Below are 72089 nucleotides of genomic sequence, written 5' to 3'. Positions count from 1 at the left end.
AATTTTTGTGATCAGCGGGCAAATACCCGTCGACCTTATGGTCCGGGAACGAAATGGATGCGTGGGACTTCAGGAAGAAATACGTCATCACCAGCTTCCCAGAACGGAGATGCCAAACCATGCTGCGGTGGCAAAGCCGATGGGACACTGAACTGAGTGGAAGATGGACGGCGAAACTTATTCCATCAATTGACAAATGGGTGCAAAGGAATTTCGGAGAAGTGAACTACTTCTTAACTTAGTTTCTCTCGGGCCACGGATACTTTCGAAGATACGTATATGGGCAAGGTAACCGATTTCAAGTGCATATACTGCGAAGCGTTGAGCGATGACGCTGAACACACGTTTTTTAGTTATGATAGATGGCTCGAGGTTTTCCTGCTCTGAGGGAGTAGATCGGCGACTTCGCACCGAGCAACATAAGCAGCGAAATGCTCGAACGCGAGGACAGTTGGAATGCGATAAAGAAATACATCGAGCACGTACTACGAAAAAAAAAAGATTGACCTCGACAGAGTGCAACAAAGCGAAGTCGCACAGATAGAGACACAAGAAGACGAGCCTATATCATGAAAGCTGGCTACAAATAAGGTGGACCCAGACATGGATCAATAGAAATGGTCCTTTATGGATGCCGTTCTGGACCCTCCCGAAGTATTTTAGAAAGCAGTCCGGGGTGTCTCCCCAGAAGGAGAGGAGGGATCGTTTTAGTGGCCAACCCATACGACGCACTAGACGACGGTTGCTGTAAGGGCGAAGGCATTTTGAACGCGACCTCACCCACCAAAAAAAAAAAATCGCTGTCTGTTTTGCTTTATTTATAGGAAGCGTGCGGTTCCACCAGGGAACATCTCTTTGTGGTTTTTTCGCTTTTTCTTGACAGCTTTGAGGAAAGGCAGACGTAATGTTTGAGACGAGCTTATTGGCTTACCTCTCAAGTTCAGATATAAGTAATATGTGATGCTTAGAGTAGTTAGCACTTTGTTCTAAAACAAAACGAAATACTTTCATTTCTTGGGTTTCAGTAAACTGTCATAAAATCTTCGACTTTGAGATTACGCGGGTGGCTACTCAAGTTTTCAGATACAAAACACCAGTGGAAATATGTGAAATCTGATATTTTCAGTATACAGTTTAAAATTTTGAATGATAATTGGGCTCAGAGAGCTTTTTGTGTCGTTTACAGCTGCTTGAAACTTTCATTTTCGTCAAAGAATGGGATTAAAGCGGGACATTTTCGTGCAATGATTTTCTATGCCTATTGACATGAATTAAACCAACAACAGTGAGCCAAACTACTCGATTCGGTTTTTGGATTTGAAGCGTTAACTCCATCCGGTGTTTCGCTGGTTTCCTGAATTCAATCGTAGTACCCTAAAGGAGGAATTTCGTGCAGGTCGTCCAAAATCGGTGCTTAGCCAGAAAATATCTAAGATGGGCGTGCGGTGATATTACAATAACGTTGTTGTTGTTGTAGGAGCAATACTAAGCCCTGTCAGTGTAGTGTACGTCACCGGCCATCTTCGTCTAACTCATCTAAAGGTAGGCCCAGGAAACTTGTTGTTTCGACAGGTTGCGTCCAGCGGGAGAGGGGTGTTCGATGAGTGGATTTAGTGGGGCATGTGAAAAGGTGGTTAGTGTCGTGCAGGGTGCCTTCACATGCCGGACATATGTTAAGTAGGAGTTTAATCTGCTACACTATTCACAGAACGTAAGAGTGCCAAGGTTACGCGGGTCTCGCGGGGAAACTGGAGCTCTTCATCTGCTATGGGTGGTGGTTGGATTCCGATTACGGCATTCGGTGGTCGGGTGCTTAAGAAGGTGGTAATGGTCTCCGTTGGCTCTACTTTACCGTAATGACTCGGGCTTTTCCCGACTAAGGGCTGCCGCCCTAGTAAACTAGCACTGTCAAGTGAACCTTTTATATTACAGGAACGTCATGTGGCATGATTGACTATTAGTTCCACTTACACACATTCAGTATTGCATGAACCGTATAATTTTACAATCACTCAAAAACAGGCCAAGTCGGGAGCTTCGAAAATTGACATGCCCAGATGCATTGATCTTCATAAACAAAATTTCGAAAAAAATTATTTATTTTTGATCGTAAATACTTATTTTTACTTGTTTATCTCAAGGCTTAGCAACCCCCGTACTCCCAGATATGCAGTCGGCAATTTCCATATTTAGTAAATGGCAGTCATTACTTCGGCTTTAAGTGGCTTTCAATAACGAATGAAAAATACAGTTGCTTCTTCTTTCATTCATAATTTGAGTGCTTAATGCCAGTATTAAAATATTTAAAAAGTGCACACAAAAAACAAAAACAAAGAATTACATAGTAAAATAGTAAAAGCTCACATTTACAAACACTGCATGAAAGCCTGTAAATATCGAGTGTACATTTTCATAAAACCCGCATGAAATTTTAAAAATTATTGGAAATTAATTAACATACTTTCCGCGAAACAGCGTAAAGGACGAATTTGAGCAGCGCACGCTTTGTGAATTCGAGAGCAGATATGCCCAGCATTTTCGAACGCGCCTACCCACTGTAGGTGGGTGTGTGTGTGTGTAACTACATTGCAGCGCAGCCATTTACCAAACGCCTCATTACAGCTTCATAACTCTTTGGATAATATAATAAATATTTTGCAGCCCATTATTGTATGCGCGGATTAACACCTTCGCTGTTTTGCATTTTAATTAGTTTATACGCCAAAAATGCGATGCCCGAGCGAGTGTGTGCGAGTGGTTTTGGGCGCTGCTCAAATGCACAATGGACAGCGGCAGCGATGCATTTGTGCGGAAAACATGTGACATGTGCTACGTGGCGTGCGGCATGCGGCATGCGGCCTGTGGCATGCCACACAAGTATTATGGTGCAGCAACTTGTAGTGGCGGTGAAATCTGCCGTTGGCTCAATTTGTTCGTGCGGCAATTTCTCCGCACATTTTGCGTGTCTTCAACATGAACGAGGCGTGGTCTGGTGATATTTTCACGCACCATCGACCATTATTTTAAAGGCATGTGTATTAGGGGGATCATAAAAATGGTTTTTTTTGCATAATTTTTAACTGCGAATCTAACTAAAATAACGAATTGCAGTATTTGTTATTTTTCTTTTGTTTTTATTACCTGGATCGTTGGCATTTAATTGGCACATTAAAAAATCGCAAAATTACCAAAAAATTAGAGAAATGCTAAAAATTGAGAAAAAACTAGAAAAATTTTAAGGACAACCCTAATATGTGCACATACATGTGTATATATTTTTAATATCTTGAGCCTTGGTAATGAGACTCAAACTTGTTTTAAAATTTTGACATTAAGATTTTAATTTTTTAGGGACTACACTAATACACACATACTTACATATGCATATGAATTTTTTCTTAATTTCTTAAGCCTTGGTAGTGACCCTTAAAATTTATTTAAAATTTTTAAATAGAAAATTCAAATGTAAATTTTTGAGGACGACCCTAATATGTGCACATAGATACATGTGCAGATATTTTTAATTTCTTAAAACTTTGGTGGCGAGTCTTTAAACTTTTTTAAAAATTTTGACATTAAGTTTTTATTTTTTTAGGAACCACCCTAATATACACATACTTACATATGCATATGAATTTATTTTCAATTTCTTAAACCTTGGTAGTGAGTCTTAAAACTTGTGTTAGAATTTTGAAATACAAGATTTAAATGTTAATTTTTAAGGACAGCCCTAATATGTGCACATACATGTGTAGATATTTCCAATTTTTTAAGCCTTGGTGGTGGGTCGTTAAACCCGTTTAAAAATTTTGACATTAAGATATTAATTTTTTTAGGAACCACCCTAATATGAACATACTTACATATGCATATGAATTTATTTCTCAATTTCTTAAACCTTGGTAGTGACCCTTAAAATTTATTTAAAATTTTGAAATACAAAATTTAAATGTAAATTTTTGAGGACGACCCTAATATGCGCACATACATACATGGGTAGGTATTTTTAATTTCTTAAGCCTTGGTAGTGAGTCTTTAAACTTGCTTACAAATTTTGACATTAAGATATTAATTTTTTAGGAACCACCCTAATATACACATACTTACGTATGCATATGAATTTATTTTCAATTTCTTAAACCTTGGTAGTGAGTCTTAAAACTTTTACTAGAATTTTGAAATACAATATTTAAATGTTAATTTTTAAGAACAGCCCTAATATGTGCACAGAAATGTGTAGATATTTCTTAAGCCGTGGGCCTTAAAATTTATTTTAAAATTTTTAAATACAAAATTTAAATATAAAGTTAAGATTTTGACATTAAGATTTTAATTTTTTAGGGACCCCCCTAATATAAACCTATAACCTACATTTCCATATGTATTTATTCTGAATTTCTTAAACCTTCGTAGCGCGCCTCAAAACTTATTTTAACATTTTTATATAGACTTAAAGGTTCCCTTTTAAGGACAGCCCTAATATGTGTAAACATTATTTATTTTTAACTTCTTAAAACATGGTAGTGAGTCGTAAAACTTGTTTCAAAATATTTAACTGATATGTACAATATTTATTTTTCAAGCACCACCCTAATATACATGCATACCCACATTTATACATATGGTTTGCTATGTTTTGCATGCATATTTGTTGTTGTACAAATGCATGCGCGAAAATGTTAGGTTAATTTATAAACGCCATTTTGCAGCTGTTTATTTGCATGTATTATTGCGGTTTAGTGGCCAAAATTTTATAACAACACCAAAAACAAACTAATATCCCAACTCGTACACTAACAATCGGCGCGTAGTCCTTTGTGTCATGCGCTCAATTTGAAACTAATTACATAATTTAATAGACATGACACTCGTCGTCATGCTCGCCAACTGTTTTTCAAATATCATTCGCCAAACGAGTGTAGCGCCTCAATTATGCTTATAATACTTTTAGGCGCACACACACACACACATATGAGCTCGTATAGGGCAGGTAATTGAATCGGTTGACCGGTTGTGTGCCTAGCCATGTGTCAGTGACATTGGTCCGGTGAACTGAAAATTGATATCTGCCATTGTGCAATTGAACTTGCCTATGTCAGTTTGGATTGCATAATTTTAGGTGTTTAGGTAATAAATGAATATTTGTTTCTAGAATATTTACATATTTTGAAAATAGTTAAATGTTTAATGGCTTTCAATGAGATGTGTGGAGTCTCAATAAAGCAGCTAAGGCCACGTTGATGGCTTCCGACTTAATCACAAATAGTTTCTTTTAAAGCGTAGATTTTTAAAGACTCCCCATAAAAAAGAAACATGGGCTCAAACTGTAGCTCCAAGTGGTCACTTGAAAATGAAATTATCTTGCTTTTTGCTCTGGTGTGCAACCATTCGAAACCAAATATTGCTCAACACCATTTCTTTAATTTCGGAGCGACAAGAACTCAGTAAACGATTATGGCTGAAATGGCGACTCCAGGAACATTTTATGCAGAATGGGTCCATTAGGCTACTACTACGGCACGTCGTCCGAATGGATACAAACGTGGCTGCGTTGAAAGTTTTCGATGCGATACCTGCTGGTGGTAGCAGAGGAAGGAGGCCTTCCTCTTGAAACGATCAGATAGAGAAGGACTTGACTTCATTTGATGTGTCCAAGTGGCAATGGTTAACACGAGAACGTGATTATCGCGTCACTTATGAAGAAGAAGAATGCTAATACAGGGTGCGCCAAATAAGACCTACTAATTTTAAACACAAATAACTTTTGCAATAATCATTTATTTTGGTTAATTGTTTTTATATATTGAATATATTTTATGGAAATTATGTATGAAATGTTACATTAGACAAATGTCCACCATTTTTCTCGCTACAAAGATTGGCTCTTTTTAACGCGTTTTCCATTAGACCACATAATGTTTCTGGTTGAAGGCTCAGTATTTCGTCTCGAATATTTTGCTTCAGCTGTCTAATAGTCTCTGGTTTATTAAGATACACTTTGTCTTTTAAATACCCCCATAAAAAGATGTCGCGCGCAGTCAAATCTGGCGAACGAGGTGGCCAAGGGCAATCTGCATTTTTGGAAATCAGACGTTCGCCAAAAATTTCACGCAACAGGCCCATAGTTTGCCTAGCAGCATGCGCAGTTGCTTCATCTTGTTGAAACCACAAATTAGGATACTGCTCCGCCATTGGCCGCAAAAAGTTTTCAATCAATGTTCTGTAAGAAGCTCCTGAAATCGATTTCGGCGTTTTATTCTCATTTTCGAAGAAATATGGGCCGATAACTCTAGTGGCCATAACCCCGCACCAAACAGTACATTTAGATGGGTACAACTGATGTTGGTGTGTTGCCCTTGGATTTGCAGAGCCCCACAATCTACAGTTTTGTTTGTTGACATAACCATTTAAATGGAAATGCGCTTCATCCGACATCAAAACATTATTTAAAAAATACATTTGTGTGGCTAATTGTGTAAAACGAATAGCGTATTGTAGTCGTTGTTGGTGGTCTTGCGGTAGCAGTGCTTGCACAATTTGAATTTTCTATGGGTACATCTTAAGATCCAACTTTAAAATTCTACGCAATGTCGTTCTGGAAATGCCCAACTGGATGGATCATCTGCAACACTCTGCCGCACAGTTTCCTCGTTGTCTTCAGTGTGAATATTTCGATGGGCACCTCGTCCAGGACGGTCGGCCAGTGAACCCAGTTCCTCAAAACGACCGACCAAACTATTATTATTATTATTATTATTTATTAAAATATAATTAAAATTATAGATTAATCTAAGATAAAAGCTCTAGCTACCAGGGCCATCGGCTTGAATCTGGAATCAAAATGTTGCCGATATTTACGCTGCATTAAAACAATTGATCGTTGACAAGAATAGAAGAACTCTATAACTTATATATTCTAATAAAATCCTTACCAGCACTTTTTGATGTATGTGTACTAGGGCGGGTCGATTTAAAAATCGCTCATTGCTCTGTAAAAATCGTATTCTAGGGATCAAAATAAGAAACTTTCCCGAAGGAACCATACCTCTAAAACGAATTCTGATGTCCCCCAATTTGGGTCGAACGAAAAATCCCACTTTGACCTATTTAGAGTGCTCCAATCGAGTCCGAATGTATGACCGACCCCCACTAACTTTGGACGGCCGATCCACCCATGCCAGTGGCACACACCCTGGAACTCCCCTGCGGGCGTTCCCCATACAATCATTTCAAAATATCACCATTTTTGGCCTTTACATGAGAAAAGAAACTAAAAAGTTCGATCCAAATTGGGGGACATCAGAATTCGTTTTAGAGGTATGGTTCCTTCGGCAAAATTTCTTATTTTGATCTCTAGAATATGATTTTCACAGAGCAATGGGCGAAATTTTTGCCACCCCACAAATCGACCCGGCCTAATGTGTACATATTTGACTTTCCGCTCAGATATGCATTTTAACAGTGCTTTAATTTTTTTCATGTTTTCTAAAAACACTCAGCTATATAATTTTAAGGTTATCAGGCTAAAAAATAAACCAAATTGGTCTTTATACTGAATTGCAACCTCTCTCTTTCTCTTAGCTTCACTGTCTGTGGTGGACCATTGCTTCATCAACAATCCTTCTTCAATTCTGTCTCTCCATTGTCTCATCTCTTTAATTACGAACGTTCATCTTTTTTAAGTCTGATTCGACGTCATCAAGCCATCTCTTTCTTGGTCGGTCTGTCTTTCTTCCTCCAATTGGACGCAAAGTAAACACCCTTTTTTGGATTCTTTCGTTGGGCATTCTTATAATGTGGCCAATCCATCTAATCCGCTGCCCTTTAGTAAAACGTATTACATTTTCACTTACTTTACTGAATTGGAACCATTTCATTCTTATTTGGTAAATGCACGATTCTTCAATTAGATCGATAGATTACTTCGAGGCTTGCACTTCGACCTCGTGGTATTTTGAGCCCTCTGCTCATTACAGTACCTCATCTAGACCCAGTTCCTTTATGAAACTCAGGATAGAGCTGGGTTGGATTGAGCGTATGTGTCTTTCTTGTGACTGTAGTTTGCCCAGGTGTCTCAACCTTCTCCGCGCTATAGCGCTATATTCAAGGAGAAGATGCATTGGAGTCTCCTGAGATTGTTTGCAGAAATGACACGTATCCGTAGACAAAATCCCGATCATGTGTAGATGACTACGCAGTCCGCAGTAGACTGCAAGAATGCCCGTGAGCATTCCCAGCTTATCCTTGGGGAGGGTTATGAGGTTACGAGTTTTTGTAACGTCTTTTGGTTGTATAATTCCAATAACGATCTCGCCTGGCGTGGCTCCATTTGGTTGGCAGGAAATGTGATAGGGATATGTGGCTACAGGCGCATATAAACCGGTTTGCACCCGGCAATAAAGTTTGTGCCGGTGAATAGAAAAAAACATTCTGAATTTAGAAGTAAAATTAAATCGTAAGTGCAAGAATAGTTTTGAAAAAGATAAGAATACTTCATATCTAAAAAAAAGGATAAGAATATTTCCTGTGCCAGCTAACCCCCCTTAGTCTTAGCTCTTCACTCCTAAGCTTATCCTTAGGGTGTGCTGTTCCATAGTAAGGAAGGACTCTGGGCTATTAGAGGCGGGGCCACAGCCTCTCTTGTCAATGTGTCCGCTACTTTGTTTCCAGTTATACCCAAATTAACAGGACGCGATTGTACGTTCCTAGTAGATTAAGTTTCTCGATACACTCAAGAACCAGTAAGGACTTAATCTCAATGGATGATAGAGTCTTAAGTGCCTCCTGAGTGTCGCTCAGAAGGGCAATTCGCTCATTCTGGAAATTTTTGCCTAAGTTTAGCTTTGAAAATAGACAGATGGTATACATTTCGGCTTGAGAGGCACTTGAAAAACAACCCGTTGGCACAGAATGCTTGGTTTATATATATATATAATTGGCGCGTACACCCTTTTTGGGCGTTTGACCGAGCTCCTCCTGCTATTTGTGGTGTGCGTCTTGATGTTGTTCCACAAATGAAGAGACAGTTTTAAGCCAACTCCGAACGGCAGATATTTTTATGAGGAGCTTTTTCATGGCAGAAACACACTCGGAGGTTTGCCATTGCCTGCCAAGGAGCGACCACTATTAGAAAAATCTATTTCTTAATTTTGGTGTTTCACCGAGATTCGAATCGACGTTCTCTCTGTGAATTCCGAATGCTAGGTTTGGGTGCCATTTATTCCAGCGCCTATGCGTTCTGGTGTTTTCGCGCCATCTTTGTACCAGGACAGGGTACACTCCTGGAGTTTCTTTTAAAATGCAAGTCTACCCCAGTTTTACTCAATTCTGAACTTCAGTTAAAAAATCCTTTAAAATTAATTTTCTTTCGAAAATCCGTTTACTAAAAATGGGCCTTTCATTTTATAAGGATTTTTGCTTGGTGTTCTTTTGTTTCCTTACAAAGCGACCCACTCTAATGTATAGGCACTCATATATAAATGCTTCTATTTCACATTGTTTTTGTATTATTTTCTATTACACGCACATTTATAATTTTATTTAAAAGACACTAAAAAAACATTTTAAATATAGATGCTTCGCTGCCACTCGGCAAATCAGCTACGCGTTAAAATTTTAAATTTTTAATTAGTTTTTGCGCAAATAACCGCAAAGAGATTTTTCACGCCAATTTTAATTTGTGAAATTGAAAATCATCTGAAATTTCCAAATGTTATACAACTGTTTAACGGTCATTGGCAGTCTGCGCCAAACTCCAGCGAGCGAGCGACCAGCACTGCACGCATAGGTTTGTACGCGTGGCTGTGTGTGCGTGTGCGTGTTAGTTGGGGTGCACAGGAAATGAATATAGCGCCGAAATTAGTGGACTGAGGGGAGCTTACAATTTACTAACGGAAATTACAATTGCATATTTTAACGATTTCAGGCCAAATATTTGGCGGGTGTAGCTAGCGCCAACGTATGTTGATTTTTAGTGATTGGTTACTAGCGGGGATGGCCGGTGGAGATGGGCACCACGGAGAGGGCTGGGTCTATTCGGCGTGACTGCGGCGGAAATGTTGATTAATTAATGGCTTTGAATAGTATTTGTGTTTGTATTTAAATGAATGCATTTCATGATTTTATATGCCTTGCAAAGAGTTTGGATTTTGAAGGTTTGTACGCGCATCGACTGAAAGTTAAACATGAATTTGAAATATTGTTTTTGAGGCAATAAAGTTTATTAATGTGTTATTTTGAAAATCAGTTTGAAAATAAATATTTAAAAGTTAAAAGTAAATACGAGGGTTGATATTTACAAATGTGATTTTGGGACTATAGTAGAAATGCGCTGGCGCAGAACGAAACTAGTAAGCCCCTGTAAGGAGGAGGTGAAATCACACCCAAGAGTGCAGGTAACATTTCTCTAATCTGGGTTCCAGGCCATAGGAATGTAGAGAGAAATGAAATTTGCTGATGAGTTTGCCAGGAAGGGGACTGAATTAGCCGCAGAGACCTCCTACCCGGGCATCCGGCACGAATTATTTCTCAGGAAAGCACAGAATAGGTGGAACTCCATTTCTTCATGTGCTATTTTGGAAACTCTTTGGCCCCACACGGCGATCGGCATACACGGGGAAAAGCTAGGGTTACCATTCAACCCCCCTTGCAGAAGTTGTGGAGACATTTCAGAGAAGGAGAACAGAGAGACAGAGCTTAAGTCTCTGTAAATGTTCGGATTTGGCAGCTAGACGACTAAGATCACGGGGCGCTCCTTTCGTCGACAGCAGTGGGGCAGTGCGCCAACCTAAATCCAATCGATCTCCTCCCTTATATCAACAACTCTGGCTGGCTGTAGATATCTGCCTGTTGGAGGTCTCTTAATGGTATCAAAACGGTGCTTGAGGAGTGCCAGACTGGTATTTTAACCATTTCACCTACCTACCTGGAAATGCGCAGCTAATCAGGGAAGCGATGAGTTTTTGGCAACTGTAACAACTTCCATTTCTGTTACACAATGCCAAGAGGTGCATGTAATTTATAATTAGAAGAAAAGCTCGGTCCGCTAATCAAAACACCAGCGAAGACTTTGTTGAGATGTGCTCCTTTAGACTACCAGACCAGTTTAGCGTCTTCCAAGCCGAGATCTATGTTATAGACAAAGCCGCAAAAACGATGAGACTAATGGACTTACTTCCGACAAACCTTACCGTTTTTGTTGACAGTCAAGCAGTCATCAAGGCACTGGCCTCAGCTCGCCCCAACTTAAGATGTGCTACGGAATACAGGAAGTCGCTCTCGCTTATCTAAACACACAACACCACACTTTGCTGGGTCCGCGGCCACTCTGGAGTGGCGGGAAATGAAAGAGCGGATGAGTGGAAAGGAAAAGCTCTGAACTGGACCTTCAGCGAATGGTTCATTCAGTATTCCTCTAAACTATGAATGACTTGAGCGTAATCGCGGAAACCAGTAGAAGTTAGCCTCTGATTCCAATTTGTAGGGTCTCCAAGCGTTCCAAAACTTAATCTTAAAAGGACAAAAAGTCTGCTTGGATTGAACAGATCAACTACCAGAGTCCTAATAGGTGTCATAACGAGTCATTGCATTATTGGCACATCAGACAGTAGAAGTGGGAGCCCATCACAGTGAATTCTGCAGGAGTTGTGGAAATGAAAAAGAAATTGAGTGGGTAAAACCCGTCCTCTGTGAATGTTCTGCACTTCAAAGAAGCCACGCCAAATATCTTCGCGATTATTTCTTTGAAGACCATGGAAATTTGCAAAATGTGGTTTAAGCAACTTAGTTAGGGGATGAAAATCAAATGCAGGTATCACAAAGGGCTTTAGTGTCTTGTCTTAGAACAGCAACCTGGTTAATTTAACTTAACCTTGTTGGGATTTTAAAATTGTTATATGGATTGCATGCGTGAAGAAGTAGACCTTAATTGGACCTTGATGGATAACTCAAAAATTTTAAATTTTTAAAGTTTTTGATCGCACTTACCTTATTCTGTTGGAGCTCTTTTTCATCACTAACTGTTAGTAAAAACCTTCACCTAGAAGTCTGCCTAGGATTCTATCCCTAGAACTGCTCTTTTTAATTATTAATTCATGTAAAGAGGGCCAAAGAGACCCACCAGGTAGGAATTAGAAGCTTAAAATCCTCCATCAAAAATTGACGACCAAATTTCATTGTTGATCTCTGAAGAAGTAGTACCATTTGAGCTCGATTTATGGTAATCATTCAAGTAAATAAAAGGCGTTTTTTAGGAAATGAAAATTCGTTTAAATTAAACATTCCCGTTACTTTCTGATCATAGGTGTCAGAACAACGACCGAGTTTAAGAGCGTAAGATTTCGTGTGTTGAGTGTACTGCCCGCACGAGCAAGCTTTGCCGACCTCTAGTGAAAAAAGGAAGAACTTTAAACAAAAATTTAGGAGTATGAGTGTCTAAGAACGTCGAGCTATTACGCCGCATAAAATTTAAGATAGAGTAAGAATTCGAAATAAAAAAAATTAAAAAAAGTTAAAGGCGTTGTAATGTTGTTGAATGTTTGTATTATTGCTTAACTGATCCTGATATTTTTAGAGTCGGTTATCCGTAACATTCCAAGTCGATCCCAGGTAACGGAAACAATTTTGTTATTTCAAACTACAAATATGAATTCATGCGTTTACTTGGCTGAGGGGACATTTCTGTGTTCCCAAAAAAAAAGTAAGGATTTTTATATAACGCAGACCTTCTCTTATCAGTAATCAGAGGCCCGAACAAAAGATGATTTTCTATAATTTTTTGTTTGCTAGTCAATTGCTTTCATTTACAAAAATAAAAACATAGCATTAATACATCATGTTTCGACTTGACTTCAGCAAAATTTCAACAAAAAAAAAAAAAAAATGAGTCCCAGAAGTCCCTTGTGGTGATCATCACAAGTCCTTGGAGATCCGTCTAAAATCAATCGGACAGAGAAATTAATTTTATTAATAGATAATCTTGTGCCTGATCGAAGATTTTTTTTTCAAAATTAACGATATGTCGGCCTCAGAAAATATTTATCAGATTTTCGAGGGAAAAAACCGATATTTAATTGTTAAAAAAAAAAATGGAAATTTTTGAAAAGAAAAATCCTTCGATCAGGCACAAGTTTTTTATGTTTTTCAAAGCAGTATAAATTTTACACCTACCAGGCGATTTTTAAGTTACAGTGATCACCAGTTCAAAAAACATAGTTTTGAGAAAAACACATTTAAACTTTTGCTACTTTGCTACTCTGGAGAGCCCGATCGCTTTTTGTTAATTGTTAAATAACTCAAAAAGCATTTGTCGGATTCACTTCAAATTTCCACACAATATTTCTAAGGTGGTTATACTTGAAGAAAATGCAAAGCCAAAAAACCAATTTTTTTAAAACTCTGACTACCCTTAACCCCTTAAGGCAGACGATCTCAATTATACAGCATCAGGTTAAAGAAGTCACACGACAACGAGTCACCCCGTCGAGAAGGCGAAGTAACCCAGTTTGGCACCCGCAACGTAAAACACGAACAAAGCCTCGGGCATCGAGCTATATTGCTCTATATAAAATCCAAGATCAAGTGAGAAGTAGATACAAAAAAGTTAATATGCTTATTGAATCAAAAGTGGCGGTCAAATATCACATTTAGATCTTTGAGTTCATGAACAGATTCAAGTAAAATATTAGCAATATTATAAGATGATTGAAAAACATTTTGAGTTTTGGCGAAAGTAACATGAAAACATTTATTTACTGCTAGAGAGATACCAGAGTTACTGCACCAGCGAACCAGCGCATTAATATCCGATTGTAACAATAAATAATAATGAAAATGCTGGGTGTTTCGCTGAGTAGTTTCTATTTTTTGTGGGGTGTGACTTGATGTTTTTCCGCAAATGTAGTGATTTACCATTTCAGGTCACCTCCGAGCGGTGGATGACTTTTAATGAGTACCTCTTTCATGCCAGAAATATACTCGCAGGGTAGCCATTTCCTGCTTTACCAAATATATATAATAATATTACAATAATATTTATATTATGAGCCTACATATTGAGTAGTCGAAAAAGTCTTTTCGTATTTCTAATCAAACTTCAACTCATTTTTTTTTATATTTATAATGAACTTTATTAAACCAAATATGTACCATTTTGGTCGACCACCTTTTTGCCATTTTTTTTCTAGAGACATTATTCCATCAGTGTAAAACTTTTGTGGTTTCTCGGGGAAAAACTGCGACAAGTAATTTTCACAGGCTTCTCTTGAAGCCAACTTTACTCCATTAAGGGAGTTCTGCATTGACCGAAACAAATGGTAGTCCGATGGTTCAAGGTCAGGGCTATATGGTAGATGCATCAAAACTTCCCAGCCAAGCTCTCCCAGTTTTTGCCGAGCCATCAAAGATGTGTGTGGCCTAGCGTTGTCCTGATGGAAGACACGCCCTTTCTGCTGATCAGTTCTGGCCGTTTTTTTTTCGATTGCTTGCTTCAATCTCATCAGTTGTTGACAGTAAAGTTTAGAATCAATCGTTCGAGCAGGCTGGAGCAGCTCATAGTGGATGATTCCTTTCCTATCCCACCAAACACACAGCATAACCTTTCGAGGCGTCAATCCTGGCTTTGCGACCATTTGTTGAGCTTCACCACCCTTGCACCATGATCTTTTTCGCACATTATTGTCGTATTTGATCCACTTTTCGTCTCCTGTTACAATTCGCTTCAGAAATGGTTCGATTTCATTTCGTGTGGTACCCAAACATCGAGCTTCTTTTTGTAACCAGCCTTTTTTAATGGTTCAAAACCGTTTGATGATGAATGTTTAGTGCCTTGGCGATGTCATGGCAGCTTATGTGATGGTCCTGGTCAATCTCTTCCATAATTTCATCGACTTTTTCAACGATAGGTCGACCGGAGCGAGGTGCATCTTTCACATCGAAATTTCCAGAACGGAAGCGCGCGAACCATTGTTGTGCTACACGAACTGATACAGCATCGTCTCCGTAAACTTCACAAATTTCATTGGTGGCTTGCGTGGCATTCTTCCCTTTTTTATACAAAAATTTCAAAATATAACGAATTTCTTCATTATTTTTACTCATTTTTGAACAGCTATAACTTTTTTTCACCTTTCTATATTAACACCATATGATATAACACAATGTGATTGGTAGCACTGGAGATAGATGACTCCAACGACATCTATTCACAAAATACGAAATCACTTTTTCGACTACCCAATATTACCTTACCCCAAGTGTACTTACGCGTACTCTTCAAATTTTCACTCCAAAAAAAAAACTCTCAAACATTTTGGCATAATTTTCTTTTTATTGTTTTTTCGCTTCATTTTTGCCAGTTTAATATATGCAGCTGCTGGTTTTTAAAATTTTTAATCCTCTTACTTCGGACATGTCCTCCTTGTTTTATTAAACAAATTTCGCTTTAAACCATCAATCGGTTCTATTTATAACAGTTTTCGCGCGCACATATAACTTCACTCGACTTCCTTCCTTATTTCATAGATTTCATTTTATGTTCTTAACTATAATTTATGAAATAAATACCAACTTATTAATAATTAATTAACTCGTACCTGGTAACTCAATTCTATGCCCATAATTTATGCATTGCCAATTTTTTACAAGTGTCCAGTAATTAATGGCATATTAATTACGTTCCTTCAATTAAATAATTATTTATTCGCAAATATATTTCAATATTTTTTTTTTACATTAATTCAAATATATTTACGTTATGATGCATTTAGTTATGAAATTAATCAACACACACTTAAAGTTTCAATTTTATTGACTTGCTTCAATGGTTTTTGTTTTTTTCTTTTTGGTTTTCATTTAAACTCTTCAAATATTTAACACATTTGCATACACCAACTAACGTCTGCAGCCTTTCATCTAAATTCTAAGCCTTATAATTACCAGCTAATTTTAATGTTTTCCAAGCAAATTCTTCTGCTTTACCAAATTTCATTGATTCCTACTGATAAGTGACTTTTGATAGCAACTTCTCTTCTTCAAGTATGTAGTTGAGAGTTTTTATATATAAATTTAATTAGCTGCATAAATAATAAATGTGTACAGTGGCTTGGATTTATTTAGCACTTAATAAATACTCTAAGTAGCAGCAAAGTAGTTAAAAATAAAAAAAACCTTGACATTCACTCTCATAATGCGAAAGTATTTTTTAATTTTATTCTATGGGTGCTTCAGCGAGGGAAAAGGCAATCAAGAGGTATGACATTTAATATGCTGCCATATGCTTTAACCCTCCATTCCTCCACAGTGCAAAAATATTCTAAAACCACTTTATGAACAAAAACTTGTATTTGTTTTCCTATAAAATGCAATCGATGCAAAGTTTGTTGCCTCTTGAGGTGGTTTCCAACTTCGGCATGGTAGGCCAACTCTTCGAAAGGGTTACCTTAGAGGACATGGAGGGGGAATACTGCGATCTCTCTACTATGGAGGATGAGGAGTCTCTCCTCTCTACATCCGATGAAGAGAACGCAGACCAAACCGTGGTTGGCTGCCCTTCAATAACGTACAAATGCGATGGTGAGGATTGTACAAATCAATCTTCACCACAGTAAGGCGGCCTCAGCCGCACTCATCCTCCGTCTCGCAGAAAGGGAAGAGGATATCGTGCTCATCCAAGAACCATGGGTCGTAGAAGATCGGGTTTGCGGTTTGAGCAACAGAGAGTACAAATTGGTTTATGTCACTGACAAAGGTAAACCCAGGTCGTGCATACTAGCAAAGAAATGTATTAATGTATATTTACTAATACAATTTAGCGATGCGGATAACGTAATCACGGCAGTGGAGTCCTGCTGAAGGACGATATGGCTTGCCTCATCTTATATGGCACACGACGCGGAGCAACCACCTCCATCACAACTCATAAGAGACGCAGTTCATGAAGCATCGAGATGTGGCACCCCATTCATATTGGGAGCAGATGCTAATGCACATCATCATGTCTGGGGCAGTTCAGACACAAACGCACGTGGTGAGTACATCTTTGAATTCATTATGTGTAACAGTCTTTATATTAGTAACATAGGTGATACCCCTACTTTTGTAAAAACTACGAGAAGTGAAGTTCTAGACATCACGTGTGTCAATGAACGAGGGTCCCAAATTTTAAAGGACTGGAAAGTGTCTACAGACAACTCCTTCTCAGATCATGGGTACTTAATGTACACCATCTCATTGCCAACTAAACAGTTCAAGCCGGTTATAAACCGCAGACGCACAAACTGGGGGATGTTTGAAACCACGCTATCCAGCAATCTCCAAGCAGCGACATACACAATTAACTCCGAGCCACAGCTCGACTCAGTGGTTGATGAGCTGACTCCAGCATTTCAACAAGCTGCGAAAGCAGCATGTCCTCAGAGAACAAGAAGAGGAAAACCGAAACCTCCATGGTGGTCCACTGATATAGCAAACCTCAGAAGAGAATGCAGAACTATGTATAACGAAGCGAGGAGAACCAACTCGTGGGACATATAAAGAATGCCAGCGTAGATTTAAGTATGCCATAAGGGCAGCAAAAACGGCGTCTTAGAGAGATTTCTGTCAAAAGATAGAAAGTGTTTCGGAGACCAGTAGACTCCGGAGAGTAGTATCAACAAATCCCAGTAACCCTAGCTACCTCATAAAAGAGAATGGCAATTGGACAACCAGCAGTGAAGAAACACTAGAATTACTAATGCAGACGCACTTTCCTAGGAGGGAAACCACTAAGAGTAATAGAAAGGGCAAAATATCTAGGACTTATACTAGATAGGAAGCTAAATTGGGGGCTCACAGTCGCAGACAGAGCACGAAAAGCTATGACCGTAATGTACTCCTGCGGAAGGCTTATTGGGAAGAAATGGGGATTGGAACCCAGAATGATACATTGGCTCTACAAAGCAGTGGTTAGGCCAATTCTCTACTACGGTATAGTAATATGGTGGGATGCCCTTCAGAAGGGTGTGAACATCAAGAAACTTGACAAGGTGCAAAGATTAGCATCTGTTCTGATAACCGGCGCCATGTCAACCACACCATCGAAAGCATTATATGCGACACTAAACTTCCTTCCGGTAGATCTGCAGACAATATATAACGCACGCAGTGCGGCAATAACGCTGAACACTCTAAACAAGTGGTCAAACACGGATTATGGCCACGGTAAAATCCTGACTGGCACTTTGGGGCTTCCCAGACTGGTGGACTATGCACTCCCGCCTATACTTGCCATTACATCGTTTACGACCCTCCTACCCTCAAGGGAAGAGTGGGAACGGGACGACGTGAGACAGGGCGAGTCCATCCATGTTTACACAGATGGCTCAAAGCTCGAGGGCAGGGTGGGCGGAGGTGTATATTCTGAACATCTGGGGATCTCCTTCAGTTTTCGGCTCCCCGACTACTGTAGTGTCTTTCAGGCTGAACTGATGGCAATAATAAAAGCCGCGACACTGATACAGTGTGATGCGATATCCGGAAATGATATCTACATTTTCACTGATAGCCAGGCGGCGATAAAATCCCTCACAAAACAGTCAACAACCTCCAAGGTAGCCATGAAATGCCGCACATCTCTTAACGAGATGGCTGAGTCATTTCACCTAAAGGTAACATGGGTTCCTGGCCATCGTGACATTTGAGGGTAACTGTAGAGCCGATGAACTAGCAAGACTCGGCACTAAATTGTCTGACGAGCACATAGATAATGACATAGGGATACCCTTACAAACAGAAGAAAGCAAACGAAAGATGGCGAAATGAAGCAACCTGCTTCGCCCGTCAACTATGGCCGACTCTAAATGCTAAACGCACATAATCTCTGCTAAGCCAAAATAAACATAGTTTTAGCACATTGATCTCAGTCATAACGGGGCACTGCCTAATAGGTAAACACGCCCAAAGGATGGGTGTGCAAGCACATGACTTCTGTAGAAGTTGTCTAGATGAGGACGAGGAAGAGACAATCTCGCACCTACTGTGCCACTGCCCTGCTCTATCCAGACGCAGGTTTACTATTCTGGGTAGACAAATTTTTAATGAGTTAGAAGACCTCAGTTCAATAGAAATCAGAGATATTTTTAAAATTTTTGAAAAACACACACTGGTTTTAGAAGAGATAGGGACAAGCTCCCCACGCGGCATCACAATGGGCTATGAGCCTGTGTGTGTCCCACAGGACAGCCCCTTCAACCTAACCTAACCTAACCTTGTTGCCTCTGAAAAAACCGACCCGCTTGGACAATGCGCTTTACAAAAAATGGTTTTTGGAATTGACTCATCCTGAACAAATTTCACGCACAGTGGAGTGGTAAATAAAAAAAATTTTCGGTTCTGGCGCACTGAGAACCTTCGTACCCTGCCACTTTTTGGTGTCATGTGCGCGCTACGAACAATATCGGGCTATTCATTTTCGAAGATGCCGAAGGCTGTATCGGAACTGTCGATGGTAGTTAACCTAACCTAACCTAAATGACATGCAGTTGATTGTGAAGCCTCACCGCCCATTTAGAATAGGGCAAAATGAAGAAGAAGTTGCTTGGGCTATTAAATATTTTCGCACTTTAAAAATGAACAAAAAAAAAAAAATATGAATCGCTTGAAATGATTCGCTGGCTGTCTAGCTAAATACTATAATACACATATACATCTACATCGATATGCAAGCTATTTGTTGTAGTAAACGAGTCGTAGTTATGATGTTATGACGCTATGACGATATTTGTAGTAATCATTTGAGGTTTAACAAGTGAATACAATTATTGAATATAAGATTAGACCATAACTTCTGCTTATTGGAGGATTTCGATAGTTAGTTTATTTTTATTTTTATTTTTATTTTTAAATTATTTTTTTATTTATGGTATTTCACTATAAGTAGTTTGCTTGCATAGTATAAGTACATATTTACGATGTCCATTATTTTTTATTTTGCTAGTTATTTTGTAGTTATTGTCCGCCCATACAGTATGCATATGAATATTTTTTGTTTGTTTTTGTTTTTCTTTTTCTTTTTTGCTTGTATGTGTAATGAGTTCTCCTCTGCTATATGCTCGTAATTATAGTTAAACTGTCTGTCTGTATGCCGTAAGTGCATACAAGTGACTTAAGCAAATACTTATAGTTTGTGGTAATTAATAGTTATTGCAGCTATACTCGTGTTCCGTTAGTGCTCATTTATTATTTCACATTATTATATAAGTATATGTGTTTGCATGTATGTGTGTGTGTTTGTATATGTACAACATATCATATGAAGCTTATAGAGTTGGCTATGCGTCAATATATGTGCCTGCTGCTGCAACATGCATTTGTTGCATATGTAAGCGCGTGTTTCGTGTGTGTGTGTGTATTTCGTTAATTATTGTTTTTGGTTGGGCACAGTATTGCCAAACTGAATTGAATTGCATTTTAATTTAATCACAAGAGCAGCGAATATATAAATAGAGTATGCAAATGTGTCGCACATACGCGTACATACACACACACACACACAAGTATATTCGCATACATACACATATGAGCCGTTTTCTTTGAAAGTGATGTAAGTCGATTTTTATAAAAAATGAGTTAATGCTAAAAATGAATACAATTTAGTATAAAGTTTTTATTTCCAAAAAAATCTGTTCATTTTTTATCATTAAAAATTGTCATTACAAATATTCATGTTGTTGTTGGCGTTGTAGTAGTAACTTTACCCTGCCAGTATAGTGCAAATCACTGGTCGTCTCCGTCTAGCTCCTCTAACGGTAGACCCAGGAAACGTGCTGTTTCGACAGGTTGGGTCCAGAGAGAGAGAGGGGTGTTAGATGAGTGCATTTTATGAAGCATGTGAAACGGAAATTAGATTCGGATGCTGGACATATGTTTAGTATGTTGGGGTCAATTCTGGATAGGTAGGAGTTGAACCTGCTACAGTATCCAGAACGTAATTGTGCCAAGGTTACGCGGGACTCTCGGGGAAGTTGGAGCTCTTCGTCTGCAATGGTAGGTGGCTGCACTCCGATGACGGCATTCAGGGGTCGGGAGCTTAAGAAGGTGGTAAGAGTCTCCCGATATATATATATATATATATATATATATAATTGGCCCTTTTTGGGTATTTGGCCGATCTCCTCCTCCTATTTGTGGCGTGCGTCTTGATGTTGTTCCACAAATAGAGGGACCTACAGTTTCAAACCGACTCCGAACGGCAGACATTTTTTAGGAGGAGGTTTTTCATGGCAGAAATACAGTCGGAGGTTAGCCATTGCCTGTCGAGGGGCGACCGCTATTAGGAAAATGTTTTTCTTAATTTTGGTGTTTCACCGAGATTAGAACGAACGTTCTCTCTGTGAATTCCGAATGGTAATCACCACCAACCCATTCGGCTACGGCTCCCGATGAATGTCGTTAATTGTTTGTCTGTACACTGTCCGATCCAGTAATTGTCGGTCTGTTTTGTCCTGGATCTCGTCCGCGCAATTGAGAAGTTGCCTCCTGATGTGCCTGGGAGGTGCCTCCGGATCAAGCTATTTATTGTGTTCCTTTACAGGGAGCATATGTGCCTCGTCGTGTAGATCTTGAAGCGGGAATATCAAGAGATGTCCTGTCGCAGTCCTAATGGCAGTCCTAATGGCAGTGTTTTAGCTTCGTACACTGCGAATCACTGGTTCCAAGCGACCAGACAGGCACAGCATAGTTTAAAACCGTTGGCAGCCGGTTGTACGTTACCGGTATGACTCGGGTGTTCCCGTCCCAGTAAATTAGCCCTGTCTAGGGTACCGTACCTTACAAATATTTTTCTTCTTTTTGATTGGCGTGATAACCGCATACGCGATTTTGGCCGAGTGGATGGTTCCATATGTAGAAGTCCAAGCAAGTGGGGAAAGTAACTTATTGTCATTCATTTAGGAGTATCCAGGACGATTCTTCTGCATATGGTCCAAGCAACTCACAACTTTCTGGCTTAGCCCAAGTATCCTCTGGAAAATTGTGTTTATGGTGCCGATGATGTGACAGCAAATTACGGGAAATTGGAATCGGAAATTTGGTTTCGTCGATTCCGTTCAGGCATTTTTGATGTTAAAGATGTACATCCCACAGGCAAGCCCGTCGTCGAAAATGTTGATAGAGTCACAGAAATCATCGAAGCTGACCCGTATGTTAGTAGTCATAGCATCACCCAAGATGTCAAGATCGACTATAGAACAGTTTTAAATCAATCGCGTAAAGCTTGATGCAAAGAGAAGCAGGATGATTGAGTGCCGCAACAATTAACACAAAAAAGTCGAATGGATCGAATTTCCATCTGCGTACGCTTGGACAAACGGAATGAAACCAAGCCAGATTTTAAACGGATGGTGATTGAGGATGATAAATGGGCCACAGACGACCACTATAGGGCGAAAATGATCGTGGGCAAAGCGTGATGAAGCAGCTCAAACGATGGCCAAACCAGGACTAACGGCCAGAAAGTAAAGTATCGATCATTCCCACGATAATATGTTCTATGTAACTGTAACAACCCAGGCTTATATCCGGCCAAGGACTGCAGCAGCACTCCCCGTACATGTATTGGGCATATTTTGCTGATACAAAAATAACAACAGCAACCAGGAACTTTCTACTGTGTATTTGGTGGGACTCGAAAGGAATCATTTAATATGAGTTTTTTTGTATAGCTAAACATTAAATTAAGATCTCTACTGTCCACGACTGGACCGTTTGAGGCTAGCGATTGACCAGAAACGGCCAGAATTGGTGAACAGACTTGTGTTCCATCAGCACAACGAAAGGCCTCACACGTCTGTAGTGACTCGCCAAAAACTATGTGAGCTTGGTTGGCAGGTTCCAATACATCCACCATATAGTCTGGACCTGACACCAAGCGATTACCAACTTTTTCTCTCATTGCTAAACCACCTGAGTGATAAGAGATTAGTATCTAGACATGATTGTGAAAACCGAGTGAGATCACTCGCTTAGAGTGACCGTGGAACAGTTGGTCGAATGGCGTACACCGCTATTTGGAAAGCTATCGTTTGCAAAGGTGCATCTGATAAAATCATCAATCCGACAAAAGAACTGTACACAGACGCCAGCTGTTGAGTTAGGCATGAAAAAATCGTGACCAGCGGTATCCAAGTGCATACAGGAGTAAGGCAAGGATGTGTGCTGTCCCGCACTTGTTTCACCTGGTCTAGGACTTAACTATGCGAGAAGCCTTCGCTAAGAGAAAGGGCATTTCCTGGCGCTTAGGCGGCAGTTTAGAAGATCTCGACTATGTGGACGCTATTCTCGCACAAATACACGAGACGATGATGCGCCAAAATGAAGATGATGTGCATCAATGACACAGGAGCTCAACCTTTGCAAATATGCGGTAGAAACAACGAAGAAGTAGACAAATTTATTATCGCTGGAGTTTCATCAATAAGGAAGGCTGATATATGTAGCCGAATATCAAGATGACTTGCAGTACTTGGCATGTTGGACAAGGTGTGAAGGTCAACGCACGAAACTCAGAATATTCGACTCCAATGGCAAGTCAGAGCCGAGTAACGACTGGCGCGCTTTGTTAAACTCCGCCAAAATCCCGTAAGTGTTTATTGCATCAATCAAGAAGAAGAAAAATGTTAAGTCAGTTGTCTTTTACAGATGCGAGACTTGAAACACGTGACATACATCACCTGCAAGTTTTTATCAATCGTATCCTTCGTAGGATCATGCGCATTTGGCCTAACACTGTCTCCAACAAAAGTCCCTGGGTTATGACAAAAAAAAACGCCTGCTCATCGTGAAACTTCGGAAATGGAAATGGATTGGTCTGAGGAAATCCTATGGAGATATTAGCAAAGCGGCTTGAGACTAGAACCCGCAAGGAAGTCGCTGATGTGGCAGACCATAGAACACGTGGAGTAGACTAGTCGAAGCAGGTGCGCTACAAGCAGGCCGCTCTTGGCGGCAGGGGAAATTTCTAGCTTCAAGCAAATCTAATTTTAAATTGTTTATGCAGGCTCTATGTTCCGCCTAGGAAGGACGGGAAAATATATTATGTACATACATTTGTTCAGTCCCCTAAGAACCTCGTAGAAATTATCTCCTATAAATGTTTGTATACTCGGCACTTTTATCTTATCTAATATACCTATTTTGGAAGTATAGAGACTACTGTAAGAAAAAAGATTTACGTATGTCCCTAAAGGTTATTATATTATCATAAAACAATGCCTAAAAATATAAAAAGTTTATTTCGATGTAGATTAAAAAATATCATTTTGTTTATATAGAACGCTTAGAAGATGCGATTCTTAGAAGGCGAAAAATATCAGTGGTGAAGAAGTAGATTGGTTGAATATATGCTGGAAAATGATTTGAAAAAGCGAGCCATATGCAATATTCAATAAAACTTCATTTAGTAAGAATTTTTTTTTGCTTTCACCGCGAAGAGCACAAATTTTTGGAAGTATAGTGCACCCTCCACATCTATATCATCATTCTAGACCCATCAAAATCGAAAAATTTACAGATATGATTGACTTATTATTATACCTATGTATATCCCTCCAATATAACATGACTATTTTCGAAAATTGGATCATAACGAAGACATATAAAATATATTGAAAGTAAGAGCATAAATAATTTTGGTTAAATAGTAAATATTGAAATAAAGTCTTTTTCTTTTATTTTGTTTTAGTTTTTGTTGCGAAGTATTTTAAAAAATTCATAAAAAAATGGTTTATTTCAATTGAGATCCAGCAGTAAATATTTTGCAAATGTAAGATTTTTACGCTTTGCTGACTTTGAAAGTGAGATAAGTCTTTTAGCAGTCACTAAAACTATAAATTTTTGTTAGTCACATTAAAAAAATGATTCCTTTATATATTTACATCAATTATTTTTTTTATTTAATTCTAAAATATACAAAACTAATGTAATCACATATGCATTTCCATATTTTCCAAATTATTCAAATGCGAAACCTTAAATATCTCCATATAAAGTAAAATACAATAAAATACACTTACACCACTTCCAAAGCAAACGGCTCATATTTATCTGTATGTGTCTCATATGCAACTGTACACTCATCGAAAATTATAATGAGAAATTGTGTGAAATTAAGCAACGAAAAGAGGAGAAGTGTTGGCATGAGTGTGAGTGAATCGCACGCTCATTTCCACGCTTGTAAAATTGGTAGCAACAGTTGCGTTTGCTGCGATAGCACAAAATTACCAACTTCATTGCTGTGCCGCTCTGTCTGATTTTCATAATAATGAATTCGATTATTATGGCGTACATTTATTATCGTACGAAAATTACCGACGCTCACCGCGTCAGCACTGGAGCATGTTGTTGTTAGTTTTGTTATTGTATTGTTGTTACAATTAAATTTGTCACTTGCTTTGCTATGGTTACACTCGTTACTGCTGTTGCTGTTGTTGTAGCATTTGTGGGCACGACCGCTGTGTTCGTAATTATTTTGCTTGTTGTTGCTGTCATTTGTGTTGCTGTTACTGCTACTGTCGTGAGTGTTACTGTTCGCGTCGTTGTTGTCGCTGCTACTATTGCTATTCCTGCTGCCGTTGTACAAATAATTGCTGTTGAAGTTATCGAAAATGTAGTTATTCCTGCCACTATTACTATTACCAGTACAATCACTATCGTTATGATGATTATTATTATTATTATTACGTGTATTATTATCATTTATTTGCATATGTCCTCTGTTGGGTCAACGAATCAATAAGCCAGTATCTGGTGACCAACGATTCGCTCTATAATACATATCCTTGTACATGGTCGGACATGAATTTTGATTCTGCAAAAACAAAACAAAAATGTGGTGAGCGAGTTTGGTAATTTAGTAATTACGTTATTTGCGATTTTTAAAAAAGGAAGTTGTGCGTTTTGCTGAAAATATTTCATAGTCAAAATTTGTCTTCAGAAGAAGTACTACAAATATATGCAGTCCTAGCACTGAATCCCACGTGGCACAATTTTCGTAGATCCTACGATGATAGCATCACTGAGTTCGAATGACTATCTCGTAAGTTCGAAATTCGTAGAGTGAAATTCGTAAAACTGAGTTCATTCGCAGCGCCATTTTGTAGATTTCTCAAAGAATTTTTTACGACGTAGTTTAATAGTTCGAGATAAAGTACGGGAGGAATAACCACTTTTATTTTCCCAATTTATAAAAATATGGTTAATTAGTAAAATCTTAGTATTAAATTAAGAAAAGAAAATAAATTGCAAGGAAATATGCTTGTAAGTGATTGCAGTCCGTGTGGAGTTGCCTGATGTCCCATCGGGCGCGTCCCAGGTGGTGGATAGTGAAGCCCTAGCCTCACAGTAGTGGCCTTCCCAGTTGGGTTAGGTTCCAACACTCGTGTGATGACTCAAAGTTGGCATTAAATCAGGGTGCCATTTGCAAACCAAACTGGGAGGAGTCCCGAACAAAAACCGATAAAGGTAATGGAAAACGAAGGATTGATTACTCCAGGTGGTACTCACCCAGGTGGCAATCCACTCGCTTCGGCGGCAGGGGCATGGAGTCTGGAGGCCCCAACTATTACCCAAGTCTCTCGCTTTTATGAGCGAGAGCGCTTACTAGAGGAGTAGGGGGCTGTAATTGAAATTGAAATTTGAAAAGGTCGGGCCAAGGAGCACCAGGAGATTTGAGCTCTGGAAAGAGGGTAGATGATCAAGGAGGGAAGGAGAAAAGTATCAGAGAAAGAGATAGGAAAGAATAGAGACAGAGATAAAGGTAGTTAGTCCCGTGAGAATTTTCGGGATTCTTTAGCAAATCTGTAAATATCCTCTAGCAAAAGCAGGACACTCACAGAGAAAGTGCTCAGTGCTATCCGCCTCCTCTAAGAACGAGTCGGAGGTTGCAATCGCAATCTCCGCTCTTTCAGAGACGCAGAATCGTTCCCCGTTTTCGGAGGGCTTGCGTTGAGAAGTCACTGCGGTGGCGGGACGACCTCCTAAGAAAGCTGGAAAAATGAAGAGTAAGGCGAGGAGGGAAAGGAGAATGCGACTGGCGAAGCTCAAGCGTGAGAAATCTTCACGTGGCTCTGCCGGCCCTTCTGCATCTATGTCTCACATCTGTGTGCCACGACCCTCCAAGGTACGAGCGTCATCTTGGCGCCAGCCAATGTGGCGGGTGATGGTTCCGCCAAGCCACGGTCTAACACTGCCGCCTCGACAAAAACTCTAACTTAGTTGTCTGCACGGCGAAAATTACGTCAGTGGAGGATGACGAGCTGGACCTTTGCTCGAGCACATTCAAAGGGGTGGCCAAGCCATCCTATAGCGAGAGGGCTGCTGGCCCACGACCTGTGACTGTGGTCGGAAAACTGTGGCCTGACCATCTGCTGACTGATGCAGAAATCAAATACTTCAAAAGCTGGTTGATGCGTCAGGTTGTTGCTCCGATCCTCATGCCAACGCGAAGGGCTATGAGACAAAGGAGTCACCATAAAGGTGACGTACGCGTCTCTGGCCAACTTCAAGTTGATCAGGACTGCGGTCAATAATGTTCCCCCCTCAGGAAGGCCATCTGCTGGATTCCGGATCCCGATCTGTCTACAGAGGATGTCTGGTTCTGCCTGCGTGCCCAGAACCCGGGCATCAACACGAGGCTTCGGCGAATCCTCTCGCACACCAAGGGTGGCAACCGGGAAGGAAAGGCAGGGGTTTCTCTTGTGGTGTGAATGGATGAGGCCAGTGTTGATGACGTGGGCTCTCGGTACAAGAACCGTCTGAGTCTCTTCTTTGGGACTGTCACCTTCCATGTCTATCCCAAATGAGTGGCTCAGACTGTGCTTCTTGTAGTTACCGTCCCTTGATGGTGACACAGATTAACTTGCAGCATTTCAAAGCCGCTACTGTGCTCCTAAGTAGACGGCTTGCCCAGCTGCACACATTACCCCACATAACAACAGTACAAGAGCCCTGGGTCTTTAGGGGCCGCCTCTGTGGCTTTAGCGCGTTGAAAGGGGCCATGGTATTATATGACAGGAGTTCGAATAGACCTATGACCGGTCTTGTAGTATCATCCCATCTCACTGTGACGGGTCTTGAACAATTCTGTTGCCCAGACCTGGTAGCCGCTCAGGCGTGTTATAAGGTAGAAGAGGATGGCTGAGGTTTGTGATTGCATTTGCTTATTTTCCTTACGATGCGCTGGAAGCGCCACCGCCCGGGAAGGCCACCAGTCTCGTGAGATTCTGTAAGCGGCATAATCTGGGCCTTGTTCTCTGCTGCGATGCTAATTCCCAGCATACAATCTGGGGCAGCAGCAAATGCAATAAGCGGAGCTCTCGGCTATCCGAGTTTATCGCTTTCTCTTGCCTAAATATACCCAACAAGGGCAGACATCCTACGTTTGTTACTGCTAGAAGGCAGGAGGTGATTGATCTCATCTTATCAAACTCAAAACTTGGGTGGTCAATCAGGAACTGGAGAGTCCTTGCCGAAGATTCGTGCTCAGACAACAGGTATATTGTGTTTCAGTGTGGCGAGTGTGGCAAAAGCCATTGCCCTCTAGAAACCTTAGAAAAACAGACTGACAGAGGATTAGGGGGGCGTTGCGGGGCTTTGAAGTGATGATAGTCTTGCAACACTTGGGTTTTCCTTTTATTTAAGCAACCTCCACTTAAATTCATACTCGTCTGGAAGTATGCAGTGAATTGCGTTTTTGCTTATCATTTCATTTACCGGGCAATTTGTTTACATTAGGCTCTTCCAATATGAGCGACTGAGTCATCCAGCCTCAAAGCTTTATAAATTTATCGCAAGCTGTTTAGCTGTACCACACTGAGGTACACAACAAACCTTATAAAGCTGAAATACGTAATCACGTAAAGGAGCTCACCCAGAAGCTGAGGCATCATTTCCACTCTCCTCGTCTCACCTACTCCCCCTAAGCTAGTCAATCTGTAATTTGAATCTTGAAAAATGTTATAATATCTATTTTTTCAATAGGTATGTGAATGCAATTTCAGCAACATAATATAGTGCAAAGGAATATTTTGACTTTTTGAATAAATTCACCCATATTTGGCCTATAAGACTCAGTTGAATAATAGTGCAAAAGTAGCTAAGCTGCTTCTATATTTACACTCTATATTTATGTTTGGGAGGATCTATTGATTCAGTTTAAAATGCGACCCAAAGTTGTCTGAGTTGTGTGACACGACACTCATCTGAGTGACACGACACTCTTCCAGTGTATAATATCACAATTGTTATTGTTTTTTTTCACTCACCTTATTACGCTTAAAGTCTATGTTTGTCCTTACAGTTCTATGATGGAGTCCTTGCACGGGACGCGCATTATTACCTAATGGAGCTTTCGGTGTACTCTCGGAGCCTTGCATCAGTCGTCGGAGTTGATATAACTGTCGAAAAATTATAAAGCAAAATATGCAAAAAATTTAATTGTAACGAATTCTAGGTCACTGAATATTGGTTTCGTTTTTAATAAAATTTTTAATTATTAAATAGTAATAATGAGACCAGAGAATCGAGGGTTAGAATAGAAGCACAACTTAAGAACTCTTATCTACCCGTTTCACTGTATGAACTCACCCTTGTTTTAGTTTAGCATAGGCTGATTCAAGGATAATGCAGATCTTTGACTGATATAATTTATGACATGTTAATTATACATTTCTTTAGACAACTGATACAGATACTACAGGTTTTAATAAAATCAGTCTTAGAGCGATGCAGTTAAATGACGCGTTGAAAATGAAAAAGGGAGGAGGTATGCACTTCGACCTTAAGATCCCTTGTGCCCTCTACTCATCACAGTACGGCATCCAAACCCAGCTCTCTCGATATACCTTAGAAGGCGTTGGTTGGATGTAACTGGCCACGATAGTATACAGGGTTGAAAATAATCAATTAAAAAGGCCATAAATTTAGTTTGGAACATTTTTTTTATTCAATTCAAAGTAAAAAATGTGTGAAAATAATATAAAATTATGAATCAATTTACGTTTGCTCGATATGACCACCTTTTGCCTTGGCTATGGCCTTGAGACGGTCCAGAAACGAATGACAAGCTGCTCGAATATGACTTGCAGGTATTTTGGCCCATTTACGCACAATGGCTTTTTTCAACGCCTCGAGACTGGGGAATCTTTTAGTTCGGACTTTGCTCTCCAAAATGGCCCAAAGAGAATAATCCATCGGATTCGCGTCTGGTGAATTTGAGAGCCATTATGTGGACGTTATGAAGTTCGGAACGTTGTTTCTTAGCAATTCTTGGTTCACTCGAGCTTTGTGAGAAGGTACCAAGTGCGGTTGAAACGTCCATGGTTTGACACTGAAATGTTTGGCTTCCCACGGCTTCAAAGCAACCTCCAGAATACTTTCCCGAAAATATTTCGCATTTACTTTGACGCCCGACTCGATAAAAACGATTGGAGAGTGCCCATCTGCGTTTAAACAATCCCAACCTATTACCTGTGGCGGATGCTGCCATCTGGTGGCCAATCGATGACTAAAATTCTCGTCTGAACGGTCGGTCAAATAAACTCTAACGTTTTGTTAGTTTACGAATTGTTCAATTTGAAAATTTTTTTAGGTTCAGAAATTGACTGCTTTCGACCGAGCAAAGCAACTCCTTCACTCTCTCAAGTTTGACTTGTTGCTGCTTTGGTTTGAGATCATGCGCCCTTTGGATATTTTAAGGTTTGACTTTGAGATCATTTTGCAGTATGCGACGGAGGCTACGCTCAGATATTTTCAGTTCTTTCGCCATTTGATTGGCACTTCGTCGGGGATTTCGCTCAAGTTGCTTCTTCACTTTCTGAACCATTTCATGTGACGTTGCAGTATTTTGATGACCACCTCGATGACTCTGGACTGTCATTTAGTCAACTAACTGACAGCTGATGCCCGTGCATGAGATGCGAGGGCGGTCTGAATATGCTTACACTTCATGTGCCGGACCTTGTGCTACTTAATATATTCTTACTTCTCGCGATGCTATCTTATTCGAGAAGAAGTTGTGTTGAAGTAAACATTGCGTTACAATCTTAATATTTTATGAAAATGGTCGCTATGCAAGGAATGCATTTTGCGCTGTGGGGGATGAGGCAGATTTTCATATTAACGTATAAATGAATAAACTACCTTTGCCTTTGGGGAGGCTAAAGTTTACATGTCATTCAAAAAAAAAAAAAAACGTCGCATCAACATTGAGTCACTGTTTGGTGTGATTTTAGTAGGTACTAGCGGACTTAGAACTTCTTCTCAAGTGATGCCCGTACGATGCTGTTACGATTAACAATGGACATTATCGTGACATTATAGCAAACTTTTTATGTCATGAGCTTGAAGAGGTTTCAACAAAGCGGTGGCACTTGTCGCACATAGTAGAAAAAATGGATCTTGTGCGAACAAAGTTCCTGGGATGCATTATCTTACGAAGCAACGACTTCGAATGTCGTTGCGATCTTATGACTTGACACCACTGGTCTCCTCTTGCTCAGATGATGCCAAAGAATGAAATCTTATGCATTCTGAATGATATTCACCCCGAACAATGCCAAAAAGTAATCGAGAATTTGGATAAGCCCCCTTAGCAGGGGATTCGTGATGGGCATTTCATGTATACTGCTTATGTCTACAACGGGTTTGTAGCTTGATTCCTTGTGCGCAAAAAATAAATCGTGTAGCGAACCAGTGAAATCAACCACTCAGCGAAGTGAAAAGTCAAAGAGATGGCACTACTGGCGCGTATCGCCGATATGTTTAGTTTAGTAGCATCTTTTGAAATAACCAACATTAGCCCCTTGCGGTGCCATTTAGCTCGACGAAACTCGGGCTCAAGTATTACGCGTCAACGCGTGGTAAACAGATCAGAATAATATAAACTACTTTGTGACAGCAGTTATGAGACTTGTGGGTAACTCTGGTGGCGTACAGATAGAAACTAACGTTCAAGCACAACCCAGGCTCCTGATGTTTGTGTTTGATCCGACTATCTGTATACGACCTCGGCTCGTGATATTTACGTTTGGCTCGTCGATCTATTCACGATCTTGGCTTGTAATATTCATGTTTGGACTAAAATTTTAATCACGAGCCAGACTCGTTAAAGCACGGCGAGGGGTTAAATTTAAGCAAGATCTGTCTATAACTTTGTGCTTGGCATTCGTTTGAATCGATGGAGTCCAGTTATTTCCCTTTTCCAACTCACGCCTCAGCAGTTGTGGCCGCAAAATTACTACTCTCCAGACTTGGCTTCCTCGGACGACTATTTGTTCCCCAACTTTGAGGAATTGGCCGCCGGGGGAAAGATGTTATTCAACCGAAGAGATTGCAGAAACGCATGGCTATATTTCTGACTTGGCTCAATCTTATTATTCGGAAGGGACTAGTAAACTAAAATAGCGTTGAACAAAAGGTTTAAATAAAAAATTGAGTAATTTTACAGACGTTACAAATGACTCTCGTTCATGCTCGTATGTTACGTTCGTTTGAAAATCCATTGAAGTGTCGCACAATGGGGATCTTCCGACAAATTTTATTCAGAAATCCTAGAGAAGGTAATTTTTTACCGATTTTAATAATGTTTTTCCTAAAGTGAATATTCTGTATATATATTTTCCGGAGAATACTCTTTCTTTGCTTTGAACTGACATTCAATGTGGACTCAGGCACATTTTCAACTCAGTGGATTCATCAATAAGCAGAATTGCCACATTTGGGCGAATGATAATCCAAGAGTGATTGCCGAACAACCAATGCACCCACAAAGAGTGGCTGTTTGGTGCGGTTTATGGGCCGGCGGCATCATTGGGCGTATTTTTTCCAAAATGAGGCCGGTCAGGCAGTTACTGTGAATAGTACTTTTATGGCCCGAATTGAAAGATATGGATGTGGACGATATGTGGTTTCAACAGGACGGAGCCACTTGTCACATAGCTAACGAAACAATGGCTCTTTTCCGCGAACAATTTGGTGGCCGAATAATCTCACGTCGCGGCGATGTCAATTGGTCGCCAAGATCATATGATTTGACACCGTTGGACTTCTTTCTTTGGGGTTGTTTGAAAGAAAAGGTGTACGTCGATAAGCCAGCAACAATTCAAGAGCTAAAGGATGATATAATTCGGCACATTAACGGCATAGAACCTCAATTATGCCTCAGCGTTGAGCGATGATAGGTCACACATTGAGGAAACCACCAGGTAGTATCACGAGAATGGCACTGCACTGGAACCCGCAAGAGAACAGAGGTCGCGGTCGACCAAAAACCACTTGGAGAAGAGCGAGCTGGTAGATGCCGACATCTCATGAGACGATGCAAAAACAACAGCACAGAACCGTGTGCGATGGAAGAGTCTTGCCGAGGCCCTATACTCTTGAGAGAAGTGAACAAGGGGGGGGGGGGGGGGGGGAAAGGGGATAATTTCACCTCTTAAGGTCGTTGGAAATTTGCGTACTTGACGGGATGTGTTAGCATTAATTAGAACTTCAATAAAATATTGCCAAACCGAATTTGAATACACACAATTTTTACTTTTTGAAGTTTTTCTGAATTTTTCATAGGTAGGGTTTGTTTTGATATAATAAAAAAAAAAATTGAGATTCGACCTAGATAACCACTTCCAAAATCATTAACGAGCATTAAAAAAAATTATTAAAATTGGTCAAAATTCTATCCTCAAGCCATTTTTGAACAAAATGTGTCAAAAAGTAGCCACTGTTGATTTTTTAGCGGTTTTACCCCACTGAATTTTTTTACTGGTTTAATGTACGTTTTTGAATATAACTCGAAAAGTTGTGGGAATCCCCATATGAAACTTTCAGAGTCTCTGAGGTGGGATGTTTTTTCAAAAATTACACAAAACTGTTTACTTCCAAAAGGTTTAATCAAAAAACTAAAAAAAAATTTTCCAACAAAAATTTTTTAAAAAGTGTATTGTATCCAAAAATATAAAAAAGTCAATAAAATAATTATAAAAATATTAAAAATAACCGCAGATATTACACGTTAAAGAAATCTATACCAAAATTTGTATCATTAAATTTAATCAGATAAAATTATAAATTTTTTTTCAAAATTTCTTCAGTTCACTTTTTATTGCATGCAATCCGACAAATACTTGATTTTCAGAAAAATTCACGCCAATGCCAAAATACTTGGATAATTTAAATTCATGTAGATTTTTTACTTTACTCGTACATGTAAATGTGTATGTGTATGCACGTACTGCCCTTTTTGTTTTTGCTGATTGCAAACATTAATAAAACTGTAATTGCTGTGAATGCATGGGAAAATCGTCCATAAAATGCTTTAAACAAATTACAACCACTTAACACGTAATTACGTTTAAATTAAGCTCGAGCGCAAGCAAGGCAGAAGTGCCACTAGACAGACGCTCTCTCAACTCTGCCACTTAGTTACTTGGAAATGACCGCCACTGTTCGATTTATTGTATTTACATATTTTATTCATGACAAATTGCCGCAATGGCGCTGTTTACGCATAGTGAAAGAAACCAGTTGGTTAAAAAGTTTTATCAAATTTGCTTTTATTTTATTTTATTTCTTGTCAACGAATGCATTTGATTTGCATGTAAAATTTTTTCCCACTCCTGGTTATTAGCGAAATGGAGTGTCCAGGGAATAAAACACACGAGCGTCTCGTTTAAGCAAATTTATTTGAAAGAACAGAATATTTTAAATGGCAACTAACAATAGGAATACTTAGAGAGAATATTTGAAAAGTAGTTGCGTAGTAATATGAGTAATATAGAGTAATAAGTGATTATGTTCCAACACTCGTAAAATGCAGTTAGAGTAATAAAATGGGGTCAAAATCATATGAAATTTATATCTCACGTATTAGAGCACCAACAAGGGTAATAATAATATAATATTATGGTGAAGGGTCGTGCCAATGTGGCGAGAGCCTCTAAGTTTTATGTTTCGTCGTACGTCAGATGGCTTTAGGAGCATCTCATTTATAACAGAACTCTTCTCTCAGGTATGCCTTTGAATAAGGCTGGATACAAAAACAAGCTCTATTTCCGCCGCAAGAGCGAACGAAAAACAAATCATATAATTGAGCGAAATTTCTTCTGCCAAATGCTGCTGAATCTCAACAAAATTGATGCATGTCTGAAGCGAAGGCTAACTGGTGTGGCAAAGTGGGTGACTTCCAATAATGTAAAGTAAATGTGGTGGAGAAGCGGTGAACTGACAAAGTGGCAAAGTTAGAATTGAGCATCAGAAAAACTTTGCTGTATGTTTGATGTGATTACCAGGGAATCATTTACTATCATCTACTATGAGCTGTGGCCCTAAGGACAAATTTCAGCCATACCAAAGCGCTTCGTGGTCAGAGGTCGTGCGAGGATTGAAAAAAGCGTTAGAAAAATATTTTTTCTGTTATTTGGGTTGATTTTATCTGAGCCGAATCACTTTGAAGGGGACAAAATATATATCAACGAATAAAATTGTTTTTTCGAGAAAAGTAAAAAGTCAACCTACTTTTTGGTCCTACTTCGTTTTTTTTTTGTCGGGACAACTAGCAAGTACATCACTCAGAGATTAATTAAGTCCATTGTAATACACTTGGATTCCCTTTTAATTTTCTTTAAATCTATTCGACATCCGAAGAAATCTGAGTACATCGTGTGCTGCCAACGATCCAAGGTGGTCGCTTCTTAATACATCAGTGCCAAATACATCAAACCTGATTCGAGCGAAGGCGGGGCAAACGCACAGGAAGTCGTCCGCCGTCTCATTGCCCTCTTCACAAGCTGGACAGAGTACACTGTCTGAGATGCCCACCCTTTCCATTACAGAATGTGGCCCGTCATCAGTCCAACCAGCCGTCTGCACTCCCCTCTGCTCAATGACAGAAGGGTTTGCGACAGTCGATCGGACATGACAAGTAACATCAGTTTAGTCCATCTGCAGCCTCTCTCACCCTGCCAAGCTCGCTTGTGGATTGTAGTAACCCATTTTTTAACCGTGGCTTTGATGGCCGCAAAAGGGAGCGGCAAAACGGGCTCCGGGCCAAAGAAATTGGCCTCAGAGCCCATCTTAGCTCATTTTCAGAGGCCACGACTGAGCCTTTGGTAGCACTACACTGTATCTCTTTTCAATATCTTTTTTCAAATATACTGTATCTCAGTATCTCTTGATGACATGGAGTCAAGGGACTGGGGCCGTACCAGTTCCCATTGTGTTTCAGCCTGCAGATGACCTTCAAGGCCTCTCCTTGGATGAAAACATCAAGTGGTGGCAAACCAATCAGAGCATCCAATGCCGGGCCTGAAGTAGTCGGAAAAGCTCCGGAGCAACAGATGGCCACAGTGCGTTGTAATCTCGATAAGGTCGTCCTGACTCCCACGAGAGAGTGTCTACTCATCCAGACCACTGATGCATAGGTGATAATAGGTCTTATGATAGTCGTATAGATCCATAGGACCTTGCTAGGAGAAAAACCCCACGTTTCCCCAAAGACACCTTTGCACTGTCAGAAAGCTGTCAGGGCTTTGGATGTCTTTGTTTCAACGTGTGACTTCCCTAGAAGTTTACTATCGAGTTTTACTCGAAGATATTTAATTTCTTTGGATAGTTGGATTGTGACTCCTTTTAGCTTAGGCAGAATGAGTCCATCAAGTTTCCTCCTTGTGGTAAAGAGGATAATACCAGTTTTGGTGGGGTTTGCCGATTTTCTGTACTTTTCTACAAATATTCATAAGCGAAGGGCCCGTTATCAAACAGGTAACGCCGTCCGCATATGCTTGTGTGTAGACTCCAGCAACATTTAAGGTGGTGAATAGAGGATTGATTACCATGCACCAGAGCAATGGAGACAGCACACCACCTTGGAGGCAGCCTCTATTAACCCTGGACGACACCAGCAGATTTCTGCGGTCGATTTTCGGACCTTTGCACCTTGCCTCAGCGAGCATAGCAGGCGATGGAACAATGAGCTGTTTGAGATTTGCTACGACATAGGCATAGTGCAGGGAGTAAAGATGCAGCTCGTTAGTTCAAGTCATTCAAATAGATACGAACGCTCCAACTCTGAAATTATTCGATGGGGTACCAGCTGGTGGTAGCAGAGAAAGAGGAAGATCTTCTTTGCATTAGAAATATTAGGGACGTTGCGTTGGAACGATCAGGTGGAGAAGACCTTGGATGACGACAACATCCGATGAAGCGTCACATGGATTGTTTGAGAGGAAAATTCCGCTGACGATTTTTGGACCTTTGCATCTTGCCTCGACGAGTTTTGCAAGGAATGCAGCATAACAGGGACATAGGAATAGTGCAGCAAATAAGGGGCCAGCCACTCCGTTGGCTAGCCCATGTCATTCGAGGGAATGCAAACGCTCCGGCTCTGAAAGTATTCAATGCGGGACCAGCTGGTAGTAGCATAGAAAGAAGACGGTCTCGTTTTCCTTGGAAAGATTAGGTGAAGGCAGGAGATAAATTCTGCGAACGGTTTCTAGACCTACGATTTACGACTTTAAGTAACGCATAGGATAGATTATAGCAATGACATAGGACTAGGTATCCATTGACTAGGTCACGTCATTCGAATCGATACAAACGCTCCGACACTGAAAATATTCTATGCGATACGAGCTGGTGGTAGCAGATGAAGAGGAACGTCTCCTTTGCGTTTGAAAAATCAGATGGAAAAGGACTTGGCTTCGCTTGGTGTGTCCAACTAGAGCAGGTAAACATGGGAAACTCAGCTTAAAACTCTTAAATGGTTATCGCCCCAAAAGGAATAATGTGTTTTATTTACTTATATATGACACTTATACCCTCTTTGGGTATTTGGCAGAGTTCTTCCTCCTTTTTGTGGCGTGCGTCTTGATGTTGTTCCACAAATGGAGGGACTTACAGTTTTAAGCCGAACGGCAGATATTTGATTTTTATGATTATATTTTCTCTGGCAGAAATACTCGTACACTCGGAGGTTTGCTATTCCTGCCGAAGGCAGACGCTATTTAGAAACACTTTTTCTATCATTTGGTGTTTCGTGTCCGGCGTGTCAAGCCCGAGCACTTCCGAATGTTAGTCACGCGTCACGCATTAACCCATTCCGCCATGGCGGCCGCCGAGGATGAATGTAAGTGCAAATTAAATGCTAATAGTTTACAAATTAGATGTCAAAAGAAGCCCCGTGAAGGAACGTATTTATCTCCTAAATATCACCTATTAAATTTTACTGCTTTGTTTTCAAAATATTTATACAAAAATAATTGGCGTCGAGATCGTAAAAATCATTAATCAAATCGTTGACGATTTTAAGTGAACAAAATTTAATCTGATTTTTATTATATACTTGAAAAGGCACAAATGACTTCAACTGTTGCATTCAATATAAGAATATTTCGCACAAAAAATATAAACGCACAAATATTACTAGTCGAGTCCATTCAATTTACTAGTCCCATCAAATACGAAATGTAGTAATTGAATTTATTTCATTAACACCACCGCCAGTTGGTCAGCGCTTGTGCTTGCGTTTGTGTTCGTGTTTACGCTTACATTTAATTTTATTTGCCAATTGAAAATAATACGCAATATTCAATTTGTAATTTTTCCAACAAATAAACAAATTTGCTGGCGCGGTTAATTGCGTTCAATTAGCCAGTAATCAGGCGCTTAAAGTTTTTTCCGCCGTTTGAAAATATTTTTGTTTGTTTTTTCTCTCTACTTTACGATTTTTTTGGCTTCGCTCAGTCTTTGATGTAATTGAACCAACTGATTGTGGCTTAAACAATTCATTTAAGCAATTACTAATTAAAGTCTGTATTGGCAAAGTAATTGAAAGCTAAAGGCTCACCTCTTGTTTTGTAATATAAATGGGTTTATTTATAATAATCCAGACGGTGCTCTCCCAGCAGCCGGGATGCGTTGTCGATCCTTCGTAGGTGATGTAGTGATCCGTATTTGGCAACAGTGAACGCACTGATATGTGCCGTATGGGCGTGGAGAAACCTAGGAAATAAAAAAAAATTAAAATAATATTACAAATACGGGTGCAATAGACAAGAATAATAGAATACAAAGATTGGGACGATCGGCGTAAAATTTTATTCCGTTCTGCACATCTACTCATCCACATCTCATATATAATATTAATACAAGCTGTGTTATGTGGCTCTAACTTCCCGAAACCATTATTTTTCTCTTTGCTCCTTTTCAGATAAGACAGGAAGGACTACAACTTAACTCAAGAAATGCAGACTCGAGAAATGAAGAAAGCGACGATAAGCTATATTTGCAAATCACACCGATTTAGGAATGTCTAATTTTTTAACCAGTTAACTGTGTCGCTCCGTTTACTAAGTGCGCATAAATTTGTGTCGTGAAAATCGAACGTTGACGAGTTGTTGTGAAGTGGTATTCTCTGATTCTTTCCTGATCTTACGTTTATTATAACACAAGGAACACCTTCGCGTGGGGTTGCTTGTACTCGAAGTCCTGAGTATATAATTCGGAAAATTGTTCTCGAGTAATTGGGTTACTTGACGTGTAGGTCGCCGAATTGTTTGTGTAGAATTTTCTCGTTGTATTGGAACCGACGCAATAGTGTTCTTAATAAATTCCATCAAAAAGTTTAGTCGCAATAGTGATTTATTATTATTTTTATTAAAAATATGAACGGATTGAAAGAAATTATATCTACTAAATGAAGAAAGATTTTTTAAGTACTTCTTGAGCCGTTTTCATGTAAAGTCAATCATTACTTCTGGTTTTCTTGTGATTGTTTTTCTTTTTTCTATTTACATCACGCTGTCTTTATGTACGGTACTTGCGAGTAAACGTCCCTCTCATCTTTCTATTCCACAAGCATGATTTTTTGTTGAAACCTAAAAACATACAGTGACCGACAGAAGTCTACATACACCCCGCATTTCCATTGGATTGTAAGTTCAAAAACTTTATTGAAAAATGTGTTTACACAGTTTTATTTTAAAGCTTTTTCTAATCATTATAAACTTAAAGAAATCCATACATTAACATAAAATAGCAAAGCTACGTTGACAAAAGCCTACATACAGTACAGAGTTGTTAATATTCGACGGACCCATCTGGCAGCCCTGTATCTTTTGACAGAGACGTCAGATCGCTTAATGACATACCGAGTTGGAAGCGTCAGTCCAAGCAGATTTTTACCATGGAACAGTACACGCCACGCGAGCGCTCCCAAATTGTTGAAATTTACATTCAACAAAAGAAGTCAATTGTGAAAACTCAACGTGCGTACAAAAAATTAAATAATGTGAAAAGTGCGCCTTCTAAGAACACCATTAAACGTTTGTACGAAAGGTTTTCGACTGGTGATGCTCTTTCTAATTCAAAGAGGCGATCGAATGAGAATATTGCTCTTGTACGGGCCAGTGTTGAGACGTCGCCAAGGACATCCCAAAATCGCCGTTCTCAGCAGTTGGGCATTGCTCGGACCACTTTACAACGAATTATCCGCATTGATTTGCATTCATTCCCATATAAGATTCAATCGACGCAAGGATTGTTGCCTGCGGACAAGCCTCGTCGATAGGAATCTGTCAAAAGATACAGGGTTGCAGGATGGGTCCGTCGAATATGGGCAACCCTGTACACAAATATCTTACTCCAGTGTGAAAAACTTCACTTAACCCTAAGTTCTTAGTATTTAGCTGGTCCACCATTAGCATCAATTACAGCTTAAAGCCGTCGTGGCACCGAGGTGACTAAATTTGTTAACTCTGCAGAAGTTATATTGTTCCAAGCTTCTATTAGTCATTCTTTGAGTACTGAAGCACTTGAAATCGGATTTTTTCTAATTTTTCGATCTAAAATTTCCCAGACATGTTCAATAATATTCAAATCTGGGCTTTGGGGTGGTGTATTTAATTGCCTTGGAGCATGGTAAAGCAGCTTCACAATGGATGGACCAATATGGACCGGGCTCCAAATCATCGACCGAAGATTTCAGATTGACTTCCAATAGTGATTTGTATTTATAACGATCCATATTACCTTCAATAAATACTAATCTTCCAACTCCCGATGCAGCAACAGCTCCCCAAACCATTCCATTGCCACCACCATGTTTCACTGTTGATACCAAATTCTTCGGACTCACGTATTACTGTATTACTGCACGTATTTATGTATTTTCCTCCACACCTTTGCTCTTCCATCGCTAGCGAATATTTAAACTTCGACTCATCTGTAAACAAAACTTTTTCCCAAAAATCCATCCCCTTTTTCCTGCGTGCTTTGGCGAACTCCAGGCGAAGTTTACGGTTTCTTTTTCAGAAATAAGAGACTTTTTTCGTGGTGTTTTACTATGAAAGCTGTTTTTGTTCAGAGCTCTTTGAATTGTTCTTGGATGAACACTCTTGTTGGATGAGCTTGCTATATTCTGGGTCAATTTCAGAGCAGAAACTTTTGGATTTTTGTCCACTTCTTTTAGAATTAAGCTGACGTCTCTGCGAGATAGTTTGCTCGGGCGGTCACTGCGCGGCTTATTTTCAGTGGAACCACTATTTTTAAAGTTTTTTGCAAGTTAAGTTTAAGATTTTTGAAATTTCGCCAAGTGATTTTTTTCTTTCCTGTGCTGAATAACTAAATTTCTAACGTCGACTGATATTTCTTTTCACAATCAATTGCAACTAAAATCAATATTAGCAAAGCAACAAATGGGATGTACCTATGTAGACTTCTGTTGGCCACTGTATTCGCCTTTTCTAATAAACATTTTTGTTATATCTGAAGCAATGCCAGTCCTATTCTTTGAATATTTCCAACCACATCCGTCTTAAGCTCGCACGATTTTTTTTATCAATGGAATGCTAGTATACCAATAGTCCATGTGTAGTCTATGTCTAAGATCTAAAAGATCGCTACATAACTGAAGCACAATGCATGCAGAAATTAGAAATTCTAAATAATGCCGGTCATAATCAAAATCTTCGCCGTATATATGTAAAAATTCCATGCGTATCCTGACACACTCCCTCATAAACCAAAAAGTTTCATACCGAACGGACTTCATTTGGACGGAATATATTGCTTCCAGGATAACCGTCTTTTCCACAATAGCAGTGACTCATCTATCAAGTTCCGAAATATAACGGGTGATTTTTTAGCTATTATCTTTTTAAACAGTTGGTTTAAACAGCTGACGCACGTTTCGTGTTTTGTTTCACTGTCAAACATCTTCAGTTTGGTCTATAATTTAACCATGAATCGTCTGATAAACGAGCAACGCTTGCAAATCATTGAATTTTATTATAAAAATGTTAAGAAAGTTTATTGCGCGCTTCTTCCATTTTATGGTTAGTTTAATCCACCCACTGAAGCGGCTATTCGAGTTATTGTGACCAAATTTAGAACCAAATTTACATTATTGGACATCAAACCACCAACACGCTTACGTAGACTGCGAACTGAAGAAAATATCGCAGCTGTAGCGGCCAGTGTTAATGATGACCATCAATTATCGATTCATCGCGAAAGGATTTAGGTGTGAAGCCTTTCAAAATACAGCTGGTGCAAGAATTGAAGCCGAACGACCTACCGCAACGCAGAATTTTCGGTGAATGGGCTCTGGAAAGTTGGCCGGATACCCACTTTTTTATCGAAAAATTGTGTACAGCGATGAAGCTCATTTTTGAATCAATGGGTACGTAAATAAGCAGAATTGTCGATTTTGGAGTGAAGATCAGCCCGAAGAATTGGTAGCTCTTGCAATGTATCCAGAAAAGGTCACAGTTTGGTGCGGTTTATGGGCTGGAGGTATCATTGGACCGTCGTAATTCTTCAAAGATGCTGCGAATCGTAACGTAACTGTGAATGGTGAGCGCTACCATGAAATGATATCCAACTTTTTTTTGCCCAAAATGCAAGAGCTTGACTTGCATGCCATGTGGGGTCAGCAAGACGGTGCCACATGCCACAGAGCACGCGTAACAATGGACTTGTTGAGAGGCGAGTTCGGTGAAGATTTTATTTCACGTTCGGGACCTGTCAATTGGCCACCAAGACCGTGCGATATAACGCCTTTAGATTATTTTTTGTGGGGCTATGTTAAAGTTCATGTCTATTCAGACAAGCCTGCTTCAATTAACGCATTGAAAGACAACATTAAAGCAATTATATGTGAGATACCGGCTGAAACATTGGAAAGAGCATGCCAAAATTGGACTAAGCGGATGGACCATTTGAAGCGCAGTCGCGGTCAACATTTGCATGAAATAATCTTCAAACATTAAATTATTTGGACTGTAGTATCGATTTAAATAAATTTGTTTTTGAATTTTACGCCAGTTTTTTGAAAAACTTTCCTATAGCTCTTAAAAAATCATCCTTTAGTATTCTTCGACGTGCAAAGAACCAGTTCAATCAGTTTCAACGGAACGCTAAGGTTTTGATTTGCTTTCTATCCAGACTATCAAACGCTTGTTTAAAATCAATAAATAGGCAGAATACATCAATGTTATGCTCGAAAAAATTTTCAAAAATTTGTTTTACCAGGAAACCTTGATCAATTGCTGATCGATTGCTTCTAAAGCCACAGTGGTATTCATCTAGTTATTACTTCATCAGCATAAACTTTGATACGCGCGTAAACAATATTTTGTGAACACTTTGTAATCAACGTTCAATAGCGATATTCCTCGATGATTTCGACATTCAGTCTTATGGCCCTTCTTATGTAATGGCGCTATTACACTTGCTAGCCATTCATTTGGTGATTTATTATTTTCCCAAATGGTTTTTACAAGATAGTGTATTTGCTTGTGCAGGGCTTGCCCTCCATATTTTGTGAGCTCTGCCAGGATCATCACCTGTTTTATTGTTTTTTAATTTATTTATTGCTGTGGTAACGTCAATTATGCTAGGTCCGTCAATCAATATTTCAGCTCAATTTTAGAATCACTCCAATGAATTATCAAAAATACGTTGCCACCTTACATAAAACGATTTTGCATCACAGCTGGCTACAAAGTCATTCATTCGCGACATTTAATTTAGTCTTTAAATATTTTAGAAACTAATTAAAAAAATTGTGGATTATTTAAGAAATTTGCGTTGGATAATTTTACGATTTCCTTTGCTCATTTAATTTTCTCCATTCGCCTTGCATTAGTACGTCACTTTAAGCCTCGTAAAAAATATTTCTTCCTTGCAATTGCAAAATGTAATCGACCTACCAAGCGCAATTCAGGCAACTGAAGTACAGCTAAATTATTGTTGCCGTCATTTGTTGCAAAGGTGGCGGTAAACTGCTGAATAACGGCGCTTAGGCAGCCGTCGTGCGCTCGGACTATTCCTTCGCTACTTCCTTTTTTCCTATAATATTCTCATTTTTTTTCTTCAACCCACTTCTTTTATTATTCTTCCTTTTATTATTTTCCATTTACTTATTTACCTTTCAACTTTTTTGTTTACTTTTTTGCTGGAAATCTTTAGGCGTTGAATTTTTCTTGGCACAATTTGCCGGCTACTGTTACTCCGGCCACATGTTAGCAAGCGGTCAATGCAGGTTGTTATGGCGCAACTTAACTGCCACTTTTACTGTTTGCATTTCTGCCGTGCAACAGCACACAACAGCTGCGCGACTCTGTTGATTGGCTTTCGCGTGCTTCAATTTATTACGGACACTGTGACGGAACGGTGGCGGTTCAAATGACATGCGGCGCTGTGCCGTCGTTGCCCGCAGTTGACTTTGGTGCGGCATTTGAGCAGCAAAAGTGGAAAAGTCGGAAGGAAGTGTAGCAACTGTAAGTGTTGCTGCCATGTTATTATATTATGAGCGGGCGTTTTTATTGCATTTGGTAGCGCATAATTTTGCGACGTCCAAAGGTGGCCATCGGGCAATAAAATGCGGCATTGTTGCTCTTGTAGTTGCTGTCCGCGCCGCTGCTGGCACCGAAAGTAATTGTGGACGAGAAATGTTCGTAACAAATCTACAGTCACTTCCACCGTATGTTGTGTTGTATGGCCGCTTTTCTTGTTGTACACTTTGAACTATTAAAATGTAAGCACAAAAAAGAACAAAAAAAACACTGATTTCTAGCTTCGCTTTGGTCTTTTCGCTTTCTAATTTTGATTTCGCATTTCAGGTTGCTGCAACTGCGCTTAGTTGGCTGTGGCCATAATGATTACTGCTTGTGCCGGAAAAACTCGCCTAGAACACAATTTTTAACTTTGGTTATGTACGAAAAGTAAATGGCACTAAAACCACTTTGGTCGGCCTCTATTCTACGCTCACCTCCACCAGCCCATCTTGCGCTCATCTTTCAGCACAAATTCGAAATTCGCAGGCAAATGCTTGCACTCGTTTGTATTTGAATTGAGCTTTTGCACTTTGTTGACCGGAAATAACTTCCATGCCTTGTTAATTTCTCTTTTTGACACGCACGCACACATTCGGCCGCATTTGAAACGCAAGTCGTTGACATTTGAAATTCACATAAACTTCCCCTTCATATCTCTCTCTCTCTCTCTCTCTCTCTCTCTCTCTCTCTCTCTCTCTCTTTCTTCCACTCTCTGTCTTTGTCACCTGTGAGGATTGTGCATTTGGTACGCAAACTTACCTCTGTACAAAACCTTATTAAATGTGGTGGTAATAATTCGTAGCTCGGGATTTGGTGTATCACCAATTTGCACCATCAGCGAGAGGCCCACAATACCTTGCGATTTGTGTTGCGCCTCAGACATGTTGTGGTAGAGTTCTTTGTTGAAGCCGTAAATTTGTATCTGTGAATGGCAGTTGCAAAGAAGGTGAAACGTGTTTGGATTAGTGGAAAAGTGAAAAATGCTTGTTAAATCAACAATGTGCAGTTGTCTCATTTATATGTACGTCTGTGTATAGCACACACTTACCTCACCGGGGAAACTGTAACCCTGTATGTAGTGTTCTGACCCCCGACTGTTCTCCGTGCCGTAGTGTATGTAAATCTCTTCGAATTGATAGCGATAGGCGAGCGGGCCGCCAGTGATATTCACCGGTTGCTTTGTGTCCTTGTCGACGCGGAAGACAAGCGATTGACCTGTGTTGTGTAGTGTACCGGAAACCTGGGCGATAACAGCCAGTCAACGAACCAAGAACACAAGCAGGCAGTTAGCCAAACAAGCAGCCAGTTAGCCAAACAAGCAGTCAAACAGCCAACAAAGTTAAGCATTCAAACAATCAGCCATTCGGGCGTGCAGCGCAGACAGCAAACGATGTGACGAAAATTGAAAAGAAAAGAGAAAACAAATGACTTTGAGCTATTGATTGTTTGCTTTTTTAGACAAAAAGAAAAGAAAAATTGGAACATACGAACTGAAGTTGCCTTTTAAGGAGCAAACTTCATTTAAAGCGCCATTACTGGCTGAAATGGAGACACGTTTTAGTTCGTACTGGCGAAGAATTTGTGCGTGAAAAGATTTTAAGTTTTTTCTTAATGCCAATGAGTACTCAATGCTGGGTTTTGTGGGCTGTGCTAGAGCTATCTTTCCGAGTAGGCAAGATTGGAAAGAGGGGAGAGTCGGCACAGATACAGGCGCCTCTGTTTTCACTGACGGATCCAAGATGGAATCTGGAGTAGGAGCGGGGCTTTCTCTAAATCAGCTAATTTTTCGGTCTCCTTTAAACTGCCGGAAATGAACAGCGCTTTTCAAGCAGAGGTCTATGTGCAAGGTCTACCTGCAAGCATGCAAAATGGTTAGGGATCGCTGTTGGGAGGGAGACATTAATATTTTTTCCGAAAGTCAAGCTGCGTTCAAGAACCTGTCATCGCCGTATTGCAGCTCTCTTTTCGTAAACTCCTATAAGGAGGAACGCAATGATCTGGAACGTGCAGGAAACATTTCCCTTATCTGGGTTTCTGGGCACAGGAATATAGAGAGAAAAGAAATTGCAGATGAGCTTGCCAGGAAGCGGTCGACAGAACCGGTTTCAGTTGTCCCCTTCTCAGACATCGGTGTCCCCTTGACCGTTGTTAAAGGGAAACTACACAATTTCTTTCTAAAAATAGCGCAAGACCGATGAAGGTCTGTCTCATCGTGTGCTATTTCGAAAACACTATGGCCTCAATCCGATAAAAACAGAATGCTTAAGGTGATGGGAATCCCCCGCCATTCAATTTCCAAACTCATTGCAGTGTTCACTGGTCACTGGGTGATCGGTACTCATGCGGAGAAGCTTGGAATTCTGTTTCCTATGCAGAAGCTGTGGGGATCCTGCAGAGAAAGAGACTGTTGATCACTTTATTTGCATATGTCCAGGTCTGGCAGTTAGGTGCTTGATGTTCCTTAGTGTGCCTTTCGGGGATAACCTGATGCAGTTCTCCAGCCTAGATGCCTTTTCTCTCCTCCACTTCATCAACAGCACTGGATGGCTGTAGGCGGTTTTCTCTTTCGTAATTTTTGTTTTTTTTTTCGCAGGTAGTCGCCACTTTATGGTATCAAAACTGCACATGAGTGCTACAAGTAAGGTAGACCACGTTTCTTCAAAATCAGAATAAAAAAAATTACAGCATTTAATAAATAAATAATTGGCGCGCACACTCTTTTTGGGTGTTTAGCCAAGCTCCTCCTCCCATTTGTTGTGTGCGTCTTAATGTTGTTCCACAAATGGAGAGACCTACAGTTTTAAGCCACCTCCGAGCGCCAAATGTTTTTATGAGGAGCTTCTTCATGGCAGAAATACACTCGAAGGCTTGCCATTGCCTGCTGAGGGCGCCCGGAATTAGAAAAAAACGTTTTCTATCATTTGATGCTCTCGCACGGAGATTCAAACCTACGCACTCCCGAATGGTAGTCACGCACCAATTATTCGGCTACACCGGCCACATTGCAGCCAAGTAAAACTCGTTTTATGAGTTTTGTTCAAAACAAAAGGTGACTATTCAACAGAAGTGAAAGAACCAAACAATTAGAAAATGGAGGAAGGGGCTTTGGATTAGCGGATGACGACCAACAGTGGCTAATTGAAGTGCATTGGTATTAACTGATTCAAGCTACTGATGAATTTCCCCAGGTGTGTGATATTTAAGCCTATCCCTGGCAGGTGTAGCAGAAAAGTGAGAACCCAGAAGTATAAATCTTTGCCCGGCGAGAGCAGGGCAGCTGAGAAGAAGTTGTTAAAATGATTTCAACTCATCCGCCACACAGGAGAACTTGAAGCTATCCCACGTGTCGTCGCGTGGACACCTACCGAACAATGTCCAATAAGGACACCTACCAAATTCGAGAGCTTCGGCTTTGTTAGCCTTAGAAGTCCCCTCGAGCGCACCCGTCCTACCCGTTTCCAGAAGGATCTCGCGACTTTGCACGTTTGCGCACTAGCCCAGCGCTCGCTGAGTTGACGCGAGGCCCATCTTTCCAAGAGTAGACCACAGGTTCTCAAGGGAACCTCAATACTCTCGTTTTGTGATGAAATCGCCTCTAGCGAGTTTTTTGCTGTGTTTTTATTTCCTCTTTAACAGTAGGTATTTTGAGATCCCCATGATTTTGGGCGTTGGAGACATACAACGGAAAATTTATAAACTTCCTGAGTACTTTAGACTCAATTCTCTGTAGGATTTCAATATTTGAGTTCGCTGCAGTACTCCATAGCTGGGCACCGTATGTCCAAGTTGGGTTTGCGACTGGTCTTATACAAGAGGATCTTTTTATGTAGTGACAATTGGGATTTTTTGCTTAGTAACGAGTAGAGAGAAGTAAGTGTTAAACCCAAAGCTTTACTTTTGTTGAAGACATGAGTTTTCCAAATGAGTTTTCAGGCCATATGAATGCCTAAATACTTGGTTCGTTTGATGGTGGGATCTCGATGCCTTTGAGCTTTACTGGAGTGAAGTGTTCACATCGGGTTCTAAATGTTACTTGAGCCGATTAAGTCTCGTTCGCTTTGATACGCCAATTTTGTAGCTCTTGGGTAAAATTATCGAGACATGTTTGCTGTTTTAGAGATGCTTTATTCGCGACTTCATCTAAAGCTAGATCATGCGCGAATAACAGGTATAATTTGGGATCTAGGACAGAACCTTGAGGTACACCAGCTTTAGTTTGTGGTGATTGGTTACTTCATCGCCTTGTTTGACAAAAAAGTACCTTTCGGGAAGATACGAGTTTATAAAGTTATATAAATTTATTTGAATGTTCGAAAAGAATGTTGGCAAAAGAATCTGCATTTTTTTACCAAAGCAATATCTTAATTATAGCACAGAAATCATATTAACCGAACTTAAACCCCTGAGACTTTTACCTGCCTTCAAAAGTGAAAAGACCCACGGAAGTATGGAGAATTGTCACGTTTGAGGAGGTTAAGACTCCATCACCAGAAGAGCTCATCGACATAATGAAGATTTTTTTTTTTTTTCAAACTCTATTCCATACAATCTGTCATAACAATAACAATAAGTACTATTTTTATCTACAATTTAAATAAGAATAGCTGAATGAAGAAGTGCCTTAAGAATTGGAGAAAAATGCTGACACAAGTAAGAGTTTTACATAAATCTGTGTCCTTGGCCCCCTTCAAATGGATTTTTATGAATAAATAAATACATATTTTTTGGGAATAATAAAAAGTCACCTTTTGTTTTCAATAAACTTCATGTACTGCTTTAGGGAGAATGACTAGTTGCTGACTTCAGATTTTTCACCGACTACTTCATCGGTCTTTACGGACTGAATTCACATTTATGCCAGATGGTTCTACCTACTGGGACAGGATTTCCGCGATGAGAGGTCGGCTACTTTATGTGAATTTGCAGATTTAAAAAAAGTTGTAGCTGATTTTAACTCAGTTGAGACTGTTTTTAGTTTTATCAAGGGAGTCAAGGGAGTGGGTACCTATCCACCGTGCGTAATAGGCACATGATGGAATACAAAATGTCTTCTATGTCATAATGTCCCACTGTTTCGGGTAAAATCAATATTTTATCTGAGAGTCTACACAATTCGCGCTTGTACTAAGATCGGAACAGAAATATGACTCTCCAAAAGATTCTAAAAATTATTACAAATCTATAAAAGTATGCGATAAAATGAATAGAATAAAAACTAAAGGAGAATAAGACTGAAATTTAAAAATGTTTTTCATATACGCGTACAATTACAGAAACTTTTTGAGAAATGTTAAAATATGCCATACAGTGCACTCGCGATAATATTAACACCCTAATAAATGAACACCCCAAAATATGAACACATTTTCGCTTCCATTGAGTACTCTAAAATATGAACATTATTGATTTTCAAATTTCTATCGAATGTCATGAGCCTAATAAATCGGGGAATTCCCTGGTTAATAAAATTTAAAATGAACAAAACCGTCGCTGAGAAATGCTTACGTTCACTCACATACACATTTACATGCTTTGCCTTCTCCCATGTTCAGTCGTCAATACAAAATTCCAACGTCGTAAGTCGGTCATTTCATGCGAGCATAATTGGTACTTCATTTTCTTGCAAAAAAATTTTATATTAATCAGTTTAAAAAATGCACACAAAAAAGCATAAGTTGTTGACCTTAAGAAAATAATCAGATATTGTAGAGCATTTACGAAAGGGTCAAAGTGTAACTAACTTATCGCGTAAATATGAAGTGACAAAGTCTATAATATGCGGAATTAATAAAAATCAAAATCCTATCTCTAAATGTGTCAACAATACTTTTATCGGTCCTGGAAAGAGGAAAACTTTACGGCATTCAGAGTGCCCAAATATGGAAAAATCTCTGTATCGATGGTTTTTGAATATCAGAGACAAAAAGTTCCAGGCTTATGTTAAAAGAAAAACAAAAGATATTTTAAAATTAAAGAAAATTGCCTTGAATTCAATGCCTGTGATTGATGGCTTTAAAATTTTAAAAAGAGATATGACATTCGGTTGCTCTAAGTTTCTGGAGAAAAACTATCTTCACAGCCCCAGTTAGTTGACCCATTCAAAAAGGCGTTAAAGATGAAAATGGAGGAGCTTGGATTAAGTCGTGAGCAACTATACAACGCCGATGAATCCGGTTTATACTGGAAACTTTTGACACAAAAGACGTATGTGTCATTGTTAGAAAAAACTGCCCCAGGTGCAAAGATGGAAAAGCAAAGAGTAACTTTCTGGTGTTGTTCAAATGCGTCAGGATCTCATCAACTCAAGCTTCTTGTAGTCGGACTGCCCAGTGTATTATCGACATTCGAAATCCGCATGGACGACTGTTGCTATTTTTAAAGATTGGTTCCACCGTTCATTCATACCTGAGGTAGGCTTTCATATTTTAATCTCAGTAGGTTAGAACTCATAAAATTTGTTTAAGTTACAAAGTTTTTGATGGAAAAGGGATCACCAATAAAAGCTCTGCTTTCAATTGATAACGCTCCATCGCATCCACCTGAGAATGAACTAATAACTGAAGACGGCTGCATATTAGAAATGTTTTACCAAATGTCACCCCTCTTATACAACCTATGGATCAAAATGCCATCAGGATTACCAATCTTTACTATAGAAACAGTCTTTTGGCTTCTGTTGCTGCAAAGGGGTTTGATTTGCTTGAGGCTCTAAAGCAAATTACGTTTAAGGAAGCGATTGTTACCTTAGAATCTGCATGGAGTAACGCTAATGATGTTGTGCTATCCAAATGTTGGAGCAATGTTTAAGTATGGTAGAAAATCAAGAGGATTCTGAAGATGACGTTCCTTTGAGTTCCTTTGTCACACTTGGGAACTGAGTTTTGTGTTTTAGAATCGTTAGTCAAAGAAGTTTGTTTTTTATTTTTTTTAAATTTCACTTTAGGTTGAATTCACTGCTTTCAATGCTAGAGAATGGAACGATGACGCTATTGAATACATTGACAATGAAATACAGGAAATTTCCGACGATGATGATACTGTTCTGTGAAGCCGGAAAAGACGACTACATCAAAGGAAGCTATTGACATGCTTAATAAAACTTTGGAATGGACTGAGATTGAAATGGTTGATAAATGGGATTTAAATGTGTTGAAGAAGCTAAGAGAAAAGGCAGTTTTTAATTTTTTTTTTTAATTAAACAAAGTATGAATTTAAGTATGAAAAACTTTTTGACTGTAACTAATCCTTTATTTGTTAAATGTGAAAAAATGAATACACAACGTTTTTCTTTGCGGTTTTAAATAAAACAAAAATCTCTTAAAACTAATTAAATATAATATTTTTTAATTTAGTTGCCTTTCGTAAATATGAACAATCTCGCAAAACTGAACAAGCCTGGTTTTAAGTAGTTCATATTATCGCGAGTGCATTGTATATGGACATTTTTTTCTTACAAAGTAGAAGGGATGCTCTTTATACATAATTTTCATACCAATAATTTGCGAAAAATCAATTTATAATATAAATTTACTGTTTGAATCAAATTTATCAATACTTAAAATATAAGTTTCTTTAGAGTATAAATAATCTCATTACTTCTCATCGCTTACCTTGTGCTTATCGATGTGCAACGGCCGCAGGTATGGGTCGAAGAGTAATTTGTCTGGCACTACGTCTATCGGTGACTGACGCCGCCCTTTATTACACATATTCCATTGTGGATTGATAAGGCCCCAAAAGCTTGGTCCTATAAGAAATAGAAGATATAGCGTCAGCCTCAAGAATTTCAATACAGAATTCAAGTGAGTTGCTGGTTAATGTTCGTCTGATGGCACTTTTAACACATGCTTAATTTACATTAAGAATTAATATAATTATCTTTGCGTCAGCTAATATATTTTTAAGACTTTTAAATTAAAATTTGCACTTTTAAAAAATTCTAGGAAGTTTGCACATAATTGTATGTGATATTAAAAGAAAATGTGTCTAGAATTGCGTTTAATGAAAGGCATTAAAAACTATTCAGTTTGATTTTCAACCGGGATGACTTGATTTGTTGGTGGTAAAATTTACAAGAAATACATCTTTTCGTCGTAAAATATTTTTCAAGGGGTTTATCAACGCTGCTGTGCACTAATAGATTGCCATATAGTCGTAAAGCCGACACAAATTTTATTCTAATAAAGGGTGATCAATTTAAAGATATCGGATTTTAAACTGAAATAAATCAACGAAAATGTAAATTGATTAGACAATCTTGGTAAATACCTAGGATATAAGACTTTCAGCTATTAGTCCATAGATGTCGCTAGGAGTATTTTTAAACCTTCCCAAATGTCTTGTTTTTTCGTCTGTCATCTGTCAATAATATTCAGTTCATTGTTTGTTACGTTTCATGCAACAATGCATTTTTGTCGCTCTTAAAAATGTCGAATTTCGTGCCTTCAAAATACGATTTGCGGACATCGTTGATTTTCTGTTATCAATTGAGGAAAACCCGTTCTCAAGCTCATCAAATGCTTATATATAGAAGCTTATGGCGGACATGCTCTAAGTCGAGCACAGTGCTTCAGGTGGTTTGAAAAATTCCGAAGTGGTGAAATTAGCGTGGAGAACGAGCAGCGTGGCCGGCCACCGAAAAAGTTTGAGGACGATGATGGTCAAACGCAAGAAATGGTGGCAGAGCAGTTGGGAGTGGCCCAAAAAACCATTTACAAACGTTTGAAAGACATGGGCATGATGTTAAAGGTCGGAAGATAGGTGCCGCATGAACTGACTTGATGACAATGCACCGCCACATCGAACAAGAGCGACCCGGGAATTGGTGGAGACGTACGATTGGGAATCGCTGGTGTATGCGGCTTACTCACCAGACTTGGCGCCTTCCGATTATCATTTGTTTGCATCGATGGGCCACGCACTTTCCGAGCAGCCCTTCAATTCTCACGAAAAGCCAAAAAATGGCTCGATGATTAGTTTGCGGCCAAAGACGGCCAATTTTTTTGGCGCGGCATCCACAAATGAATGAGAGATGGGAGAAATGTGTCGCTAGCGATGGCTATTTTGAAGATTAAATTTCTAACCATTTTTTGTTAATAATTTTTTGAAATTGAAAAAAGTCTCATTTTATAGGTATCTACCGGTAATTATTGTTGAGTAGAGCCATTCATGACATTTATTTTTTAAAGATAATCCCTTTCAAATGTTGGGTTCAACTGCGCCGTGATTCGGCCATTCGTAAACACCAATCTTGAATGACTCGCGGGGGGATTTCGGTCGGTATCTCGTGAATAATTTTAGTAAAGTTGGCTTCCAATGTCTCAATCGAAGTTGATTTATTTGCAAAGCATTTAGACTTTATATACCCTCACAAAAAAAGTCCAAAGGTGTGATATCAAATGACTTTGGTGGCCAACCCACTTTTCCGAGACGAGAGATAAATCGCTCACCGAAACGACGACACAGCTGTTTCATGGCTGTTTGGCAAGTAGAGCCGCCTTGCTGGAACCAAATATTGTGGATTGTTTGGCCTAGCTAGTGCCTTCCTATTTGTGGTATGTGCCTTGATTTTGTTCCATAAACGAATAGACCTACAGTCTACAGTCTCGGACTCCAAATATTAGGTGCGCAACTAGGTTCACAATGTTTTTTGATGAAAATACAACTTTATCCAGAAATAAGAGGCCAAACGTTGTCATGTTGTAGAATCACTTTTTCATGCCTCCCCGCATATAGCGGCCGCTTCTCGCGCAGTGCTCGGCTCAATCGCATGAATTGAAGTCGATACCGATCCCAAGTGATGGTTTCACTTGGTTTTAACAGTTTATAATAAATAACACCAACTTGGCCCCACCAAATACATAGCATACCTTCGCAGCGTGAATATTCGGCCGAGGCGACGACGTAGAAGTATGACCGGGCAGTCACCATGACTTTCTTTTCTTTAAATTGCTGTAGTGAATCCATTTTTCATCACCCGTCACGATGTGTTGAAGGAAACCCTTCCTTTTTTGCCGCTGGAGCAGTAGCTCACAGGCGAAAAAACGACGTTCAACATCCCTTGGTTTTAACTCACAAGGAACCCAAGTCCCCTGTGTTTGAATCATTTCCAAAGCATGCAATCGCTTAGAAATGGATTGGCGGGTAACTCCTAATACTGAAGCAATCTCTTCTTGCTTTTGATACGGATCCTCATTGAGCAGTGCCTCCATTTCAGCGTCTTCGAAGGTTTCCTTCACGCGGACGGTCGTCAACATTAAAATTACCGTCTTAGAAGCGACGGAACCAATCTCGGCACGTTGTTTCTCTTAAAGCAGCATGAGGATAACATGAGGATAACGCGTCATTGCTTCGACCCCAAAAGGTGCTGGATTATTGGACCAAGCATCAAGTAAATACCATCGTGCAAGCATCGTATTCACTTGATATGGCCCCGTGCGACTTCCTTTTGTTTTCCAAGTTGAAGTTACCACTTCGTGGAATAAGATTTTAGTGGATAGAGGAGATCAAAGAGAATGCGACGAAGGAGCTGAAGGCCATTCCTTCGTCGGCCTACCATGGATGCATGGAGGACTGGGTTAAACGTTGGCACATGTGTGTTGCTTCTGGCGGGTCATATTTTGAAGGAGATAAAATAAATTTGCCTGAAATTTGCAACTTAATTTGCCTGTAATGCAGCATCTTCGGTACCGTTTGCAGTATAAGTTAACAAACTCGACATAGCAACTTAGCTTTCTACGGTATAAACAGGGGCATGGCGAGTGGGGGAGTACTGATGTGACAGGAGTGGCTCTGTCATCAAATGATGTAAACAGTGGGTGGTTACAAGCAGATGGTACGTTCGACGAATTGCATAAGAACAGAAACAGACTTAGAGTCTAGTACTCAAACCGCCTGGCGACGACTTACTTAACGGCAGCACCGGGGGATCGGTACTTTGACGGTAGGAGATTTATTTCGGGTGAAAGTCCCACACTGACGAGGTTAGGTAAACGCCAAAAAAACTGGGTCCAAAAAACGCCCCAAACAGTAGGCACCAAGGAAATATATTTCCTACAAGTTTGCACCAACAAACAAGCGCCAAGAAGTTGGCAGTGGTATTTCTCACTAGAAATTAGTAACCACAAGCAAAACTCTGGAAAAATAGCCTAAAGTGTATCTAAGATATAATATATATGAGGTATAGCTCTCTCTGTCTCTCCTTTTCCTCTACGTTATATCTTTTTTCTCTCTCGCGGAACGAAAATGTCCAAAACATTGCATGGCCTTGAAATTTTACTCTCCATTTTCGCTCGCCCATCGACGCCTAAGAAGTTTCACTTCAAAAACCATTTGATCGTCATCCTACTTCAATCCACAGCCCCTTGTTTCTTTTTTCCCCCTGTTTTTCCTCTATATAGCATTACAATCCAAGAATTTAATTTTTTTTCCAAGTGGGCTCTTACACAACCAGCCATTTCCCCTAACCTAACCTAACCTAGCCAGTCATTGAACTACTTAAATTTGCTAAGTTATAAATTTAAACATTTTTTATTGCAGTCAGTTAAAATTCAATGCTCGCCCTTCAAATACTTTTGCCACTTTTAATTACTCCCACTTTAAATGCCGTCAATGGCAAATGGCAAGCGAATCGTCATGGTGCTGTCGCCAATGTGAAAGTCAGCCAGTGTGCGGAAGTTTATCCAATGCCAGTTGATGGATTTGCTGGCCGCGAATAGTTGCTTGCCAACTACACCGCAAACTCCAACAATTGCAGCGACAACAACAACTCACAATCTCACTGAGGTGAATGAAAGCGCGCTGCCATTTATTATCCTTTCCCATCAAAGTGAATGCGCGTATAAATAAAATGTCATGCAAGTATATTTTGTAAATATTGCATGCCGATGCTTGTGCAGTTATTGTGTGTACAAACATGTACGTATTTGTTGTTGCACATAGCGGAAATATTAAATTTTTATTCATTGCACGCATATCCAGCTGTCATTCCTATCCAATCCAACAGCCGTTTGTCGCTTCGGCTCGTGTGTTTGTTCGTCATTCACTCCTTTCAAATGACCAGCTGTCTGTGAGTTCGTACGTTGAGATTTCAGTCATTGTGTAGTTTGTATACACATGTAAATATGTGCATGTGTAGGTACGTACGCCGCTCTGTGATTGCGCTTACATGCGAACTTTTCGACAGGTCACATGTCATTCATGTCAACTCATTGCGGCTGAGCTCACTTCTGGTAAATGGTAAATGCAGTTACGCACATACATACACACACACACACACACACTTGATATACTTTCACGATATGTAACGGGTGTTTTGTTGTTGTTTGTGGTAAACTATTTTTTTGTAAGCAAATACAAAACGTTAATATTTTCGCTTTACTGGCTTTTAAATTTAAGGACATTCAGTGTTTATGACTATTTTTGATGTGAGAACGTCTTATAATTCGATTTAACAGGCTGCACGCACGAAAAAATGTGTCGTTACCTTGCTCATTAGTGTTACCTTGCTCATATGTCGTCACCTTGCTCATTAGAGTTACCTTGCTCATATGTCGTTACCTTGCTCATTGCCGTTACCTTGCTCATTGCATTGAATGAACTGCAAGCGAAAGCGCGGAACGAACGACAAAGCAAACAAAGCAAACGAACGGCAACGTTCGACATCTTGCTCTCTCCTACTTAAGTGAGAATATATATGTATGTATATGCGCATATGTACATATATAAATTCACGTATTTGTATTTGCATATGCCTTCTTATTGATTATTATTAATTTGATTCACTTGAAGAATTTAAAATAAAACCAAGTTTGTTAATAATACCTGTTGTTTTAATATTATTATTATTATTTTTTTTATTATATTGTATATGAAGGAAAAAATGTATGGTAATATTTACCACATACCTTATAAGATATTTTGTATACTATTATATGTACATATATAAATATGCATATACATATACAATTTCGCGCAATTTTCAAAAAGAACAAATCTATATGTAAAGATGCATACACATCATATGGACATATCAAATATACGAATCTATTCCGTACGCAAGCAAATGTAAGCTAATGTGCTTGAACTGCAAGCGAAAGCGCGGAACGAACGACAAAGAACACAATCGGCCCCGTGTTCGGCAACGTTCGACATCTGGCTCTGTCCTTCTTGAGTGAGCATATACATGTATGTATATGCGCATTTGTATATAAATTCACATACTTGTATTTGCATATGCCTTCTTCCTGTGTGCATGGTAATGAACCATTTCTCTGTTGAGAGTAGGACGATGATAGAACAAGTAGGAAATGAAAGGGAGTGTTTCGAGTGTAAAGTGTTTTGAAAAAGGCAAATCGATGATGGTGCCTCTTAGTGTTGTTGGCTTATTAACGTCTGATGCACAATCGAAATTGAAGATATCTTTCATGAATTTGATAAATGTTTCGTCATTTTTCACGTTTGTGTAAATGTAACTTGATCTATTCCATTGCAATTCCATTTACCTCCTTCTCTATATCCATACAAAATATCTATCAAACAAATAAAATTAAAATTTTGTTTTGAAAATTGCAACCATTCCATCAATATTTTCTTATGACGTTGTCACGTTAAACTATCGACAATAAACGGACTTTACAGACAACCTCTTTTTGTCAAATGGCTGCCTTTCGCATATAAAGGCCCTCTTTGAAGGCCATCCCGTCGAATAGTTTTTATCATCATCAGGTAGCGATTACAGCTCAGGGTGGGCTTTAGCTTCGTCCAGAATCCTCTTCCAATCTGCACTGTTCATAGCAACAGATCTCCAGCTCCTAACTCGTAGCTTTTTCAGGTCGGCTATAGCTTGGTTAAGCCAGGTTAAACTTGGACGTCCTTGGAATCAAGTCATGAGACAATTCGTTCATAAAAATGACTTTTGGGGGCGGCTGTCTTCCATGCGCACAGTGTGCCCTAACCATCGAAGCCTTTGGGATTTAATGTATTTCCCGACGTCTTCTCCCTGGCATAAGTTTAGCAACTCATCGTTGTAGCGTATTCGGTGCGTTTCATCGTTGCAGCGTGTGAGGCCAAACACCCTTCGGAGTACTTTTCTTTCGAATAGTTTTTATAGTAATACTAATATTTCCGGTAAAATAACGCTAATAACCCACCCGAGATGGACTTATAACTAATTTGTCAGATAGGTGACCTAAAGGACTAACGCCTTTTTATTCAAAGTTTTTTAATACTTTTAGAGCTTGCAAATATGGTTATTATAGTGTCAAATTGGCGCCTAAGTTCTTCGCACCTAAGGGCGATCTTATGCTCATAGTTTCATTTCGAAGGTAAATTGATATCATTGGAGAAATCGAGAGCGCATCCAAAGAAATTTCACGGATATTGACTTTATCTATAGGTTCAGGAATGAAATAGGTTCTGGAGCCGGATGGTACATAAACTATAAACTACAGGAGGAATGGTAACTGTTTCTGCCATTCTGAAAGTAACAGAATGAATAATTGAGAGTAGATGGAACGGGAAACAGATTGGAGTCTTTAATGACAGTCAGGCTGCCTTGCAGGCCTTGAAGAACGCTAGACAAACCTCAAGTATTGTTCAAGAATGTAAGAAGAAGCTTAATTCAGTGGGAAGACAGAATAAGCTTGTACAGGGTGGGCCATATAGCGTTTGCTTTTTGAACCACCTATTTTTTTGAGAATGGTAACACAGAAGGCCTGTCAAATGTGTTCATAATTTACTTAAAGGTTTGACATTTACGAAATGGGACGCCATACGCTTGAACAAAATTGGGAAATATTGAAAACCTATTTCCAAAGTAGTGACACTTCTTCTTCTCACTTGATCGAATGGCCTACTGTAAAGCCAGTCGTGGCAGTCATTTTAACAATATTATTTTTCATTCACACATGACAATGTTCAATCTTCAAAATAAAAAAAAGTTTGGAAAAGTACTAATTAGTTTTTTTTTTTATAGCCGATTCAAAAAGCAAATTTTACATGGCCCACCCTATACTTATAGAGGTTTCAAGACTCAGCGGTGTTCATGGAAACGGAATTAGCGAAGAATTGGCCAACTGGAGATCAGCGGTTACTCAACAGGGATCAGAGCCAATAATCGAAATCCCTTCTGCGGGAATCACGAATTGGATCAGCAATTATGCATGCAATTTACATTAGGAGCGATGGTCCGGTCTAGAGCGCTGCAGAACTGCTAAGTGTTTTGTGACAAATCCGAACAGAAAATTGTCGAATTTTCTTCTAAAACCTGGTCGAAAAGACGTTTGGTTGATGGTCGGTATTTTTACAGGCCTGAGTACATAGGGTCATGACCACCATGGGCTTCATTGAGGACCCGATTTGCCTAACTGGCTTAGAGGAGGCGGATAGCACTGAGCATTTGCTCTGTGAGTGACTCTCCTTTGCTAGAGCAAGGCTACGTATTGTACGATGAGTCAAATTTGTTCTCTAAAACTGGAGGTTATCTTCAGATTTACCAAACCATTTGGAAAATTATCAATGGTCTAGCTATCTCTGCCTCCATATCTATTATATCCTTTCTCTTTCTCTCTGCCGTTTCTCTCTTTTACTCCTTGACTATCTACCTTTTTACATTCCACAGCGTTGAATATAATGGAATGTTTAGCCTGAGAATTTTAGGAGTTGACAGTCTCTCGGTGCTTCTTGGCTCGTCTTTTCAAATAAAATAACGTGTGTCAAATTCAAGCTTTAATTTCATATAAATTGAAGTTTCTAACTAGACTTTTTATGAGAAAAGGAGGGATAGAAAAACTAGCTTAGAAGCTAGTAAACTAAAAACTAGTTTTACTGAGTTTCTACACCCAATTTTCGCTAACCATGAAATGAAGTGCACTTTTGGGCACCAGAAACGTTTTCAGCGTGAAAAGAAAATCGTAAACCAGTTTTAATTAAAAAACAAAACAAAAAAATAAAAAAATCGAAAACAAAAACGATCTAATACAGGTCTATCGTACTCAATACACTGAAGATCGATTTTTATTTTTTACCGCATTTACTTACTGCAAAGTGTCTATGCAAAGACACTATCCACACTCAGTGGAGAACCTTGACGTTAATGTAACACATGAATATTTCACAGTCCGTAGCCATCTGAGAATTTATGAAATTACGGCTTAGCTGCGTACCCGTCTAATAGTCACGAACTGCGAGTAGCCTATTAAGGGACGAACTAAATGGAGTATTTAATTTGGCCAGAGAAAACTTACGATCTTTCTCTGGGGTGTTGTTGGTTCCGCCATGACCCTGGGTAAACTAATATTTCTCATAGTTGGCTACTTAGATTTTGTAAACTCTAAATTACTTGAAATATGGATTAAAAAAGCCTGAGAGAGTGGTAAAATTTATTAAATACCTCCATATATAGGGAGAATGCTATGCGTCATGGATAATGTTTGAGGTTGCAGAGTACAGAGGTAGTGTACCGGATACATTTTTAAGAGCTTAAGAAATTAAAATGATAATACCAAACACAAATATTACTGGAATCAATTTTTTATTTTCAAGTTTCAAGGGCGGGTGTTGATTTTGAATAAAATACAATTTTTTTAAGAAATTATTATCATTTCTCCTTATTATAATAATATTGGTATGGATCAATTACGCATGAAACAAATATCGGCCAAATGGCCGCCGCGGCCTCAGCGGCACACATCCATCCGATGGTCCAAATTTTCGATGACGCTGAGGCTTAATTGAGGTTCTATGCCGTTAATGTGCCGAATTATCTCGTCCTTTAGCTCTTGAATTGTTGCTGGCTTATCGACGTATACCTTTTCTTTCAAATAACCCCAAAATAAGAAGTCCAACGGTGTCAAATCACATGATCTTGGCCGGCCCATAAACCGCACCAAACAGTCGCTCTTTGTGGGTGCATTGGTTTTTCGGCAATTACTCTTGGATTATCATTCGCCCAAATGCGGCAATTCTGCTTATTGACGAATCCACTGAGGTGAAAATGTGCCTCATCACTGAAGATGATTTTCTTCGTCGGCTTCTTTGGATACAAAAAAGTCGTCCAAGTGAATACAAAAGCTCCGGCTCTGAAAGTAGCAGAGGAAGAGGAAGTTTGCCTTTACGTTGGAAAGATCAGCTGAAGGACTTGGCTTCACTTGGTGTGTTCTGTGATGCCGGCTAGCACGAGAAAGAAACGGCTGGCGCGCTTTGTTAAACTCGGCCAAAATCGTTATCGCACCAATCATGAAGAAGAAGAAGCTTTGACGTTCTACCGATACGCCAGCACAAATTTCTGTATTTCAAATTAAGTTCAGCAAACTTTGGTTTTGGCTTGGTTCAGCACTTATGCTTCGCGTCTAACTTCATGCCCAAGTACTTTGTAGTACAAGCATGAGAAATGTTTACAGAAAATATACGAACGGGTTTGAATACAATTTTTTTCTTTTTAAAATTTACGTTTCCCTATTTAGTTTCATTGAGACTTACTTTCTGCGTTTTAGTCCAAATTATTGTATCGTTAATCGAAGCGCTCTCGTTTTCCCCAACAGCGGGTACACTAGTATCATCTGCAAATGTCGCTATTCTGGAAGTGAATAGGCCCGGTTGCTATTTTTCTGTAGAGCTTCTTCTATCGTATGTACTATCGTAGAATGTTTTTCTTTGAACCCAAACTGATGTGCTGATATTAATTTTGTTATTCCTTGTTCACTTTACTCGGGAGTAGAGTAGTAGCTGGTATTAATAGTTGATATTAATTATTTTCGCGATGTCAATTCTTTTAGGTTAGATTAGGTTAGCCTGGTTGGCAACAAGCCACGCATAGACCTTTTGGTCCCTAGCTATACCAGATGAAGACCGACCTCTATGAATACTGAAAGTAGACATCATGTAGGATGTCAGCGCTTTTGGCGAATCTAAGCAGAGCTGGGAGATCCTCTTTTGAGACGTCCTTCAGACCCTAAAACAATGGGGCTCCCAGGCATTTTAAACGCGTTTTTAATAATGCCGGACAAACGCACAGAAGGTGTTCTAAAGTTTCCTCAACTCCCTTCCTGCATTTCCTGCATTTGTCCGTGTTACCAATTCCTATCTTGGACGCATGTGCAGACAATAGATTATGACCTGTTACCATACCTATGACAGTTCTGCAGCCCTTTCGCGAGAGCGTAAGTACAAATTGAGTCAGTTTTTTGTCATTAGTTCACATGCCTTTTGTTGTTTTGCATGTGGTCAGATTAGTCCACCTAGCTTCCACTCGCTTTTTCATGTGGTCGTTCACTTCATTGTACATTGTATTTAGAGGTTTTGGTATGTCGTTTTCTTGTTCAAAAGGCAGTCTAATAGCACGCTTTGCTATCTCATCTACTATTTTGTTCTCCATAATACCTTTGTGTCCAGGTACCATACAGCAATATCGGTCTAACTACAGCCGTGTAGCATCAATGCATCAGAGAGGGTGATAAGCCCGAAGTAACGCCTAGCATTCTTTTACATGCGTACAACGCATTACTATCCTTTCCTCAGCATTGTGCTTCCACAACAATTTACTGTCTAGTATTACTCCGAGGTACCTTGCATGATCTTTCAGAAGTAGTTCGTTGTTGCCTAGTTTCGGGAGATTCCACGTCAGGACCTTGTACTTCCTGGTAAAAAGTACCATGTCCGTTTTTCCGGCGTTTATCCCTAGCCCTGCGCGAGATGCCCATTCGTGTACAATTTTAAGTGTGTTGTTCATCACATTACTGATGGTGTCCAGGTACTTTCCCTTAACTACTATAGCTATGTCATCAGCATATGCCACTAGTTTTGGTGCCCTTCCGTCACATTTCTTGAGCAATTTATTTGCTACAAGTAACCATAATAGCGGCGATAGTACCCCACCTTGCGGAGGGCCTCGGCATACATATTTGGTGACGCTCGTATCGTTCCATTCCGCTCTTATTTTCGTGCTAGCTAAAACTGCCTTAACCATAGATAAATCGCGGGTTGCACATTAAGTGACTCTATGCTATTTAAAATAGCATCTAACGTAAGGCAAATAGTTTCGCAAAACTAGTTTCTCACAGCAGTGAGAGTAGTGAGATTGGGCGATAAGGCTGCTTTATTAACACTTTTCTCTAGTTTAGGAATCATAATTTCAGAAATTTTCCATTGCGGTGGGATATATCTTAAACTGATGCGTGCATTCATAATCGTTGTTAGTCTGATTAATGTCTTAAATGTTAGGTTTTTAAGAATATCAGCTGTTATTAAGTTGAAACCGGCACTCCATTGTTTTCAATTTAGATTTGAACTGCCATTTTCTCGGGTGTAATTGGTTCACTTTCGCAGAACTCTTGAACTCTTGAAGGTGATGTGAAACTCTTTTAATCGCAACTGTTAACAAGAGTACAGAAACTTTGCATGTACCTATAAGTCGCTAATCAGGTAATTTTTTAAGTAAGATTACGAGGTATGGACCTTAAAGCATCAGACATAACACAAATGTTATCCACTCTGCATGGCAGATCTCGCATATCGAGTAAGAAATAAAGAAGAGCAAGGAAATCTTATATATAGTTAGAAAGAGAAAATGCAGTAAGATATATGAAGAGTCAATGAATAAGAAAACCGGGTCAGAATGCCAAAAAATACAGCTACTAGCATAACGTAATTCAGATCATCGGTGGAAAAAAGCAGCAGAGAAGGACCACGAAAAGGGAGGTTGGACTCTGTCGTGATCTAAGGACAATAAGCGACGCCAATCGGAAGGAGGTGACTAATGATCGAGTTACTGAGGAATGTAGCTGCGGAAGCTATAGTTTGCCAAAGACTGTGACGTCAATGATGATGCTAATGGTGGTGGTGGTGTGCAGCTGACGGCGATGATGATTGATGAGAATATTTATTATTTTTACTAGTGCCAAAATATAGCGCAGGGGGAAATACACAAATCCTTTTTTATTTTATTTCATGTTGTTTTTAAAGCTAGTCGTATGCTTGGAAAGTTTTTTTGAATCACCCTGTATATGCTTTTCAAAGCTTTTCTCTAGGGTAACAAAAATACAATAAACTGATGAAAAAATCCCTTAGCGTTCTCCATTTCGTAATTTCTAATACCACATGCACTCATACACATATAAATACACACATACAAATACATACGTACAACTTGACATCCCACAATAACTGTCGATTTGAACTGATGTTGATTGATTTTATGGAATACGTGAACACTTGTAACCGAAAAGCAGTTCAAAAATAAAAACAGAAATATGAAAAATGGGGAATGACATAAGTGAAAGTCAACCACTTTTTGTTGTACTGTAGCCAGTAGGTGTCCAGTGAGCAGCAAGAGGCAATGAACCTTGCACACGTCGGTAATTCCAATTGATTAAAATGCGTGACACTACTTGGGAGAGTATGAAGAACAGTTCGGAATTCTAACAAAATATTGAACACCGTTTGCATACGGCAGTGGTGCAAGAGGTCATTAATATCACAATCGGTTCACAGGGAATTGTCTCAAAAGGTGGCCTCACATATCTCGGCATTATATTCGATGCGTGACTACCATTCGGAACTCAGAGAGAACGTAGGTGCGAATCTCGGTGAAAGACCAAAATGAAGAAAAAGTTTTTTTCTAATAGCGTTCGCCCCTCGGCAGGCAATGCCAAGCCTCAGAGAGTAGGTGTGGCTACATTCAACATCGGCTTTTAAAATTTAACCACCCTTTACTTTGGTATAGCCAAACGAGGCATTTCATTAATTTTTATGTTTCACTTGATTGAGAGCTTTTAGACCTAAAAATAATAAATCCGCTTTTGAATTTCATTCCTTTTCTTCTCGAAATTATGCCTCTGATTTTAAGGAATTTAATATGCAACTTCTTTAGTGATTTTTGGATTTTTTTTTAATTGTTTACTTACCGGAAATGCCGTCATATGTCCACCATTCCTCCCAGCTGGCTTTGATTCCTGTAAAAATAAAAAAAAAATTATTGAAATTTGTGGAACGTACTTCGAAACAATTAAGGTTTTTATAAAAAAAAATTGTTCAAAATGTTTAATGTATGCAAAGGGTATTCAATTTAGGGGTATCGGATTTAAAATTGAAATAAAACAACGAGACACTTCAAATTGATTGTCAATCTGCATTATTTTTGAGTAGAACCATTCATGGGCCCAATATATATGGGCCATGAGTTGATCTGAAAGAGCGATTAACACTTTTCACAAAACGGCGGTTTTCGTAATACATTTGTCCGATTTGTAAGGCGTAAGTCTTTCCATGATGAAATGCCAATGAATTCTGAAAAAAATTGTATATTTAGTTTGACAGTATTTACGCGTAGTGTGTCAAAAAGCCCTATCTGATCACCTTTATATTTTATCTGATCACCCTTATACCCTCAAACAAGAATTATAAAGCAAACTAAATACTCAAAAAATTATCCCCCACTGAGGGATAGTACGTGCCCATCGGAATTGCTTGCAGTCTAGTGTAACAGACTATATTTTTGCGTTGTACTTCACTTAGATCTTCCTAGTTCAGTGAGTAACAGTGGGCTTACTGTGCTCCTGGGGGCTATGGCACAGTGGAATTTCTTTCCTCTAAACTCGTGGGATTCAATAACATACCTATGTACCAAAAAACTGTGAACAAGATTACAAAGCAGGCGGGTTTGCAAGACGCATCTGAACTGGTTGATCTAGTGAGAAAATATCTGCAGGATGATGGAAGGCAAGAATACTAAATTACCTGATAAACTTGGATTGAAGCTGACAAAAACTATGACTCGTCAAGAGGCAGACTCACGGAAGGAAAGTAAAAAACAACTGGACTCAAGCAATGCTTCAGCATCCAAAGAGGCTATCCCAAAGCCAAGTATGAGCCGCCTTCTGTGCGAACTCTCAACTTCGGGGAAGTCAGAAAAATAACTGAAAGGAGTGATGCAGGTTATTTCATTGAGTGCCTGCTCAAACCAGAAAAATAATTGAAAGGAGTGATGCAGGTTATTTCATTGAGTGCTCAAACCAGAGGATCCGAAGCAGAAAGTCATGAGTCGCGCCAAATGTACTCCAGAGGCGAGAAAAAGCTGCGCTGCTCAAATAAGCCCTGCAGAAGGCAACTATACGAAAAAGCCTTCTATGCAGCTGTACTAAATTTAACTATTTTTAACTCCAGACAACCTGTTGTGGGCAATACCATGACCGTTAAGGGTTCAAGACTGGCTATTATACTCAAATTTTTCTCTACACCCTATATATGCAAACTATAATCTCACCAGATGAGCAGTGAAGAGTTGAGGAACTCCTTGAAGAGGATATGTATAAGAAATGCAAATTCGAACTTAAATCCGTGGGTACACACTTTCGGCCAAGCTTAATGTAAGTTAATTATGCAACCAAGGAAGTTGCCAATTGACGGAGCCAATATATCGGATGTGCATCCATCACAAGCAACTGGCGTTGAAACATAAAAAGTGCGTGTAGCCTAGTACACATAACAGAGGTGAAACTTTCAAGGCAGAGAAAGAAAGAGGGAGAGACCCGAGAGAGAATGAAAGAGAAAGAGAGAGAGAAAGAATATATATCTAAATCAATTCACAACATTTGCAGAGAATACAAATAGACAAAATTTACAAAAAACGGAGAAGGGCCGACCGGTGTAGGTAAACGCTGGACACAAACCGTGGCAACAATGCGCACTACTCCGAGCATTTATCACCCGCACAAACGCAGCGATTCCAGGACCGCAGCAACGGCACAAATTACAGCAAGGCAATACCATTAAATCCGACGCCGGAATGGATAACATTTTATAGTACGCACAAGCACTAGCCAGGAAACAGAAATAAGCGCCGAAAAGTAGGCAAAAACGCCAAAAAAAATTGGTACCAAAAAACACCCCAAACAGTAGGCATCAAGGATATATAACGCTAAAAAGTAGGCACCAAAAACATATTTCCTGCAAGTTTGCACCAACAAACAAGCGCCAAAAAGTAGGCAGTGTTATTTTTCACTAGAAATTAGCAACCACAAGGAAAAACTCAGGAAAAATAGCCTGAAGTGTATCTAAGATATATATGAGGTATAGCCCTCTCTCTCTCTCTCTCCTCTTCCTCTACGTTGCATCTTTTTTCTCTCTCGCGGAACGAAAATACCGAAAACGTTGCATGGCCTTGAAATTTTACTCTCCATTCTCGCTCGTCCATCGACGTCTAAGAAGTTTCACTTCAACAACTTCTGAACCTCATCTTCATCTACAATAGAAGTCTATGTGCACAACTGTGGCTAATACTGAACAGCCAGGAGGTGAAAACTGGGAGTCTATTAATAATATGCATCGATGACCAGTCAATAAAAGTGATCAGGGAGAGCAAATATGGATATTTTGAAGATCCGGCACGATTTCCGTCGTGTCGATAATATAGAAGCTGAGGCTTAAGTGACATCGGAGGTAAAAACACCCGCAGAAATTGTGGAAGGCTCAGATAACGAAGCAAAAAGTAGTCAAGCCGACATCAACACTAGAATAAAAAGCCGGTTAACGTATTGGCAAAGACAGTTGAAGAAATGCCTGGAAGCGAGGTCACTGTAGATGTCTCAGTGCTACTTTACGAAAGCGAGAGAACGGGCGACGTTGACAGCGAGGTGGTAGCGTGACAAACATCTGGGTAAGAATATTTCATCAAGGGAGAAAATAAAACTCCATTCAATGGGATTACTGAAATTTATTGAGGGAGTTGGATTCAGAGTAATACTTCCAACCCATGAAAGGGGTACAATAAATCTTTCAGATCGCAGAGCTAGGTCCCTTCATAATAATAAATAAAAAACTTATATATTTTTTTCCAGGATCATGTAACAGGATTTTTATATTATAGGGGAGTACAACCGACACATGGGCGGAGCCGGCCGGCTGGATTGTTTGAGTGGACAAAGCTGGAGTGGAGTGATTCATAAGAAATTACGAAGGTAAACAAACGATCTGAAAACTAACTTTAGGACGATAATAGCGGAAAGAATGTGTTTTTTTATATTGCACTGCGCTCTCTGATGTTGTCTGTCGTGTTTCAAAGGTAAACACCTCTGGGTTACATGCGAGAAAAACAAGTCAAAAAGTCATGGTAGAATCGCAATAAGCACTGACCATTTTCAAGTCCGGATTAACGTCTCCGAATAGAACAAATGGCCAACTTATACCTAAATCTCATAAAATCATCAGATTAAAGTAGATTATCGACCAGAAGTAGTCAGAATTGTCGAACTGGAAGGGTGTTGTTTTCCAGCAACCACCACCATATATTTCGTTAATGACGTGGCCGATGCTGTGAGAGTTTGGATGGAACAAACAACCACAACATTTTCAAAAATTTGCAAAATCTTCTCGATGGTACAAAATTGATTTTGAAAGAGGCCTGTGATAATAAGCGAAAGTTCGCTTTAACGAAAATAATTAAAAAAAAAAGTTTTGAAAATTGATTCAAAAATTAGCGTTACGGGGAAAATATTGCAATTTTTCAATTTTTATCTCAAAGCCTTTGCCTGTGAACCTTTGTCTTATGGATTGCTTTCACGGCATTCGAGCGTGAGAAGTTCTTTGAGAGCTCGATTTGAACACACAAAAAGCAGCTGAATGCAAATTTTTTCTCCATTGAGAAAATTTTTCTTTGTGGTACTTCAGTTAAAGGTTATTAAAAAACGCCAATTAAATATAATACACACGCTACACGCATACATAAGTGCATGTTTCACAAAAAAAAATATTAAAAAAATGTCAACATGATCGTTAATAAAGTACGCTGAGTCGATTTGAGTTCATGGAAATAAATGATTTACAAAAAAGCGAAATGACCCAAACTACAGCACATCCTGCAAATAGCAATTACGATATCCGCTGAGCCATTTTGCTACAAGGTGATAACGTACTTTTTTATATTAATTCATAAAACTCATTTTACCATCTGCCATTCAATACTTTTTGACGATTAATTTTTATTTTATTTTTTGCTTGCTTTTTGGTACACCTTTGCTGACTATGATTGCACGCGGCAATACGGCTGACTTTCAACAGCAGTCTGTATGAGTTACAAAAGAGCGCAAACATTCGCACATTCGTTTCTTTGTACGTTTGTTTGTATGTATGCCAATTGTGAGAACGAACAGAAGGCAGTTGAAATCCACGAAGCGGTGAAGTGCAACTTCATTTCAGCGCAAAAAGGAATTGCATTTACAATTATTTGCATACGTTTTTTTAGTGAGTACGTAAAATTTGTCATGTCTATTGCTGTAAGCTTTATTTATGCGCTTTTAAATCACTCGGTAATTCAATAGCTTTAAGTATTTTAAGTAAAATATTACAGCGGCCATGTAACGACCGTCAACGAATTAAAATGTCATTACGAATATGTTACACGCAGATAAGTGGAAAAAGGCAAAAATATGGAAATAGTACCTACTTTTTGTTTGAGCGCAATGAAATAATTTGCGCAAAAATCTGTTGACAAACCGTTAAATAAAAAATGTGTGCTTGTACGTAAAAAAAATATGCGAAAAGAGAATTTTTTTCAGATATTATATTTTATGCAAAATTTTTTAAGTTTTTTTTGTTGCTTTCAGCTAACTAGCGTGAAGGCTTTAATTTAATTTAAATGCTCGCATAGATGACAGTACAAATAAAATAGAAACGAAAAAAAAGTAGTACACTCCGCGTTGAGTGACACCTGGGCGTATGAGTAACAATGAAACCCCCCAACACACAGTTCCATCCGCAGGCGCAAACATGCGAACTAGAAATGCCAATATCAGCGGCAATTGTTGATTCCGGGATTTCGGGATATTTTTTAATGTGATTTTGGGACTCATACGTGGACATAAATTTCTTAATTTCAGTAAATTTTCTTTTTTTCAGTTAAGTACTCGGAAATCGATCAGGTGAAAATGTAAAATGTAACTTATTGAAATTAATACAAATCCATAGTATATTTTGCTGAAAAAGAAAAGGAGACGTATTATCAGAAGGAAGAAACAAGAGGCCGAAATATGTGAGTGCGAGGAGTTTAAGATGCAGGTCAAAAGGAAAAACTTCTACCGGAAAGTTCAGCGGCATACAAAGGCTTCAATACCGGTGCGTTTTCCTGTAAGAGCAAAGACGGCTATCTGGTGGCTGATATCCAGAACGCACTTCAATTATGAAGGGAACACTTCTCGAACTTGCTAAATAGTGACAGCGGCGTATGTCAAAGTGAATGTGAAGATCCCGATACCAAAGCCAGTGAATGCGCCGGACTGCTGGCTGAGCTATTCAAACATGGCAGCGAGGTGTTGGAAAGGTGCATGCATCAGCTTCTATGCAAAATATGACAGGGTTTGATTGAAAAGTAATGAGCCTTCCCGCGCGGAGTGCCTGCCAAGCGACCAACCGAATTGGTTGGTGGGGGAAAATTATCGTTGGACCTTCCCCTTCCACTAGAAACCGGTCCCAGTTTGCTGGCAACAGCGGTGCAGTCAACATCGCTCCGCGCGTGAAAGCTGTTTTAAAAGTGTGTTAAGATTTTGCAGTGGCGAAAATGCAGCGATCGTGGGAGCAACGTTACTCGATCAAATTTTGCGTAAAGCTAAACAAAACGAGTACAGAAACCATTGGGCTACTCAAGGAGGCTTACGGGAACCAATCTCTGTCCAGTGCCCAGGTAAAACGGTGACACAGCTGGTTTAAGGAAGGCCGGGAGGGAGACGAACAGCGATCTGGAAGGCCTTCGACGACGCAAACAGACGAAGATGTGAACCGGGTTCGTGAATTTTTGGACATTGACTGTCGTGCTAGTCTACGTGAGATCAGTGAAGAGTTAAATTTAACTTATTACAATATGCGAGAAATCGTGACCAAACTCCAATCGTCCAAAAAACTGGGAGAGCCGAATTGAACGCGATTCCGGCGGATGAGTTTAAAAAATGTTTCCTGCAGTGGAAGGACTGCTACCAGCGGTGTATTGACGCTCAAGGGTCCTATTTTGAAGAATATTAGTTGTATAAGCCAAAAGGCTTAATAAAACTGCTTTAAAAACAATAAGGCTCATTACTTTTGAATCAAACTCTGCAAGTGTGCTCTGCCCAATCCATAAGAAGGGCGATCCTGCTATCTGTGCCAATTACCGCTGGATTAGTATTCTAAATATCGCCTGTAAGGTTCTAGCGAGCGTATTGTTTGAAAGGCTGAAGCCCACCATCAACCAACTGATTGGACTGTATCAGT

General features: G+C 39.4%; 1 protein-coding gene across 1 annotated transcript; it reads right to left on the bottom strand.

Moving 5' to 3' along the window:
* Positions 1-25741: 25741 nt before the first annotated feature.
* LOC128856462 (carbonic anhydrase-related protein 10) lies at positions 25742-54332 on the bottom strand. Its single transcript, XM_054091764.1, has 7 exons — positions 54308-54332; positions 52469-52605; positions 45907-46098; positions 45618-45780; positions 38867-39021; positions 29292-29423; positions 25742-25837 (listed from the first exon to the last, which is right to left on the bottom strand). Exons 1-7 carry the CDS (start codon positions 54330-54332, stop codon positions 25751-25753), a joined length of 891 nt encoding a protein of 296 aa, XP_053947739.1. The 3' UTR covers positions 25742-25750.
* Positions 54333-72089: the final 17757 nt, after the last annotated feature.

Source organism: Anastrepha ludens, chromosome 3 (genome assembly GCF_028408465.1).
Source record: "Anastrepha ludens isolate Willacy chromosome 3, idAnaLude1.1, whole genome shotgun sequence".
NCBI classification, from domain to species: domain Eukaryota; kingdom Metazoa; phylum Arthropoda; class Insecta; order Diptera; family Tephritidae; genus Anastrepha; species Anastrepha ludens.
The sequence above is the reverse complement of the archived record's forward strand: the minus strand, read 5'-3'. Positions and strand labels throughout refer to the sequence as shown.

What these genes read in the sequence shown, in the direction of transcription:
- LOC128856462 (XM_054091764.1), bottom strand. Translation starts at nt 54,332, where the DNA reads ATGAAACAGCTGTGTCGTCGTTTCG. An exon ending in ACAGCTGTGTCGTCGTTTCG is followed by an intron (nt 52,606 to 54,307) that starts GTGAGCGATTTA and finishes TATTTCTTATAG; the next exon opens with GACCAAGCTTTTGGGGCCTT. An exon ending in TAATAAGGTTTTGTACAGAG is followed by an intron (nt 39,022 to 45,617) that starts GTAAGTTTGCGT and finishes TTTATTTCCTAG; the next exon opens with GTTTCTCCACGCCCATACGG.